General features: G+C 34.8%; 2 protein-coding genes across 2 annotated transcripts; both read right to left on the bottom strand.

Moving 5' to 3' along the window:
* Positions 1-4,077: 4,077 nt before the first annotated feature.
* LOC149537145 (peroxidase 51-like) lies at positions 4,078-10,267 on the bottom strand. The gene is made up of 4 exons (XM_089804887.1): positions 9,512-10,267; positions 8,523-8,717; positions 7,625-7,790; positions 4,078-4,720 (listed from the first exon to the last, which is right to left on the bottom strand). Exons 1-4 carry the CDS (start codon positions 9,725-9,727, stop codon positions 4,326-4,328), a joined length of 972 nt encoding a protein of 323 aa, XP_089661013.1. The 5' UTR covers positions 9,728-10,267; the 3' UTR covers positions 4,078-4,325.
* A 16,004-nt stretch (positions 10,268-26,271) lies between these two features.
* Positions 26,272-32,189, bottom strand: LOC149537146 (peroxidase 51-like). Its single transcript, XM_089804888.1, has 4 exons — positions 31,965-32,189; positions 30,945-31,139; positions 30,051-30,216; positions 26,272-26,917 (listed from the first exon to the last, which is right to left on the bottom strand). The coding sequence occupies exons 1-4, from the start codon at positions 32,187-32,189 to the stop codon at positions 26,523-26,525; spliced, it is 981 nt and encodes a 326-aa protein (XP_089661014.1). The 3' UTR covers positions 26,272-26,522.
* Positions 32,190-72,089: the final 39,900 nt, after the last annotated feature.

Genomic DNA, 72,089 nt, shown 5'->3' on the forward strand with positions numbered 1-72,089 from the left:
GGTAATTGTTTGAAACACACTTTTTTTTTGGGTGATGTGTGTTGGTTTTAGGTGCATTCTACCATTTCAATTTTCATTAGGATGTCTACTAGCACCCTCTTCTCATGTACATGTCCTTGATCGTTGGGGCTTCCTTTTGTTTGGAAGCAGGCCCTACCTGTGTTGCCTCCTACACTCCTACCCGTGCAAATCCCTCTACCTTAAAATTATGGGATCCACTTTCACTGCTAGTTTTATTATTTTTCTAGCCCATGCTTGGATTTCTATAAAGATGCATGGTGGTTTTGGTCTCAAGGAGTGGTTTGTTATGTTATAAGGTGGATGATTTGGTCGTTCTTTAGTGTATCTCACCCTATAGTGTTTCGTGGATGTGTCGAAGTGGTTATTGGACATGTGTTTTTGAAGACATACTCACTCCTTAACACAGACCCCACCTTTTGCCTAATTAGCACATGAGATTCCTTAGATTCCATGGTAGGTTCATTTTTTCTCCAAGTATTTGGCACTTTTATCACCCATGAGAGTGGTTTCAAATCGGAGGTTATGTTTTCCTCAATGATGGTATTTTTCCTACCTTGCTTGGTGGTATTGCATTTGTTACATGCAAATTTGGTGTTTAATATTTTAAACACATGCTATTTTTGGCCCTTGGTTTTTAATCTAGCATCGGCCCTTGGTTTTTTGGTATGTTTTCAGTAGCTAGATTTTTATTCGATAGGGGTCATTTTATGGCTTTTTTTGCCTCGATGACCATTTGACTATCAAGTTTTGGGCTCATCACTTGCTAATGTCAACACCACATCAACATTGCATCAACATTCCAGTCACCTCCTCATTTTTTCTCCAAGTCTTTGGCAATTTTATCACCCATGAGAGTGGTTTCAAATTGGAGGTTATTTTTTCCTCAGTGATGGTGTTTTTCCAACCTTTCTTAGTGGTATTGCATTTGTTACATACAAATTTGGTGTTTAATATTTTAAACACATGTTATTTTTGGCTACTAGTTTTTAATCCAACACTAGCCCTTGGTTGTCTGGCATTTTTGACGGCTAGATTTAATTCAACCGGGGTAATTTTATAGCACTTTTTTTCTTGGACGACCATTTGACTACCAAGTTTTGAGCTTGTCACTTGCTGACTTTAGCACCACATCAGCATTGCATCAGCATTCTTGTCACCTCCTTGGGCTCTTTTTGGACCTACCTTCATTGTTTTTCTCATATCTCAGGCATACGGACTCCGTTTTCTGAAAGCAAGATATCAGTAGAAAGTTGGCTCCGAGCCCCTCATAGTGGTATAATTAGTTTTTAGTTTTGATGTCTTCTTGATAGATTTTTCTGCTATCAAATTCAAGAGTTTAGTTTTTCACTCTGAGGGACATATCTTGAGCATCTGATCTCTGATTTGGGAATTCTTTATATCCAAGATCTTTCTAGTGATGCTATTTGTTTTTTCAGATTCGTCTCCAAGAACATTCTATTTAATCTTCCACATTTTTGCATTTTGGTGGATGACTTGGTTGTTTTAGGTCTGAGGATCGATTTTGTTACTACAAATGATTCGTCAAAACTTGTACTATCTATTGTATTAGTCTTATGTATCTTATGGTCTCTTTAGACATCTTTGTATGCATTCTTACAAACACACTGAGATAAAGTGTCATACTGCATCTATATTTTCAATTCAATTATTTTGTCTTGTTTTTCCTTTTGATTCAAGCAGTGTCATCTAAGGACACTCATGTAGATTATTTCATTCTTGAGATTCACCATATCTTATGCCTTATTGTACATGCACTACTGTGATAAAGTGCCATAGGGGGTTAATGTTTTTCCTTTGTTTTCCATCTTCCTTTGTCCAGCGAGTGTCCCTTCTGTGACATTAACCTCATGTCATGTTTGAGATTGATCACCTCAATACACACATATGTACTATTTTGTGCATCTTGATCATGGTTTCTTGACTTGCAATTCTTTTGGCTCACTTTTCTAGTTGCCTGTCACCTCACCCTTGTCTGCATTAGGGGGGGTTCTTCTATTGTTTCTCATGCTTCCTTGGTTCGATTGATCAGCTATTCAGGCTTTGGTGTTCTACATGACCATCTTTTGTTCCTATCTTCTAGGACATTCCCTAGTTTGGATGCTTCTTCAGTCCTTCACTAATATCTTTCAACATGTTTTTCCATCTCTTTTTGGAGTAGGGTTTTTCCCATGTGGTTTTCTCTATTTCTCCTCTTTTCAGAGATTTGGTTGTGCTTGGGTACGTCATCAAACCTTGTTCTCAAGACACAAAACTACTTTTAATAGTAGTTTCTAGGTTTTTAGCTACTCCCTAAGTTTATCTTTGGGGGGGGGGGGGGGGAGGGGGAGTTAGAGTAATTAAATATTTCCTAATTAACTCTAGTTGCTTAAGCTAAACTTTCGACATCTTATAATTAATTCTTTTATTAATTATTATGATGCAACCTAGGTTAGACCTTTTTAGGGTTTTGATCTCCTTTATAAGGATGATCTCCCATTGTAAAAAATAATTGAGATAAAGCAATTTCTCTTTTCGCTTATTAAGAATGTATCAACTATGGATCTGGCAATTCTTACCTCCATAACTTTTGTTTCTCTCTTTCTGTGACAAGTGTGTGCATGCAGTTGATTCTTGGACGCTGTGGGATTGATCTTTCATCAACTTCAACAAAACATATTGGAGATAATGTCAAATTGTTCCATATCTTCTTCAGTGAGACTAGGATGGAGCACAAGCCCAAGATCTTCATTGTTGTATCTCTCTACAATGACAACTCCCATCTCAGCAATGTTGAATTGCAGCTGACGTAACTTGCAAGATTACTGTCAAAGAATAAGTTGATCAAAGGGATGAATTCATATTCTATTTATAGCCACTTCATTCAACTATTAAGTCTAGTGGTGCATGAGAAATTTCAAATCATGTACTTCATCATCTCGTAATAAGACACACATTTGTCCATTATAAGATTATGCTAGGATTGCCTTATTAAATGCGAGACACTCATGATGACTGTGCCATTAAAATCCCATCAACAGACAATTGCTCACTTTACAAAACTTTGAAGCCTTGTGTACAAGTTTCAACTTCTGGAAAGGAGCGACCAAATGACCATTTTCTAGGGTTGGGCGAATACAAAAATGATGGAGCCACTCCTATTGGTTGCGAACTTCACAAAACTTATGATGACACAATAGTGTAGGTTGTGAACTTGGTAAAAGTAGTGACTAGGTGACATAAAGAGCAATTAAGTTGTGAAGTGGAAAGTTTCAAAATGGAGTATATGCAATTTATTGCTAACAAAGAGATAAGCCCTCCTATTGATTATTATTGAATTCTTTTTGCCTAATTTATTTATTTATTTAAGCTTAGTATATATGGTTTAAGAATATACAATCTCAATCTTTTAAATTGGCTTATGGCCTCCATTTTGGCCGCAACAAGCTTTCATATGGTAATTTGTCAACTTTAGAAAATGATCTTGAATTTTTTTTTAAATTATTATATACTATTATAAATACCAACTATTGGCCTTAACCCATATTGATAAAAAAAATTAAAAATCTAAAGTTTAAACCTTATTTCACATTTTAAAATCACCTTATAAGAGCAATCTTCAAATTAGACTAAAATAAACTATTAAATCTTGTTATACAAAGTCATTTGTAATTGAAATTTTGTAACTCAAATAAAGAAACTCTATAGGTTATTCCCAATGAAAATATGACAATACATTCACCATAATTCCTACAATAACTAATGGAATGATGAATGCATACATACTCAAATGAATAGATCAATAGTGGGCATTGGAAAATCAAATGTTGAGACTATGTTGGTTTGATAAGTGTGAGATGGAGGTTAAAGGGAAAAATATATAACTGTTTTATGTATTTTTGAATGTTTAATTGAACTCTTTAAGAGATTTAAGTGTAAAATAATAATAAATATTTAATCAATTGTTATTTTTTAATCAAAAAAATGTCAGAAGGAAATTTAAGAAATTTTTTATCAGGATTTAAATATTAGTGAATAAATAAATAATTAAACAAAGTATTGAAAAATGTACATAAATTGAATTATAATAAGAAATGTGTAGTTTTCAGTGTATTTTTTTGTAGTCACCTTTGATCTATATTTCATAGATCTTTATAACATGATGTAAGCAATCCTCCTAATTCAAATCATTGCCACTTTGGAGGTGTACTAAAATTGTTAGCATGCTATGCTTCTCCATTGAACAACTTAAAGATTTATTTGCATTAAACATTAAAATCAAATTCCATGATCAAATGTAGAAATTGTTAATTGAAGCGGCTGCAATCTTTTCTGATTTCTCCTTGATTACCCACCTTCACACCAACCCGACCCAACTTTGTGATTGCTTGTATGAAGTTTGCATTAAATATGGAGGAGTTCCTTGCATACATTTGTACCGTGTTTCTTGAGCGATTGTCTGTGAATAACACCTGGTCAGAAGAGAAAAGTCCTTTGCCATTCATCAGATTTTGATAGTAAACATTGTCAAATAAACGAGGTGTTGTGGGGTCCATGTTGATGGCAATGGTGGGATCCACGTTCCTCGGACACATGCCCTGAAGCTGGCTTGCATAGTTGCTGTTCAGACTACTGTCAATTGGCTTCCTGTAAATCCTGTTTGAAAATTGGTTGCAATGAGAAAACCCCAGTGTGTGAGCCCCTGAAAATTAATGAGAACATGTCATCATAAAACATGGTTTAAGACGAGGTGAGCTTAAAGATAGTCTAGAGAACAAGAAATTCTATTTTAGTTTTTAAAGTTGAGATTTTTAGAATGGAATGAAAAGTATAATTTTAATAATGAAACAATAAATAGTTTATAGAATAAGAGATCTCGTCTTTTTAATTTATGGATATAATATTTGTTGAAAATTTTGCAAATGAGGCAGCAAGTTAAAAGAGTTTAATTTCTGAGAAAACTAAGTGTGTTTGAGTTGGAGTAGTGGTGGAACCGGTGATCTCCCTAAGAGGTCCAATAATTCACCTTTATAAGCATTAGCTAGAGCAATGAATGCTTAGTGTTCCATTCATTTCAAGTTAGAGTAGTGATGGGAAGGGTAACCTTCAAGGAAGATCCAATACTTAACCTCTGAGAGCATCACGTCTTGCAATGAGTGCTGAGTGTTCCATTCATTCTCATGAGAGATGGTTTCTTGTGAACCACTACTCTTGAAATGTGGGTCAATGAGTTTGACTCGAAAACTATACAGTAAAATACTGATAACAAGATTGCAAATAGATTTTGTCTTTTAACTTTCAGATTTGGACAATGACAATTAAGAAGTCTATGATGGACTCACCAATTTTCTTAACCTTATCCTCTCTGAAAAAATCTTGCAGCACTGAAAGAGTATATTCATTTGCCCTATTGCCTATGGGCAAATATTTTAAGCCTTAGACTGAACCTGTGGTTAGATTGAGACATCAAAGATGTACTTTTTATCTTACACTTTGAAAAAGAACTATGACACCTTAATGAAATTCCTAGAATTTTGTCTCTGAGCAAGAAATACTTTACCAAGTCAGTAGTGGCATGGCTAGAAGACTGGTAATATTGAATGTTTAAATGAACATAAGGTCTTTTGGTTATATCATTATCGGTTCATTGTTTTAGATCAAAAGCGTACACATTTACAGTTTTACTCCTCCAAATAAAAGAATGGTTTATCAAATCTTATAAAATTCATGGAAAATTATTTAAAAATAGTTGTCTAAAGAAAAACTTTACAGCCAGTATTAATTTTCAGGGGAAAATGGATGAACTAGAAATGATAGTGTCTGGGATTGATTAGGTGAGATTAATAAACTAAACAAGGAGATAGCAAAGAAGGATATCTAGTAGACACAGTTTTTAGATACAATAAGTGCTGAATGTTCCATTCACTCTCATGAGAGATGGGCTCTAGTGAATCAATACTCCTGAAATATAGATTGATGAGTTTGACACGAAAACTATACAATAGAACGCTGATAGCAATATTACAAATAGATTTTATCTTCTTAACTTTCAAATTTGCACAATGACTGTTATGAAGCTTATGACAGGTTCACCAATTTTCCTAACCTTATCCTCTCTAAAAAAATCTTGCACCACTGTAAAGTCTACTCATTTATAAATTGTGGAAAAAGCATGAATACGCCCTATTGCCTATGGTCAAACATATTAAGCCTTAGACCGAACCTGTGGTTAGATTGAGACATTAAAGAGCTACTTTTTCTCTTACACTTCAAAAAAGAACTCTAATACCTCAATAAAATTTCTAGAATTTGTCTCACAAAAAGGAATGCTTTATGAAGTTCATAGTGGCATGGACTGATGTTTAAGTTGTGCTGGTGTTATTGATGTTATCAAAGTTTCAAATTCTATTGTGACGATACTGTTGAATGTTTAAATGGGCATAAGCTCTTCTGATGGTATTCTTATTGGTTCATTGCTTTAGATCAAAAGCATACATTTACTCTAAAGTTGCACGGATACGGATACGGATACAAATACGGAAACAGTATTGGGTACGGATACGGTCATTTATTTAGACACCCAATATGGATACGGCTGGAAAAAATTAATAAATAATACATATACATATATTTTACATAGTTTTCTAAGTTATTGTAGGAGATTTTCATTACTTCAAAAGTAATATTGACACATAAATGCTACATAAATATTTATAAGTTAATTTAACGCTTTACAATTTGTAAACAAAGTAGAGTTGCATTAGAAAATAACCCAAAAATGGGTTGCTGAAATAGGAAAAACATTTTATTTGTTTTTCTCATCCAGTGGAGGTTTTTTTTAATACTATTTTTTTTGAAAAATTGCTTTAATATATATATTTTTAACATTAAAGGGAAGATCTACATCAAATCTTTAAAAAATAACAAATCCCATAGTATTTGGTACGGTTGGAAAATCAAGTTTATTAGGCAGAGATGGGTACAATATTTGATGTGTATCCAAGCAGTATTGGATATGTTTCCAAATTGGATAGGGGAATATGCGCCCAATAAGGAACAGAGGAGTTTCCGGCAACTCTGATTTGCTCTAAATAAAAGAATGCTTTATCAAATTCGTGGAATAAAAGAATGCTTTATCGAATTCAAGGAATCTGATAACGTATTTAAGAATCAAATGGAAAGATTTTTTAAAGCATAATGTGGTAGGTTGTCTAAAGAACAACTTTACAGCCAAGATCAACTTTCAGGGGAAAAGGGATAAACTAGAAATGATAGAGTTTGGGATCGGTCAGGTGAGGTTAATAAACTAAAGAAGGAGATAACAAAGAGGGATGCCTATGGTAGACAAAATTTTTGATGTACAGACTTGGACTTGGTTCCGTTGAGTTGTTTCTTGATGTGCCATCCTGAGAAAATGGAACAAGTGGAAGTTTTTTTTTCCAAAGCAAGTGAATTAGGACTGTTGCATTCAATTGCTACAGAGATCAGCCAAATTTAAAGTTTATTGACACTAACATTACTTTTGAGAAATGAGCTCGAGATCCAAGATTGTAAGGACTAAAATAGACTATGAGTAGACCAGTCAGAAGGTGGAGTGATTTGTTACCAGATAGAGCAATCATGTCTGTTTGAGATAAGCCCTTGTTTTTGAAAAGAGAGACTAACTGATCCAGATTGAATGAAGCCTTGGGTAGGTTTCCATTGGCTCTGGATGCTTGAGATATGAGTCCATCTCTTCTCCCCAGCTCCACGCTATAACTTGGTCCTCCAGCCTGCATATGACACAAGAACCAAAACTTCAAATTTTTAAACACTCATCTTTTGAATGCATTAATGGATTTGTAGAATAGACAATCCAATGTTTTGAACGAAATAGGTTTGATTCTTGAAATGTAGAGGCATCTATCATGTCAGGCATAGTGTCCTAAGGATTTCTAATTGAAGACAAGAGAATGCCTGTCCATTTATGATGTTAAGCCTAGAGTCATATGAAAGGACATTTGAATCTAGAATGTACTGAACAATTTTCATCCAAAGCATAAGCCTCTTGAGGGTATTCTTTTGTTGGCAAAATGTTCATTGCTTTTCTGGGGATTTGTGGCAAGGGCTTAACCACTTCCAAAGTTTGGTCACAAGTTTGAATCCTAGGACCCTTGGGTAATGGTGAGTAGGAGATTGTTGGCAAAATGTTTGATGCTCCCCTCAGAATCTGTGACAAGGGCTTAACCGCCTCATCTTTTGATGCAACAACACCCTACTCTCACAAGTGGTGTCAAAGCTTGGTCACAGGTTCGAATCCTCAGATCCTCAGGCAATGCAGAGAGAGAGATTGTTGGCAAAATGTTTACTGCTCCCCTCGGAATTTGTGACAAGGGCTTAACTGCCTCCTATGTACTATAAGTTGAATGGTTGTATCAGTGTGTTGATAGCTAATCCATGTTTATGGCCCAAGATGTGTAAACTCCATGGGATTCTATTTTTACATAATTACGAAGATTACTTACCAGCTTTATAACATCCCTGGTAGCAATGGCTAAGACATCAGCACAAGACACTGTGTTGGGACACACCACCTCTAGAGCTTGCTTTGCTTTGATTACAGTATCAAACCCATCCCCAGCCAGGGAGAAATTGTCTTGAAAGTCCTTCTCTGCCTGATTGTTTGCAGTAGACTGAATTATCACAGAGGCGTCACATCCCTGTCACACAAAAACAAAAGCACAAAACCATTTTACATCACTAAATTGCTGAGATTCATGGCATACCACCACATGTTAATGCAAAATGTCCCATTAATCTTGCATCAATCTCTTTATGCTCACTACTGCCATTCAATCTTTTTATGCTCTTTACTACCGTTATTAGAGAATGCGATCTGAAATGTTGACGTAAATGTGATCTGAAATGTTGACGTAAAAACTCACATACAATCGGATTCAGGAATAGTAACACATTGTCACATGTATTATGGAAATAAAATGACTCGAAACATTGATAAAAAAACACTGGCAAAATCAAATTCAGAAATAGTGACAAATAGTCACATAGATTGTAAAAATCTAATAACACTGAAGTTAATCCATGAAAATTTGGGTTTCTGATCTTCTTCTGCTCTCTACTGCCATTCAATCTTCCTATGCTCTTTACAACCATTTGATGATGATGGATCACAGAGTGTGGTCTGAAACGTTGATGCAAAAACACTCATAGAATTGAATTCAAAAACAGTATCACATTATCACATGTATTGTAGAAATAGAATGTGATCCCAAATATTGATACAAAAATACTGACACAATCTAATTCAAAAATAGCAACAAATAGTCACATGAATTATGAAAATCTTATTACATTGAAGTTAATCCACATCTTAAAAAATGAAAATGTGTGTTCCATTGAAGTTAATCCATATCTAAAAAATAAAAACTTGGGTTTCTTAGAACACATTGCATTTAGCTGAAACATGAAGAAATGTAAATCTTCTCTTGCTCACCTCAACAAAACAATCGTGAAAGAAAAGCCTCAGTGTGCCAGGAACAGTCACAAATGTCTGGCTGAATTTCTGACTAACAACATTTCCTATAATGGTCTCAACATTGGGACATGATTTGGCATAAAAATTTGTCCGAAGCAGTGTTGATTGAGCTGAGCCTCTACAAATGTACACTCCCAACAATAACAAGAAAACAAAGATGATCTTTCTCCCCATACTGAACAAAAGTCCTTCAGCTCTCTCCGATTTACTTCCAAAAAAACAAATAGCAAATTGCCCGATGAAGAAATCTCTGATACAGCATATATAAGAATGGAACTTGGTTGCAGCAATCAATACTTCTGCTATTCTGATCTCAAAAGAACACTCAACTTTGTCAAACAATGGATTTAAAAAAGGACTGCCCAGTGGGTCTCATCTTAAATTATATATAGAAATGAAAAGAATCTGTATCCACGGAAGTGTTTCCAAGCAGAGATGCATGTTCACTGATAAAACGGCTCCTTATGAAAACACTTTAAAAAGAATCTGAATCTGCCTTCCCATCTCGTGGGTGTCATTAAACAAAGATTTTCCCCTGCATTCATCTCAACCATTTTTTTTTTGCTTGATAAAACATGTGAATTGCTTTATGAGATTTCTCCCTAGAAAATTCAAGGGACATTCCCTAAACTTAAGAGTGCAATTATCTACAATAGACTATAGGAGTTCATTCCTTTTTAGGTGAAAAAAGAGAGCAAGTGGTCTGTGTTTGGGGAAAGGACTCGAGACGCACAGACCATTGAGGAGAATAAGGGATGCGAGCTAACTATGTTATATATGAAGGTTTGGTTAACTACTTAAGATTTCTAAACATTTTCCTCTATAAGTTTGATGCTTTAAATTATAAAAATAAATATTTTTATATTAATTTTTGAAAAATTGATTTTGGAATAGTGGCATTTTTGGAGTTGGTAGGGATAATTTTGGTGATATTTAGTTTATTTTTCTGTTAATAAGGGCTTTTATACCAATAATCTAATAGAAGTTCTTGCCATTTTGTATGTGACAAAGCATTGTTGTGCTCTTTGTTGATCAAAGATTATTTGTGAGTCTGATTTTGTTAGCTAGCAAGAGTTGAGCATGATAGGGATATAGTAAATAAGGGACAATTGCCTCCTAATATGTCCCATATGCTAGATCAGTTTATGGATAGTGACATGGTTCTAGAGTGCTCATTTTCAAATTTATTGCCTTTGAATAAATTTTTATCCTTCTTTTAGAAAAAATGGATTGAAGTTATTTTTGACAGGGTCTAATATTTAAAATAGTGTAAACGTGTCTCCCAACACAAAGGAAAAACCCTTGGTAAGGCTTTAAACACCTTCAAGGCCGACACTTGGCAAATAGCTCAGCCTTGTACATGTAAAACACAATTTTTTTTCAACACTTCTTTATTGGCACATGCTTCCACCTCTGCTCATATCTTGTATTTGGAATCTTGAACCTCAACCCCATAGACATGTTGGGTGGATTTAATGGTGGAATGACGCCATCACTGTACTGGGAAGTTTCTTTGGATTTACGACAAATAGTTGGCCAAGTACCACTGAAGATCGTATGAGGCTACCACAAAAGATCTCTATATGGTACTTCTGAAGTCTTAGCCTTGAACCCATTTGATTCAGCTAGCTCTACGAATGAGGCTAGCCAATCTTCATCACCAAAAGCAAGTTGTGGTTAGCTATGTGGTTTGGGGAGTCTAGATCAAGGCCCATCTCCATTGCTTGGAGGTTGGTGATTAGGCTTCGAAGGATATTTTAATGCTCTTTGAGCTCGTCATTCTTCTATTGGCATCAAGAGAATCAAGGAAGTTCAACAAACTTTGTGTGAGCTTTTTGATATTGTCCAAGATTTTGTGTGCCATTATGACAAGGTTTTTACTACATAGGGTCTTTTCGTTGTGCGAGACCAAGCTTTGCAAACTTGTATTTCTAATACCTCTAACAGGTTTGCTCCTGAGCAACATGCTTTTTGAGAGCAAATTTTTACACTTGTTGATCTTAAAGAGGCTTTATTTTTTGTGCGGATGATAAAGCTCTTGGGTGCAATGGATTTCCTTGCGAGTTTTACAAATATTTTGGGATGCCATGGGCCCCAATTTGCACAAAGTCTATCTTGAAGACTTTCAGTCTCATTCATTATGGAGCATAATTAACAAAGGCAATATTAAATTCATACCTAAATCTGGTGACACGAAGGGTGTTTGCAACTGGTGGCCCATCTCTCTCTAGAATGTCTCCTACAAAATTATTGGCAAGGCTCACTCTCCTAAGATCTGACACCTTTTGCCACAGATTTTGTGTCTTGAATAGACTGAATCTATCAAATTTAGGTATATTATGGATAATATCATTGTAGTTTGGGAAGGTATAGAATGGGATCATCAATCCAAACAAAAGGGTGTGTTCCTCTTTGCCAAAGCTTATGACTGGATTGAATGACCTTTCATTTTGTTTGTGTTCTAGGCTTTGGGGTTTGGCCCCAGTTTCCTACAATCTATGTAAATGCTCTTTGGAGATGCATTTGCGTACATCACCATTAATGGCCTGAGGCAATATGAGGCCTTTAACCTCTTCAGATCTATTCGTAAAGGGTGTCTTCTAGCACCTACTCTTTATGTGCAGGTCACTGAAGGGTTTTGGCTACTTGCTGGCTAATGCCATCTTGGTGGGTCAAGTCTATGGCATTTCTCTCCCAGACTCATCTAAACCACTGGTCAATGGTCACTTCACTAATGATTCATTCCTCACTCTCATCAAGGAGGAGGATAAAATTCTTGATGTCCTTCAGTACCTCGACACATTTTGCTTAGCCTCTGGCTCAACCATAAAATGGCACAAGACTCTTTCTTATAGGGAGTCCTTCCTACACACCCTGCCTTGGCTTGCCCAATATCAATAGAAATGGATTCAGCATGGAGAAGTGTTCTATTTCCTTGGCATACCCTTTTCCTTCCAAGCTTCCCCTATGGAGCTTTGGAATGCAGTCCTAGCCAGGATTTAAAAGAAGTTAGAATATTGGATTACCAAACCTCTTTCCTTAGCTGGAAAATTTCAAATTTGCTCCAAGGTGTTGGCTGCCACTCATGTGTACTACTCTTCATGTTGGGCACCTTTGAAGGCCTCCTATCTCACACTTGAGCATTTTCTACATGACTTCTTCAGGCTTCAAATGCTTCTCATCATGGCTTTCAGAGGGTGGTGTGGGACTATTGTTGTTTGCCTAAGGATTCAAGTGGGTTAGGCTTGCTTTCTACTCAAAAGCAGGGTATTGCCCTTTGTGCCAAGTGCTTCATTTGTTCCCTCTTTAGTAATCAGGCCTAGAAAATTCTTTTGCGGCATTGCATTTCTTTAGGCTTCTCGGTTAATCAGTTTTCCTAGAAGGGGACTAGTGTTCAAACTCTTTTGATTACTCCTAAGCCTGCGTAAGTTAAGGGTACCTTTATGGCTAAGAGTATTTGGAAGGCCTGGGAAGCCATCAAGTCATGGCTCCACTAGGCTAGAGATGGGTTCAGAGAGGACCTCTCTATGAACCAACATAATTTGTGGTGGTCTCCCATGTTTTCTATTCAAGGAGTCCCTTTGGCCAAAGTCTAGGGAACTAGTGCACTGTATTTTTTCAAATATGGTATTAAGACTCCTAAAGACATTTTTTCTAGAATCACCATGAGCCTTTGCTCATGGAAAGACATACAAGTGCAATTCGAGCTATTATGTCTTGATCAAGTGACATTTGATATTTTAGTTTCTACGATGCCTCTGCATTTGTTGCACAAGCTTGTTATTTAGTCAATCAAACATTGGTGGAAGGATTGGAAGTGGTATCCTTCCACTCCCATGACTAGCTATAAGCCCAAGTTGAGTTATCACTAGTTGGTTCCCCACCTGCATATGGTGGACACGCTCAACCAATGTAGGCATTTGCAATATTCTAAAAGTCTTGGAGACTTAGGTTCACCAATGTGTAGCAAAGCTATTACTAAGCCAAAGATTGCACACTTCTCTTGGTGCATCCTGATGCCTTTAGGCCCTTGGCTCAAGCATTTGGGTGTTCCTGACCCTAGATGCCCTTTTTATGGACAACCCGGAACTTTTTTGCATATTTTCTAGTTTTGCAGATGTGCCCAACAGTATTGGCACTAGACTCATGATTTTTTCAAGCCCTTCCACCTAGAACCCTTTTCTTGGCATATGGGGTTGTTGGGGGATTCGCCCAGGCTTGCCTTTAAGTACTCTCAAATTTGGCATTCTTTCAGATTCGAAATTTTGTTCACTCTTTGGAAAGATCAAAATGTTGTCTTGTATTCTCTCAACTTTCTTGACATTAATGTTTCTATGTACACTAAGGTTTGCATATGTAACAATGTAATAGTGTAGATACAAGTACAAATCGATAAAGTTTCACTAGAGATGGCCCACCTTCAAGAGATTTTGGCTCATTTGGGAATGCCCCCAGTACTATTGCCATGGTGCCGCTTGACTTTGACTTTGGAGATTGTATGCCCCCCCAAGGCCACACGTGGGGCCGCAAATCTTCTATTCATCGCTCTCACAGCCCCAGGTCATAGCCTCCTCTCCGCTCTCCCAGTGGTGGTCTTGGAGGTCGTTGACGCTCGGGTTCTCCCCCCCCCAAGGCATGGTTCTGGCTGGTCCCCAGTGGTATCTCCTGCTACTCCTACTCCTATGTGACCTTCTTCCAACAAGTGGCCTTTCCCTCAACTAAACTTGGTTATTTCTCCTCCCAAGTTGGAGGGAGATAAAGATAAAGAAAAAATTGATGATGCTACTGATGGGCGGGCTCCTCTTGAGCCATCCACTAACCCTGCTGATGAATGGGGTTCTGATGACCATGATCCTCCTCCCTGAGGGCTTTATATATGTTTTTTTTATGAGTACTTAAGTTTTGGCCTCTAGCCCTTTGAACATCCCAAGATGATCCTTCTATCCCCAACCCCTTTTTTGTGAATATGTAACTTTATTATTATATTTATAGAAAGGAACTGTTCATTGAAAAAAAAAAAAGTTCAATCTTACATTGATATAAGATAATTTGAAAATGAGTTGTAAAAGGTAATTACACCACTAAAGAATGTTAAGATTTGAAAATTCAAAAAAGAGTTTTAAAAGAGAATTATGCCACTAAATAACGTCTAGATTTGAAATAAATTGAGCTATAAAAAAGAATTAAGTATGTGAGTATGTACTTATGTACATTATATTGTATTTCAAATTAGACATATATTGTTTGCTAGTTTTATTTATTGTATCTTTTATATATTATCTATCAAATATAAGTTGTTTGTAAAAGTTTTGTAACTGTTAAGTTATCTCATTATATCTATAATTGTTAATATCATGTGAGAAGTTTTAAAAGTACACTACATTGTGTGGCAATATGTATGATGTTTATATTTAGTTAAGTTTTTCAAATTGCTAAAAAATCTGAAAAACTTTCCATGATTAATAAATTATATGATAAAGGACGTTATATTAAAAAATAAATCAAATAAACAAAAAATAAAAATAAAAATTTTAAGATTACACTTTCCTCAAAATGATAATCCATAAATTACTGTTCTGTCGTGTACAAATTTTTTCCGTAGTCGAAAGCTAAGAACAATCTTAAAGAAGGTGATGATTTTTTGAAAAAAAATTGAAATATTTTTCATTTGAACATTTGTACTTTCTGCTGGAAAGAATCTTAACTTCCATTAAATATTAAACAGAAAAATAAGTGTAGATGTTTTTAATGATGGGAAGTGGGCAGGAGAAAGAATTGTTTATGATAATATCAATGTCCAACGACTCCTCTATTTTATAATCGAGAAATTAAACTGAAACATGGAGCCAGTGGATCACATGGCTTATTCAATTTGATTCCTTTCCAATTGAAGGAAAAATACTGAACCATCATTGTTTTGTAAAGAAATACAGTACTAATTAACGAAAAAATTGTATCAAAATTGTAACGGTCAAAGAAAAGCCTGTCAAAAAATTGGTCGCAAATGGTTTGTCTGACAATATTGCCGTTTCATAGATGGCAGCTTCCATAGTATTTATTTAGCTCGAAATCATTTTTAACATGGTTGACCACAAATGAACCTTTGTTTGGGTTTTATCTTTGGATGGGGATCACCCCAACATTTCTGACTATAACAATCATATTATTTGTATATTTTGTTCATATAAATGTTTTAGATGGTATTTGAGTTTAATTATATTAATATTTATCAATATGTTGCTTTTAAATTTGAGAGTGTGATCTTTTTATGCATTAATATTTCAAATTACACCCTTTGATCTATGTGGGAATAACTGTGAACATACCATTCGGAGAAAAATAGATGAGAAATGCCAAAAACAATCACACAAACAACATAACAATTAACTTATAAATTGTGGAAATATACAGATTTTGTATCAAGATTTTTGACATTCAATGTTCCACATCCTACTAGCAAACAATAAAATAAATTGACCAAATGACATCTCTTAAAATAATGGAGAGCCTAAAAGAAAATGAAGATAAAGGAGATGGCAAAGATCAAAAAATAAATACAAAGAGAATAATAGTAAATTAATATATTTTGTAACAAAATTAAGAGACAAGGAGAACTTAGTATAAAATTTAAGATATTAATTAAGAAATTTGATAAAGTCATGAGAGCAAGGGATTTAGACACCTAATGGAGCAATCAGATAAGGGGGTGGAATCCATGAGAGCTCAATATTAAAAATGTTTGAAGAATTGTTTAAGATTTGAAAGCTATGGTCATCAAGATTTGAGATTACAAGGCCTTTGGGAAGGTTCTCCATGAAAAGAAATGACAATTTTACAAAGGTGATAGGGTTAGTAAAGTGAAACAGAGGTTCAGTACTAGATTTGACAATAGTAAAAGGGTCTATTTAAACAAGTCAGATTTGTCATCAAGGGAGGACAAGAATAAGATGTACAAGAGAAAGACAAGAAAGGTGTGAAAGGAGAAAATTTCTAACAATCACAAAGTTACTCCAATTGAGCAGTTGGTATTGTTTATGGAAGTAGTTGATATTGTTTTTGGAAGTAGTTAATATGTTAGGAAGTGTTAAATAATTGCATTTATTTTGAAATCAAAATGCATGGAGATGATATTTTTATTATTATTTAAGAAATAATTTTGTACACGGATATTTTAACAACAAAAGAAAATTAGAGGAATGAATCTATACAAGACAAAGAAATGAGAATTTGTACTCACTAAGCTAAAAGTTTATGTTGGAATCCCTTGATCATTCTAAATGCAATATCACTAGTACATTTGCACTCAAATTTCGACCAAGATTTTCAACCAAGCCCTAAATGGACTTCTTCAATACTTTTTTTTTACATCTTTTGCTCGAGTTGGTGGAAATTTTGACCAACTTAGGGTTTCCCATTTTGCTCGAAATTTTGACCAAATCGGGCCCATAATAAAAAAAAAGATATGATTTGGGCGTTGTGTGTTTTTGGTGTCGTTCTAGAACAACATGAGAGCCATTGAAAGGTTAGTGCAAGATAATCACATATACGAAAGGCTTGATCCATCCACGTTTCTTGTTCAAATTTCTTTTTTAAATCTATAACTTTGGAACATCACGTTTCCACATTCAAATTTGCTAAAACATTGCGGTTCAAGACTAGTCATGTAAATTCTCTGGCATCGAACAATCTTTGGAGGAAAGTTCCCATTGAGATGCTCAATTAAACCAAGAATAGATGGGGGACTAGAGTGGAGGGGCAACTCTTCTCATATCAATGCATGTCATGATCACACAATCTCTACATATCACTAAATGCTTCCCTAGTACATATCCAATGAAGGTTCAAAGCACACCAAATAGATCCTATTTTTACCGTCCTCACTCATTTCTTCACTTTCTCCTTTTCTTTAAAAAAAAACTCCATTGAATCTAGATTTTCAAACCCTTTGGAATGTTCAATGAAGATGCGCCTCCCTAAAATGTTAAGCTGAGCTCTTATATATAAATTGAGCACCATCATGGCCCACAAGGCACATGCAGTCCTTGTAAAACTTAGAATTTTGAACCTTTCCCACAACTAAAGCTTCTCCTTAGAACTACGAAAAATACCCAAATTTTCCAAACCAAATGCTAGGGAAGATGAATTTGACATGTTTTGGATATTTTTGAAATGTTCTTGCAACGGGTTTTCAGCAAGGTTGTTTACTTCGTGTTGAGCTTAATCTTCCCTTCCCAATGCCAACATCCTCTTCATCCAATATCTTCAACACAATTCCGGAGCATCTTCCCTAGAATTGGTCCCAATCATGCAGACACATGCTCTAAATAAACAATTTTCATTCTAGATTTCAAAGTGCAAGGCTTCCCAAATCTTTGAGTTATAGTGCTAGAAGATTGATGTATAAATCTACTTGGATTGCAACTTCTCAATAGTTCATAAAACAACAATTCAGGACTACCATAAATATTAAATAAGAAAAACCTCCACTCACACTTGCATTCATGTATTTAAGTTATTAGTTAAACAAATCCCCTTGAATATTGAACTTTAGATTAAAATAGATAACATAGTACAAAATTCAGGTATCTTCTGTCTAGCTTCTATGGAATAACAACATCTTACAACCATGAATTACTAAGAATGAACTAGGCATGTATTTAAGTTTACTTAGGTTAATGCATTATTTAATTATTTTGCATTATTTTATTATTTTTATTTGTGAGACACTTAGGAGTTTTCACACCTCTTTGAGTTGTCATGTAGACAACACAGGAGTACGCAACTCTATTTTAGCACATGGTGTCTACAACACTATTTTGCATGTCACAACCTTGTAGGCTTATCCTCACATCACCACACTTACTTTCGTGCTTAATGGAGGATAATTCATATTTGGTGGACATGTGCTTAGTTGTATGACACATCATGATGCTAACTTCTATGCAGTCTAGAAGCTCTCTTGAGGCCTTTATATTCAGGCACTCCTAGTGTACTCTCATTAATGATGAACCAGTTATTGAATACATTGTTATTCTGATCATGCACTCTCTCTCTTTGGTCTACTGTGTGCTTGTATTTGAGTTCTTAGTTTCTGGGTGAATTTTTCCCTTACCTAACAAATTCTTACATGGTATCAAAGCAACTTGGAGATTTTCTCATCACAAGCTATTCGAGACCTCTTGCTTGCTTCATCACCTCAGCCCGAATCTAGAGTGCTACAAAAATTGGGAGTGTTCAGCATTAGATTTGACTTTGCCATTGTGTTCGGAATGCTGCACTGGTGAAAATCGACTATAAGCACGCCTACCTTGGCCCATAGTCGACCGTGAGGCAAATTTTTTTTGCAAATCGAAACTCGGAGGCCCCGATTTGCGGTATGGGTATTGTCTTTTTCAGATCTGTGATTTAATTTATTTTTGAATTTGTTTATTTTCTCTGAATTTTTCGTCAAATTTTTGGAAATTATAGAGAAAACTTTTTTAGCAGACCTGACAGTGACGCCCCGGATCCGCTTTTTTTGGTTGGAGGGCATATTATTTGTTCGCAGGGTTTCATTATTTATTTTTTCGGCCTCTACAATCCAGCCGTACATTGCGCAGGGTAGTACTGAGAGTGGACCTGTCAAATTCTGGCCAACAAAGTCTCAGCCCGACCCGACCTGGCCTCACCCCTGGCAGGACTCTTTGTTTGAAACTCTGCGGAGGATTATTTTTATTTAGTGCTCAATCCGCTCACCCACTCAATGTGGGATTTTAATTCAAAATCCGGTGTCATTTGAAAAGCTCGGCCATGCACAAACCTTTCTGGTAGCAACAACGGTGAAAGATTTCGGCAACCTGCGTGAACAAGAGAACTGACCGATGGTTGCTGCACTTAAAATCATATTTCGACCTAACTTTTACCACCGGTGGTATCTGCAGGATATACCGGCAGTCTGCGAGGTTTCCAACGTTGTTTCAATACCAGCATCGCATTTTTAACCTCCGGCAGGGCTGTTAAATCTTCGGCCACCTGTATTGTCGAATTTTGACATCCTTGTATAAATTCTCGGCCCGCGCTTTGGTTTGTCTGCACCCTCAAGGACACGTGGCCTTCCTAGACCGAGCCATGCCTGCTCCTTTCCCAGCAGATAGCAAGGCCTCCATGCAACCTTTTTCGACCTCCACGTGGATCGAATAATTATCCGCCACGTGTCCCAGCTGACACGCCCATTTGCCAACTCAGCCGGGACTGCCATGTCACTCGTGGAACTCGATAGTGCCACATCAACATATAGAAATATTGACACGTGTCCCTATTCTGTACAGTACAGACAGCCACATCAACTAATATGTCAGCCAAGGCGCTATCTTTTTTGCTGATGTCATCATTTTACTGTGTTAAATTTGACGCCCATCTGGAAGTCATTCTAGGGCAATTTTTCAACTACAGTGATGATCGTTTGATCATCAAATTTAAACTCATAGTTTCTCCTCTAGATCCCTCTCCAGATTGCATTTCAGTTTGACAACCTGACTTTGTGAGCTCCTAACTTGGACATCCAGACTCCAATTCAGGTGCAATTTTTTTTGAAATAAGGTAAAATTTTCTAAATTTTTAAGTGGTGGTGTTTTTTTCTGGTTTTGGTGCACATATTTTGTAGAAATTGCATTTTTTGGTGACTGTACTTGCATAATCCTGCATTTTGCAACTTCAGAAACTCCGTACGGGCACATCTGGTCACTTTTTCAGGTTCCATTTTTTTTGAAAGTGCGTGTTTTTTTATCTACTTTCTAGATTTGAAGTCAGATTCTAAGATTGTGTGGAAAAATTTCTCACTTTCAGAATTAGGCCTTCTTTGGCATTGTAATGCTTTGATACTTTTTAGAATTGTTGTAAATCTAAGCTACAGTGCTTAAGTGATAGATTTCAACCTTATAAGGTAGTTGTAAAAGCAAAATCAGAAAGTCCACTTTGTTCATTTTGACAAGTGGCCCATTGTAAATGCATTACTTATAAAGTGCCAAAGCATCTTTTTGGGGGGGGGTCTTTTGATTGAGTGAAAAGGGGGGGGTGTGTATTGTGTTCTTGTGTCTCTATTGTGCTTTTTTCATTTCTGCATCATGATTTTTAAATGTCCTCTTTTAACTTCACACAACTATTCTACATGGAAAGATATTGCATGGAGTAGATTAATGGAAAAAGGATATAGTTTGTATGTTGATGGTACAATTACCAAACCTACTGATGCTAAAGAACTCATTGATTGGACAAATCTAGACCAACAAGCTTTAGGTGTTATCAATAGTTGTGTACATGGGGATCTTCTCTTTCACATTAAAAATTGTTCAGAATCTAAGGAAGCTTGGGATAAACTTGAATAGTTGTATGGTAAAGTGGATGAAGAAAAGGGATTTCAGATTGAAGATGATCTACTTCTCTTGGATCCTAAGAATTATGACACAATTCAAGATTATATCATTAAAGTCAATGAGTATAGGGCACTTCTTAAAGATTGTGGAAATCCCATGAAGGATGACAGGTTGATTCATCACATCTTGAAGAAGCTACCTTCTGAGTACGCCAACTTTTTTTCAAGTTTTAATACTCATAGGTTAACCATGGGATCTGCTTACCAAAAAATTTCCTTTGATGGATTTGTAGACATGTTGATTGTTAAACAATCTCACTTGGTGGATTTTGGACTTCTCAAGTTATCTAAGACCAAAGCCTTTGTGGCTAGTGATGCTCAAAAATCTAGTCAAGGGGGAAAAAGTAACAACAAGAAGAAGCAGTGGAAGCAGAAAACACAATTTGAGACACAACATGACTCCTCTCAACAAGGCGGTTCTTCTTCAAACAAAAAGGGAAGTAATTGAAAAGAAGGACAAACTCTTTTGTGCATACTGTAAAAAGCCAAATCATGACGAGCATCATTGCAAGACAAAAAGAATCGATGAGTTAGAAAATCTACTTAAGAAGAACAAGATTTAAGTGCTAGGTACTTCCAAGGATTCTACTCCTACCTCTTCAAAAGCTAAAGGTCAAGCACTTATGGCAAACTCAAATTCTTCTTCGGAATGGATACTTGACTCAGGTGCCTCTTACCACATGGGTTCTTCAAGGGAAGACTTTTCTTCATTGAAGCAGTCAAAGGTACCACACATCTTCGTGGGAGATGATGCTAGAATGGAAGTTGAAGGGAAAGGACATGTTGAAATGGACAATGGGGAATTCAAAGATGTTCTCTATGTTCCAAATCTAAGCTCTAATCTCCTATCAGTTTACCAAATCACTCACCTTGGAGATGGTCATAAGGTTGAGTTCCTTCCTGATTCAGTGATGGTGCAAAGTCTCAAAGATGATTTATTGGTAGCAGTGGGGAAAGTCAATGATGACAAGAGGCTTTATTCCTTCTCCCACTTTGTGCCTAAGAGTCCTTCCCAAGCCTTGTTAACTCACTCTACTTCAAACATAAACTTATGGCATGAGCGGTTTGGTCACCTTGACTTCCGCTCTCTTCAACAACTTTGCTCAAAACACATGGTCAAAGGTCTACCTCATATCAAATTTTCTAAGGGAGAGTGTTCATCTTGTTTAGTGCATATGAATCTCAAGGAGAAGTATGATAAAGGGAAGTCTTCTCGAGCTCCAGTTGTTCTTCAGCTAGTTCACATGGTATTAGTAGGACCCAGCTCTGCACATTGTTATTTGTTTTTAATTGCAGGATTACTAAATTGGCAGGCATATTACAAGTGGATCTGCATTAAATACACATGCCAAAAAAATTCGGCCCATTTGTTCGGCCTAGCCATCTCTTAAGCCATCCAACGGCTTAGTCTACATAATTGCTGGTAGCCTTCATCAACAAATCCGACAGTCTCAAGCTCTGATACCATGTAAGAATTTGCCTAAGGAAAAAATTCACCCAGGAACTAAGAACTCAAACGCAAGCACATAGTAGACCAGAGAGAGAGAGAGAGAGAGAGAGAGAGAGAGAGAGAGAGAGAGAGAGAGAGAGTATGATCAGAATAACAATGTATTCAATAATTGGTTCATCATTAATGAGAGTACACTAGGAGTGCCTGAATATGAAGGCCTCGGGAGAGCTTCTAGAATGCATAGAAGTTAGCATCATGATGTGTCATACAGCCAAGCACATGTCCACCAGATATGGGTTATCCTCCATTAAGCACGGAAGTAAGTGCAGTGATGAGAGGATAAGCCTACAAAGGTGTGACACGCAAAATAGTGTTGTAGAGACCATGTGCTTAAATAGAGTTGCATACTCCTATGTTGTCTACATGACAACTCAAAAGGTGTGCAAACTCCTAAGTGTCTCACAAATAAAAATAATAAAAAATAATTAAATAATGCATTTACCTAAGTAAACTTAAGTAAGTGTCATAAGTAAATACTTATTTACACCAACAATAGGCAAGTCCAATATTTTGCATATATACCATTTTAAGAAAATAGAGAACAAAGGTCAAAATTCCTATATATTACAATTCTATAGAAATATAGTACATGCTGATATAACCACTTACTAAAATTTTAGAATAGAAAATCTTAACATATAAACAACATCAAAAGCAACAAGATAGTAGATAAACAATGAATAACTAGACCTCTAAGAGCATAACCAAATGCAAAATGTAAATAAAATATAATAGCTCTAGCTAAGCAAATAACTTGATAACAAACTTAAATTTGATCAAGAATAGGCATGTGATTAAAGTGCATACAACATACTTGTTATAAAGTCTAGATGCATAAATTTTGTCAAGCCTTCAGACAAAAAAGAATAGAGAAATGTCCACCTGAAGGTCTAAACATTACTCCCATTCTAAGGGCAATGGGGATTTCATCAGGTTCTCCACATCAATACTAGAATTAACACAATTGAATTTCTATATTTTATGCTCTCATTCAAAGCCCATTTTCCTCTTCTTATAATTATTGTCTTCTTCAAAATCCTTGAACATTGGCACCCCTATATTGGACCTTGAACCTCCTCTTCTCTTCTTTATATAGAGGCTAGCTATTGGAGGAGAGGATGATGATGAGGGCGAGGAAGGAGGAGCAAGAAACAGATGTGCATCCATCAATGAGCCTATCTTGTTAGACCAATTCTGTTGCAATAACCCAATTATTATTGACATCACAACTTAACATTAACTACCAATCAATCCTTGTAGAAATAAGTAATTGCAGCCTTGAATAACGTGACTCCTATTGGAGTTCAATCTGATTGTCTACCAAACATGTAGGATTCCACATGTGTTAGAGCGGAAAAGAGTTTCCTCTCTGCTCCAATCGCCTCCACTGTCACACAAGAATAGTTCAAGAATAGAGGCGAACATTACTAAACACCTGCAACATTCTCTATATCATCCATTTATTGACCCTCCCTCTCCCATAACACTACATTAATGTCGTTGGAAGAAGACTTGTATCAATCAATTAAAAATAGATTGTTCCTAAAAGGATCAAATAAATTACAACTAGTTGTTGCACTATAGATTTTAGCATTGATTGTTGAAGGGTTAGCAAGATGGCTTTTTTTGTTTGCAAGTAGGAATTTTTTTAGATATTTTCTTATTGATTTTCTCATTTGCAAGATTGATTTTCTCTTGCATTGGAAAATTTTGCAGTAGGAGTGGGTCATCTTTCCAGCATTCATCTTCAAGGAGCTTATCCATTCTTGAAGTAACTATTACATAAACCACCTCTTACAAAACTATCCCTTCCAAAATTACCAAACAACCCTACAGGTTTGGATCATTAAGTATGGGAGTTGAAAAGATGATGATTTGATCATAACTTTAAAACAAGGTGGGAGTGACTGCAATGGGAGGTAGTGGAAAAACAACTTTGGTAGCTACTCTTTACAGAGATCACCAAGTCAAGAAACACTTTGAAAACAAGATAATATTTTAAAAAGTTTTAGAGTCTCTAGATATTCTGAATGTTATTAAGAGTGTATCATTGGAAGAAGACTCTTTCTTATTAGTAATTAGATATTTTGTAATTAACTCTAGTTGTTTAAGGTAAACTTTAGGCATCTTATAATTAATTCTTTTATTAATTATTATGATGCAACCTAAGTTAGACCTTTTTAGGGTTTCAATCCCCTTTATAAGGATGATCTCTCATTGTAAAAAATAATTGAGATAAATTCACTTTTGGTAATAGCAATTTTTTTTTTCGCTTATTAAGAATGTATCATCTATGGATCTGACAATTCTTACCTCCATAGCTTTTGCTTCTCTCTTTCCATGATAGGTGTTTGCATGCTAGTGATTCTTAGGAGTTGTGGGGTTGATCTTTCATCAACTTCAATAGAACATATTGGAGATAATTTGAAATTGTTCCATCTCTTCTTCAATGAGACCAAGATGGACCACAAGCCCGAGCTCTTCATTTTTGTATCTCTCTGCAATGACAACTCTCATCTCAGCAATGTTGATCAATTGTAGCTGACGTAACTTGCAAGATTATTGCCAAAGAATAAGGTGATCAAAGGGATGAATTTGTACTCTATTTATAGCCACTTCATTCAACTATAAAGTCTGGTGGTGCATGAGAAATTTCAAATCATGTACTTCACCACCTCATAATAAGACACACCTTCGTCCCATTATAAGATTATGCTAGGATTGCCTTATTAAATGTGAGATAATCTCATGATGATCGTGCCATGAAAATCCCATCGTTGGACAATTGCTCACTTTTCAAAACTTGGAAGCCTTGGGCAAAAGTTTCAACTTCTGGAAAGGAGCGACCAAATGACCATGTTGTAGGGTTGGGTGAATACAAAAATGATGGAGCCACTCCCGTTGCTTGCAAACTTTGCAAAACTCACGACGACACGATAGTGTAGGTTGTGAACTTGGTGAAAGTAGTGACTGGGTGACATAAAGAGCAATTAAGTTGTGAAGTGGAAAGTTTCAAAATGGAGTATATGCAATCTATTGCTAACAAAGAGATAAGCCTTCCTATTGATTATTATTGAATTCTTTTTGCCTAAATTTCTTTTTATTTAAGCTTAGTATGTATGGTTTAAGAATTATATACAATCTCAATGTTTTAAATTGGCTTATGGCCTCCATTTTGGTTGCAACAAGCTTTCATATGGTAGTTTGTCAACTTTAGAAAATGATCTCAAATTTTATTTTATTTTATTATATACTATTATAAATACCAACTATTGGCCTTAACCCATATTGATCAAAAAATAAGAATTCAAAGTTTAAACCTTATTTCACATTTTAAAATCACCTTATAAGAACAATCTTCAAATGAGAATAAAATAAACTATTAAATCTTGTTGTGTCAAAGTCATTTGTAATTGAAATTTTGTAATTCAAATAAAGAAACTATGTAGGTTATTCACAATGACAATATGGCAATGCATTCACCATAATTCCCACAATAACTAATGGAATGATGAATGCATAGATACTCAAATGCATAAATCAATAGTGGGCATGGGCTAATCAAATTTTGAGACTATGTTGGTTTGATAAGTGTGAGATGGAGGTTAAAGGGGAAAATATACAACTGTTTTATGTATTTTGAATGTTTAATTGAACTCTTTAAGAGATTTAAGTGTAAAATAATAATAAATATTTAATGAATTGTTATTTTTTATCAAAAAAAACTTGTCAAAAGAAAATTTAAGAAATTTGTTATCAGAATTTAAATATTAGTAAATAGATAAATAATTAAACAAATTATTCAAAAATGTACATAAATTGAATTATAATAAAAAATACGTATTTTTCAGTGTTTTTTTTTTAGTCACCTTTGATCTATATTTAATAGATCTTTAGAAAATAATGTAAGCAATCCTCCTAATTCAAATCATTGCCACTTTAGAGGTGCACTAAAATTGTTAGCATGCTATGCTTCTCCATTGATCAACTTAAAAGATTTATTTGCATTAACCATTAAGGTCAAATTCCATGATCAAATGTAGAAATTATTAATTGAAGCGGCTGCAATCTTTTCTGATTTCTCCTTGATTACCCACCTTCACACCAACCCGACCCAACTTTGTGATTGCTTGTATGAAGTTTGCATTAAATATGGAGGAATTCCTTGCATACATTTGTACCGTGTTTCTTGAGCGATTGTCTGTGAATAACACCTGGTCAGAAGAGAAAAGTCCTTTGCCATTCATCAGATTTTGGTAGTAAACATTGTCAAATAAACAAGGTGTTGTGGGGTCCATGTTGATGGCAATGGTGGGATCCACGTTCCTCGGACACATGCCCTGAAGCTGGCTTGCATAGTTGCTGTTCAGATTACTGTCAATTGGCTTCCTGTAAATCCTGTTTGAAAATTGGTTGCAATGAGAAAACCCCAGTGTGTGAGCCCCTGAAAATTAATGAGAACATGTCATCAGTAAAACATGGTTTAAGACGAGGTGAGCTTAAAGATAGTCTACAGAACAAGAAATTCTATTTTGGTTTTTAAAGTCTACAGAAAAGGAAATTCTATTTTGGTTTTTAAAGTTGAGATTTTTAGAATGTAAAAGAAAGTAGAATTTTAATAATGAAACAAAAAAATAATTTATAGAATAAGAGATCTCATCTTTTTAATTTATAGATATAATACTTGTTGAAGATTTTGCAAATGAGGCAGTGAGTTACGAGAGTTTAATTTCTGAGAAAACTCTATGATTAAGTGTGTTCGAGCTGGAGTAGAGGTGGAACCGGTGACCTCTCTAAGAGGTCCAATAATTCACCTTTGTAAGCATTAGCTAGATGTAATGAATGCCAAGTGTTCCATTCATTTCAAGTTAGAGTAGTGATGGAATGGGTAACCTCCAAGGAAGACCCAATACTTAACCTCTGCAAGCATTGCCTCTTGCAATAAGTGCTGAGTGTTCCATTCATTCTCATGAGAGATGGTTTCATCTGAACCACTACTCTTGAAATGTGGGTCAATGAGTTTGACTTGAAAACTACACAGTAAAATACTAATAACAATATTGCAAATAGATTTTGTCTTTAACTTTCAGATTTGGACAATGACTGTTAAGAAGCCTATGATGGGCTCACCAATTTGCTTAACCTTATCCTCTCTGTAAAAATCTTGCAGTACTGAAAGAGTATATTCATTTGCCCTATTGCCTATGAGCAAATATTCTAAGCCTTAGACTGAACCTGTGGTTAGATTGAGACATTAAAGATCTACTTTTTATTTTACAGTTTGAAAAAGAACTATGACACCTTAATGAAATTTCTAGAATTTTGTCTCTGAGCAAGGAATACTTTACCAAGTCAGTAGTGGCATGGCTACAAGACTGGTAATATTGAATGTTTAAATGAACATAAGGTCTTTTGGTTATATCATTATCGGTTCATTGTTTTAGATCAAAAGCGTACACATTTACAGTTTTACTCCTCCAAATAAAAGCATGCTTTATCAAATCTTATAAAATTCATGGAAAATTATTTAAGAATAGTTGTCTAAAGAAAAACTTTATAGCCATTATTAATTTTCAGGGGAAAATGGATGAACTAGAAATGATAGTGTCTGGGATCGATTAGGTGAGATTAATAAACTAAATAAGGAGATAACAAAGAAGGATATCTAGTAGACACAGTTTTTAGCAAGGTTGCACGGGTACGTGGGTACGGGGACGGGGACGGGTACGGGAACGGGTACGGGTACACATATTTTTCAAAATAGGGGATGGGGGTACGTGTGTATGCCTATTTTTTCTATATTATTAATATTTTATAGAAAATATAAAAATCAAAATATATGTCATGAGTCATGACATTGAGCATTCAAAACAAGAAATTTGAAATATATATATATATGCTATTGCTGAATGTTTAATGTTTAAAGTATTTTTCATAATAGGGGACGAAGGGACTTGGGTATGTCAAACTTATTTAAAAATTATACCTTTATATTTTAAAAAAATCTGAAATTATGAGTCATTACAATGGTTTTTCAAAACAAGAACAGTGATAAAGTTTGCAAATGTAATGTATTGTTTTCAGTTTCAGATTTGCTATATGTTTGAAATAATAATACATGATAAATGCTTAGATGCATAACAAAGAAGGCAGACTTTAAACATGAACAAGAGGATCCTAAATCATATAACAATGACATATTGCAAATGATAAACTTATGACTTGAACAGTGATAAAGTTTATTGTTAATGAGTATCAAAGTTTCAAACTGATTTGGTATTGAATTAAGTTCGATAAACAACAAGCTAATACAAAAATAAAAAACCAAAATCAAAATCTTAATCAAGGTCCTTAGCTATGATGCTCTCCACCAAGTACCCGGTACGTGGGATACGTGTACCCGGTACTTGGGTACGTGGGTACTCGGTGGGTACGAGTACCAGGGGTGTGGGTACGAGTACCCATGCAACCTTGGTTTTTAGATACAATAACTGCTGAATGTTCCATTCACTCTCATGAGAGATGGGCTCTAGTGAATCAATACTCCTGAAATATAGATTGATGAGTTTGACACGAAAACTATACAATAGAATGCTGATAGCAATATTACAAATAGATTTTATCTTCTTAACTTTCAAATTTGCACACTGACTGTTATGAAGCTTATAACAGGCTCACCAATTTTCCTAACCTTATCCTCTCTGAAAAAATCTTGCACCACTGTAAAATCTACTCATTTATAAATTGTGGAAAAAGCATGAATACGCCCTATTGCCTATGGTCAAACATATTAAGCCTTAGACTGAACCTGTGGTTAGATTGAGACATTAAAGAGCTACTTTTTCTCTTACACTTTGAAAAAGAACTCTGATACCTCAATAAAATTTCTAGAATTTGTCTCACAGAAAGGAATGCTTTATGAAGTTCATAGTGGCATGGACTGATGTTTAAGTTGTGCTGGTGTTATTCTTGTAATCAAAGGTTCAAATTCTATTATGATGATACTGTTGAATGTTTAAATGGACATAAGCTCTTCTGATGGTATCCTTACTGGTTCATTACTTTAGATCAAAAGCGTACATTTAATCTAAATAAAAGAATGCTTTATCAATTTCTTGGAATCTGATAACGTATTTAAGAATCAAATGGAAAGATTTTTTAAAGCATAATGTGGTAGGTTGTCTAAAGAACAACTTTACAGCCAAGATCAACTTTAATGGGAAAAGGGATAAACTAGAAAGGATTGAGTTTGGGATCGGTCAGGTGAGGTTAATAAACTAAACAAGGAGATAACAAATAGGGATGCCTATGGTAGACACAATTTTTAATGTACAGACTTGGACTTGGTTCCGTTGAGTTGTTTCTTGATGTGCCATCCTGAGAAAATGAAACAAGTGGAAGTTTTCTTTTTCAAAGCAAGTGAATTAGGACTGTTGCATTCAATTACTACAGAGATCAGCCAAATTTAAAGTTTACTGACACTAACATTACTTTTGAGAAATGAGCTCGAGATCCAAGATTGTAAGGACTAAAATAGACTATGAGTAGACCAGTCAGAAGGTGGAGTGATTTGTTACCAGATAGAGCAATCATGTCTGTTTGAGATAAGCCCTTGTTTTTGAAAAGAGAGACTAACTGATCCAGATTGAATGAAGCCTTGGGCAGGTTTCCATTGGCTCTGGATGCTTGAGATATGAGTCCATCTCTTCTCCCCAGCTCCACGCTATAACTTGGTCCTCCAGCCTGCATATGACACAAGAACCAAAACTTTAAATTTTTAAACACTCATCTTTTGAATGCATTAATGGATTTGTAGAATAGACAATCCAATGTTTTGAACGAAATAGATTTGATTCTTGAAATGTAGAGGCATCTATCATGTCAGGCATAGTGTCCTAAGGATGTCTAATTGAAGACAAGATAATGCCTGTCCATTTATGATGTTAAGCCTAGAGTCATATGAAAGGACGTTTGAATCTAGAATGTACTGCACAATTTTCATCCAAAACATAAGCCTCTTGAGGGTAATCTTTTGTTGGCAAAATGTTCATTGCTTTTCTGGGAATTAGTGGCAAGGGCTTAACCACTTCCAAAGTTTGGTCACAAGTTTGAATCTTAGGACCCTCAGGTAATGGTGAGTGAGAGATTGTTGGCAAAATGTTTGATGCTCCCCTCAGAATCTGTGACAAGGGCTTAAACGCCTCATATTTTGATGCAACAACAACCCCACTCTCACAAGTGGTGTCAAAGCTTGGTCACAGGTTTGAATCCTCAGACCCTCATGCTGAGAGAGAGATTGTTGGCAAAATGTTTAGCGCTCTCCTCGGAATTCGTGACAAGGACTTAACTACCTCCTGTGTACTATAAGTTGAATGGTTGTATCAGTGTGTTGATAGCTAATCCGTGTTTATGGCCCAAGGCGTGTAAACTCCATGGGATTCTGTTTTTACATAATTACAAGGATTACTCACCAGCTTTATAACATCCCTGGTAGCAATGGCTAAGACATCAGCACAAGACACTGTGTTGGGACACACCTTCTCTAGAGCTTGCTTTGCTTTGATTACAGTATCAAACCCATCCCCAGCCAGGGAGAAATTGTCTTGAAAGTCCTTCTCTGCCTGATTGTTTGCAGTAGACTGAATTATCACAGAGGCGTCACATCCCTGTCACACAAAAAAAAGAGCAAAAAACCATTTTACATCACTAAATTGCTGACATTCATGGCATACCACCACATGTTAATGCAAAATGTCCCATTAATCTTGCATCAATCTCTTTATGCTCACTACTGCCATTCAATCTTTTTATGCTCTTCACTACTGCCATTCAATCTTTTTATGCTCTTTACTACCATTATTAGAGAATGCGATCTGAAATGTCGACGTAAATGTGATCTGAGATGTTGACGTAAAAACTCACATACAATCAGATTCAGGAATAGTAACACATTGTCACATGTATTATGGAAATAAAATGACTCAAAACATTGATAAAAAAACACTGGCACAATCAAATTCAGAAATAGTGACAAATAGTCACATAGATTGTAAAAATCTAATAACACTGAAGTTAATCCATGAAAATTTGGGTTTCCGATCTTCTTCTGCTCTCCACTGCCATTCAATATTCTTATGCTCTTTACGACCATTTGATGATGATGGATCACAGAGTGTGGTCTGAGACATTGACGCAAAATCACTTGTAGAATTGAATTCAAAAACAGTATCACATTATCACATGTATTGTAGAAATAGAATACAATCCCAAATATTGATACAAAATTACTGACACAATCTAATTCAGAAATAGCAACAAATAATCACATGAATAATGAAAATCTTATTACATTGAAGTTAATCCACATCTTAAAAAATGAAAATGTGTGTTCCATTGAAGTTAATCCATATCTTAAAAATAAAAACTTGGGTTTCTTAGAACACATTGCATTTGGCTGAAACATGAAGAAATGTAAATCTTCTCTTGCTCACTTCAACAAAACAATCATGAAAGAAAAGCCTCAGTGTGCCAGGAACAGTCACAAATGTCCGGCTGAATTTCTGACTAACAACATTTCCTATAATGGTCTCAACATTGGGACATGATTTGGCATAAAAATTTGTCGGAAGCAGTGTTGATTGAGCTGAGCCTCTACAAATGCACACTCCCAACAATAACAAGAAAACAAAGATGATCTTTCTCCCCATACTTAACATAAGTCCTTCAGCTCTCTCCGATTTCCTTCCAAAAAAACAAATAGCAAATCCTCCAATGAAGAAATCTCTGAATCCTTCTTTTAGAAAAAATGGATTGCAGTTATTTTTTACAGAGTCTAATATTTAAAATAGTGTGAGTGTGTGTCCCAACACAAAGAAAAAACCCTTGGTAAGGCTTTAAACACCTTCAAGGCGGACACCTGGCAAATAGCTCAGCCTCGTACATGTAAAACACAATTTTTTTCTCAACACTTCTTTATTGGCACATGCTCCCATGTCTGCTCATATCTTGTATTTGGAATCTTAAACCTCAACCCCACAAAAATGTTGGGTGGATTCAATGGTGGAATGACGCCATCACTGTACTGGGTGGTTTCTTTGGATTTATGGCAAACAGTTGGCCAAGTACTGCCGAAGATCTTATGAGGCTACCACCAAAGATCTCTGTATGGTACTTCTAAAGCCTTAGCCCTAAACCCATTTGATTCAGCTCTACGAATGTGGCTTGCCAACCTTCATCACCAAAAGCAAGTTGCAGTTAGCTATGTGGTTTGGGGAGTCTAGATCAAGGCTTGTAGTGCAGATCAAGGCTCATCTCCATTGGTTGGAGGTTGGTGATTAGGCTTCAAAAGATTTTTTAATGCTCTTTGAGTTCGTCATTCTTCTATTGGCATCAAGAGAATCAAGGAAGGTCAACAAACTTTGTATGAGCTTTTTGATATTGTCCAAGCTTTTGTGCACCATTATGAAAAGGTTTTTACTACATGGGGTCTTTTTGTTGTGCGAGAGCAAGCTTTGCAAACTTGCATTTCTGTTACCTCTAACAGGTTTGCTCCTGAGCAACATGTTTTTTGAGAGCAAATGTTTACGCTTGTTGATCTTAAAGAGGCTTTATTTTTGGTGCGGATAATAAAGCTCTTGGGTGCGATGGATTTCCATGTGAGTTTTACAGATATTTTGGGATGTCATGGGCCCCAATTTGCACAAAGTCTATCTTGAAGCCTTTCAATCTCATTCATTGTGGAGCATAATTAACAAAGGCAATATTAAATTCATACCTAAATTTGGTGACATAAAGGGTGTTTGCAACTGGTGGCCCATCCCTCTCCAGAATGTCTCCTACAAAATCATTGCCAAGGCACTCTCTCTTAAGATCCGACACCTTTTGCCACATATTTTGTGTCTTAAATAGACTGAATCTATCAAATCTAGGTATATTCTGGATAATATAATTGTAGTTTGGGAAGGTATAGAATGGGCTGATCAATCCAAACAAAAGGCCTTGTTCCTCTTTGCCAAAGCTTATGACTGGATTGAATGACCTTTCATTTTGTTTGTGTTGTAGGTTTTGGGGTTTGGCCCCAGTTTCCTACAATCTATGTAAATGCTCTTTGGGGATGCATCTACATGCATCACCATTAATGGCCTGAGGAAATATGAGGCCTTTAACCTCTTCAGATCTATTCGCAAAGGGTGTCTTCTAGCACCTACTCTTTATGTGCAGGTCACTGAAGGGTTTTGGCTACTTGCTGGCTAATGCCATCTTGGTGGGTTGGGTCTATGGCATTTCTCTTCCAGACTCATCTGAACCGCTAGTCAATGGTTACTTCGTTGATGATTCATTCCTCACTCTCATCAAGGAGGAGGATAATATTGTTGACGCCCTTCAGTGCCTCGACACCTTTTACTTAGCCTCTGGTTTAGCCATACAATGGCACAAGACTCTTTCTTATAGAAAGTCCTTCCTGCCCACCCTGCCTTGGCTTGCCCAATATCAATGGAAATGGATTCAACATGGAGAAGTGTTCTATTTCCTTGGCATACCCTTTTCCTTCCAAGCTTCCCCTATGGAGCTTTGGAATGCAATCCTAGCTAGGATTTAAAAGAAATTAGAATATTGGATTACCAAACCTCTTTCCTTAGCTGGAAAATTTCAAATTTGCTCCAAGGTGTTGGCTTCCACTCATGTGTACTACTGTTCATGTTGGGCACCTTTGAAGGCCTCCTATCTCAAGCTTGAGCATTTGCTACGTGACTTCTTTGGGCTTCAAATGCTTCTCATCATGGCTTTCATAGGGTGGTGTGGGACTATTGTTGTTTGCCTAAGGATTCAAGTGGGTTAGGCTTGCTTTCTTCTTAGAAGCAGGGTATTGCCCTTTGTGCCAAGTGCTTCATTTGTTCCCTCTTTAGTAATGAGGCTTGGAAAATTCTTTTGTTGCATTGCATTTCTTTAGGCTTCCCAGTTAATCAATTTGCCTGGAAGGGGACTGGTGTTCAAACTCTTTTGATCACTCCTGAGCCTGTGTAAATTAAGGGTACTCTCGTGGCTAAGAGCATTTGGAAGGCCTAGGAAGCCATCAAGTCATGGCTCCACTAGGCTGGAGATGGGTTTAGAGAGGACCTCTCTATGAACCAACATAATTTGTGGTGGTCTCCCTTGTTTTCTATTCAAGGAGTCCCTTTGGCCAAAGTCTAGGGAACTAGTGCGCTATGTTTTTTCAAATATGGTATCAAGACTCCTAAAGACATTTTTTCTAGAATCACCATTAGCCTTTGCTCATGGAAAGACATACAGGTGCAATTCGAGCTATTATGTCTCGACCGAGAGATATTTGATATTTTGGTTTCTACAATGCCTCTGCATTTTTTGCACAAGCTTGGTATTTAGTCAGTCAAACATTGGTGGAAGGATTGGAAGTGGTATCCTTCCACTCCCATGACTAGCTATAAGCCCAAGTCGAGTTATCACTAGTTGGTTCCCCACTTGCATATGGTGGACACGCTCAACCAACGTTGGCATTTGCAATATTTTGAAAGTCTTGGAGACTTGGGTTCACCAATGTGTAGCAAAGTTATTATTGAGTTGAAGATTGCACACTTCTTTTGGTGCATCCTGATGCCTTTGGGCCCTCGCCGCAAGCATTTGGGTGTTCTTGACCCCAAATACCCTTTTTATGGACAACCAGAAACTTTTCTACATATTTTCTAATTTTGCAAACATGCTCAATAGTATTGGCACTGGATTCATGATTTTTTCAAGCCCTTTCGCCTAGAACCCTTTTCTTGGCATATGGTGTTGTTAGGGGATTCACCTAGTCTTTCATTTAAGTATGCTCAAATTTGGCGTGCTTTCAAATTGGAAATTTGGTTCACTCTTTGGAAAGATCAAAATGTTGTCTTGTATTCTCACAACTTTCTTGACATTAATGTTTCTATGTACACTAAAGTTTGCATATGTAACAATGTAATAGTGTAGATACAAGTACAAATTGACAAAGTTTCACTAGAGATGGCCCACCTTCAGGAGATTTTGGCTCATTTGGGAATGCCCCTAGTACTATTGCCACGACGCCACTTGACTCTGACTCTGGAGATTGTACACCTCCCCAGGGCCACATGTGGGGCCGCAAATCTTATGTTCGTCGCTCTCATAGCCCCAAGTTGCAATTAACCTCCTCTCCATTCTCCTAGTGGTGGTCTTGGAGGTTGCCAACACTCGATTTCTCCCCCCTAGGCATGGTTCTAGCTAGTCCCCAATGGTATCTCTTGCTACTCCTACTCCTATGTGACTTTCTTCCAGCAAGTGGCCTTTCCCTCGACTGAACTTGGCTATTTCTCCTCCCAGGTTGGAGGGAGATGAAGATAAAGAAAAAATTGATGATGTTGCTAATGGGTGGGCTCCTCTTGAGCCATCCACTAACTCTGCTGATGTATGGGGTTCTAATGACCATGATCCTCCTCCCTGAGGGCTTTATATAAGTTTTTTTTATAAATACTTAAGTTTTAGCCTTTGGCCCTTTGACCCTTTGAACTTCCCAGGAGTGATCCTTCTATCCCCAACTCCTTTTTTTGTGAATATGTAACTTTGTTATTATATTTATAGAAAGGAATTATTCATTAAAAAAAATTCAAAAAATAGTTCAATCTTACATTGATATAAGATAATTTGAAAATGAGTTGTAAAAGGTAATTACACCACTAAAGAAAGATTTGAAAATTCAAAAATGAGTTGTGAAAGAGAATTACGCCACTAAATAATGTCTAGATTTGAAATAAATTGAGCTATAAAAAGGAATTATGTGGGTATGTACTTATGTACATTATATTGTATTTCAAATTAGACATAAATTGGGCATGATATAATTTTGCTATATTGTTTGATAGTTTTATTTATTGTATCTTTTATATATTATCTATCAAATATAAGTTATTTGTAAGAGTTTTGTAACTATTGAGTTATCTCATTATATCTATAATTGATAATATCATGTGAGAAGTTCTAAAAATACACTACATTTTGTGGCAATATGTATGATGTTTATATTTAGTTAAGTTTTCCAAACTGCAAAAAAAATCTGAAAAACTTTCTGTAATTAGTAAATTATATGATAAAGGACGTTATATTAAAAAATAAACCAAATAAACCAAAAAAATTAAAATTAAAACTTTAAGATTACACTTTTCTCAAAATGATAATCCATAGATTACTGTTCTGTCGTGTGCAATTTTTTTCCCTAGTCGAAAGCTAAAAACAATCTTAAAGAAGGTGCTGATTTAAAAAAAAAAAGAAATATTTTCCATTTGAATATTTGTACTTTCTGCTGAAAAGAATCTTAACCAATAAGTAGGAAATAATTTCCACAGCAAGTCAAATTGTGATATTGCTATCAGGATTTAACTGTGTGATTTTTGAGTCAAACTCATTGACCCATGTTTCATGAGTAGTGATTCAACATGAATCCATCTCTCATGAGAATAAATGGAACACTTAGCACTCATTGGATCTAGGTAATGCTCACAGGGGTGAAGCATCGGGACTTCCCCGGAGGTCACCCATTCCAGTACTACTCAAGAGAGCAATATCACAAGAATCTTAACCATTACTTCCGAACTATGTATGTATAAAGTTCACTTCCATTAAATATTAAACAGAAAAATAAGTATAGAATAGATGTTTTTAATGATGGGAAGTGGGCAGAAGAAAGAATTGTATATGATGATATCAATGTCCAACGACTCCTCTATTTTATAATGGAAATATTAAACTGAAACATGGAGCCAGTGGATCACATGACTTATTCAATTTGATTCCTTTCCAAATGAAGAAAAAAGACTGAACCATCATTGTTTTGTAAGGCTTCAATAGAAAATATATCATTGTTTAGACATGAGATGGTTTGAAACAGTACTATTTAACGAAAAAATTGTATCAAAATTGTAACGGTCAAAGAAAACCCTGTTAAAAAATTGGTCGCAAATGGTTTGTCTGACAATATTGTCGTTTCATAGATGGCAGCTTCCATAGTATTTATTTAGCTGCGAAATCATTTTTAACATGGTTGACCACAAATGAACCTTGGTTTGGATTTTATCTTTGGATGGGGATCATCCCAACATTTCTGTCTATAACAATCATACTATTTGTATATTTTGTTCATATAAATGTTTTAGATGTTATTTGAGTTTAATTATATTAATATTTATCAATATATAGCTTCTAAATTTGAGTGTGGGATCTTGTTATGCATTAATATTTCTAATTAAACTCTTTAATCTATGTGGGAATGATTGTGAGCATACAAAGAAAAATAGATGAGGAATAGAAAAAACAATCATACAAACAACATAATAATTAATTTATAATTTGTGAAAATATACAAACTTTGTATCAAGTTTTTTTTTGGATGAATAGTCCTTTTCTATTAATAAATTAATGTACTTGTTACAAATTCACAAAAAGGGGCCGGGGATACAAGATCATCCCGCGAAAGTTTACACAACCGTAGTTGGAATCAACAACTATTAGTTAAAAAAAATAAAATTAAGCAACCCCTGAGGCTGCCAAAGTAGTGTTAGCCAAGGTGGGTGGTTCATCTTGATCATTAAAATCTCAGTCATCCTTGGGGTTAGCTCGAGGACTAGGAATAGTCTAGCCATCAACAACCTCATCAGGAACCTTGTCTTTATCTTTTTCCTCTACCTGCGGTGAAGAGATAGCTAGATTCAGGCAAAAAAGCCACTTGCTAGAAGCAACAGGAGCAACACTAGAAGGGGGAGTTGTTACATTCGGGGACCAGCTAAAACCACATCGAGGCGGAGAAGTTGAGCGGTGACACTGTAAACCACCATTGCCACCAATAGCAAAGCGAGTGTGGCATGTGCGAGTAGAGGAGTTGTGCCCCCAACAGTGCCCCTGGGCAGAGTATGGTCAGTCAAGGTGTCGAGAGGCACTCTAGCGATCGTACAGGGCACGTTACCCCAATGATTGAGTAGCTCTTGAAGGTGGGCCACCTCTAGAGCCACTTTGTTAGCTTGGACCTGAATCTGCATCATGACATTATTACAAATGCATGCTTTAGTGTACTTAGAAACATTTATATCAAGAAAGTTGTGAGTGAAAAGAACATCATTCCTATCCTTCCATAAAGTAAACAAAATCTTCATCTTGAAGCTATGCCAAATCTGGGTAAATTTCCTAGGAATCCTAGGTGAATCACCCAACACAACCATATGCCAAGAAAAGGGCTCTAGCCTAAAAGACTTAAATAAATCATGTATCCAATGCCAGTAATTTTGAGCATGCCTACAGAACCAAAAAAATGCAAAAACGATTATGGTTGCTCACAAAAAGGACACCGAGGATTAGGAATCCCAATATGCTCGAGTCATAGCCCAAGGGGAAGCCCTTGAAAAAGAAGGCACTAAGAAAAATGGGCAATCTTGGGCTCAAAGACAACACTCTAAATTGTATCAAAATGCATCCTCCATTGATAATGAGAAGATTGCAAATGCCATTGTTGGTTAAGACTATCCACCATGGGAAGATGAGGAGAGAGCCATTGATATCCTAAGCTTGGCTTGAAACTGGTGAAGGGCATTGTAGGATACCACTTACAGTCCTTCCACCAAGGTTAAATAGACTGAATTCCCACCTTGTGAATTAAATGATCTAGAATTGCAGAGAGGAGAAGACTAGAAGTCTGTCGATCTTGATGAGCAAGACAAAACTGGACTTGAATATCCTCCCAAGATCTAAGACTCATAGAGACCATGGAAAAGTGGGCACAAATAATCCACTTAGTATAGAATCTATGTCATTTACATCCTACTAGCAAAATAATAGAATAAATTGTAAATGACATTTATTAAAATAATGGAGAGCCTTTGAAAGAAAATAAAGATAATGAAGAGAGCAAAGACCAAGAAATAGATACAAAGAGTATAATAGTAAATTAATATAGTTTGTAAGAGAATTAAGAGACAAGGAGAACTTAGTATAATTTAAGATATTAATTAAGAAATTTGATGAAGTCATGAGAGCAAGGGATTTAGACACCTAGTGAAGCAATCAGATTAGGGAGTGGAATCCATGAGAACTCCATACTATTTTTTTTGAAGAATTGTTTAAGATTTGAAAGCTATGGTCATAGAGATTTGAGATTAAAAAGCTTCTAGGGAGGTCCTCTATGAAAGGAAATGACAATTTTACAAAGGTGATAGGGTTAGCAAAGTGAGACTGAGGTCCAGAGTTGGATTTGAAAATAGTACAAGGGTCTATTTAAACATGTCAGATTTGTCATCAAGGGAGGACAAGAATAAGAATTACAAGAGAAAGACAAGAAAGGTGTGAAAAGAGAAAGTTTCTAACAATCACAAAGTTACTCCAATTGAGTAGTTGGTATTGTTTATGGAAGTAGCTGATATTATTTTTGGAAGTAGTTAATGTTGTTAGGAAGTGTTCAATAATTGCATTTATTTTGAAATCAAAATGCATGGAGATGATATTTTTATTATTATTTAAGAAATGAGTTTTTAACAATGGAAGAAAATTAGAGGAATGAATCTATACAAGACAAAGAAATGAGAACTTTTACTCACTAAGCTAAAAGTTTATGTTGGAATCCCTTGATCCTTCCAAATGCAATTACTCTTTTATTATAATGATTGCATTGTCGATTGAATCTAAAACCCCTCTTTTAATGTATGGACACTTCTATACATATATCACATTTATTAGTAATGCACTTAGAGAAATTAATTTCATGTGTGATGGTTGAGATTTGAAGGTGTAAAACAAAGGTTTGAATCTTTTTTATCATCTCAAGTTAGCTTGTCACTCAAAGATGATACATTACATGTGAAACTCTATTTCACATTTTTGTCCATTTATGAAGCAAGGGATATTTTTATTTCATGACATTTCTTTATTTCCTTGTAGATGATCATCTATGTAGGTTGAAGTTCTTTTGTATATAACATAGGGGTTGGCTACCACAACACTAAATGAGGGATATTGACATACTTGGAGGAAGTATGAGTTGGTTGACAATTTGTCCTCCTTCTTTCCTCTCTAGAAACTAACTCTCTCATGCCCAAGGGTGGGAGAACAAACAATCACTAACAGATTAGGAAGTGTTTTTGGTTTCTCTCCTCCTTTAACTTCCCTCTGAATTTTAGAGGTAAAACTCCTTCCTAGTACATGTGCAATGATTTTTTTTTGGGGTTCGTACTACTAACTAAGGATATGCTCTTAACTAGAGAATATGAGAGGCTTGAACTGGATTCCATACAACCACAAAAAAAAATGTAGAACTTAGAGAATTCAACCCCGGTATTCCCATGACCGTGAAACTAGTTAGACTGGCTTTCACACACATTGACTAACTCTATTTCTACTTCTAAATGCATCTACAATTACTAGACACAATGAAAATTACTTCTAAATGTAACACAATAGGAATGTGAATGTTCATGAACCCAAGTGGCTCTTTGACAAGTTGAGACCACCAACCCAACCACTGTTTAATTAAGAAATCCCCCAACTCATTCACACCCAAATTCCCAAAACACGCAAATGCAATGTGATTTTAGTAGTGGAGAAGAAATGCATAAAACCAAAGTGATCATCTCATCACAAGAACCATTAGTTCTAACATCTATTAAGATTCAACAATTCTCATCTTCAAGAAAAAATCAAATTCTCCATTTAACACAAATCTTCAACTCTCACTCTATAACCACTATTACATGGGGAAAACTTGCAACAAATTTGTCAATCCTTTATTGATTATCAAAAGTTTACATTTATAGGCCCTTAGTTGGTGGTTGTTACAAAAATTATTACATTTATGAAGGTGAAGAGACATAAGTAAAGATAGAAAAGGAATGACATATGCCATTCGTTATAGATTAATCAATTTGGGGGTGTTGGAGCAGTTGAGATTTCACCATCCTTTGGCTTAGTAACATCTTGGTTAGTATTGTGGAATTTCATTACCCCTATAACTACTGCCAGATCATTTGGACTTGGAAGTGACAGTTGTTGATCTCACCAACCAATAATAATGCTTTCAAACCAATGCTTCCATAGTGTCCACCCTTTTTCGTAGCTTTTTGGACACCTTTGATAATGCCCAATCCATGGGAGTTACCACATGTAGATCTATTGATTGCAAATTTCTAGGGTGAGCCAACTCATCAATGAACTTTAGATATATATCCTTCATATGGTTGGTGTCCACAACTTTTGCACATTTTCTAACCTAGGACTCTATATGAAGTTCTTTGAGGTAGGCATAAACCACTTCCTCCACCTTCTTTACTCCATAAACTTTCTTCTGTTGTTTCATGGCCTTTGTCATACTTTCTATTTTAACCTCAAGTGACATCATCTAGTGGGAAAAAGGTTTCATTTTCATTGTTCAAAATGCTAACATTGATGGCATTCTCTTTCTTCATGCTTATGACTATGTACAATAAGGCGATAGAGTCCTTGTATTTATATATGTATGTTCTTAACAAAGCCATGCTATTGTCCATATTTTTGTTTATTTTATCAAGTTTAATACACATAGCAACTATTTTAGCAATTAAGGGAAATCTCCTTTCCTTCATATCTTCAATCTAGTTTTTGTGAATTTTCTTGAAATCGCATTGGTTTTACTTTCCTCAGTAGAGGGATCAAAAACTTAGGAATCTGAGGATTCTCCCACTTTAGTAGCTAAGGGAGAAAACATCTACAAGATGTACTCTGATAGCTCTTTGTTCATAGACCTTAGACATTTTCAACTCATCCATCTCTCTGCATATTTCCTAGTTGTAGAACTCACATAGGCAACACTTTGTGTCATGTTGTTGTAGGCCCATGATGCACTATTGAATGGTGAAGTTTGATGGATCATGCTCTACCAGATTTCCTTCTTTTTGAGCTTGGGAAACATCCTTAACAAATTTTCCCAAAAGTGAATTTTTTCCTATGACAACCAATATTAGAGTCTTCCTCATTTTCTTTAGAGTAGGATCTTTCTTCACTATCTAGGAGATCAATTCCTTTGGTGGCATGCTTTCCTCCACTCTCTTCCTCTTCCAGTCCAAAGTATTCTCTAACTAAGATTCAGATTGTAGCACATTTAGAGAAGACTCAAGTGCTACAAAGTCGAACAACTTTCTTGCCACTGGTGGAGTCTTCATCTGCCTGCTAGAAAATTGAAATTTTACAATTTTAGAGGAAGAAACAACAACCTAGATATTACCTTACATTTTTGCTTCTTGAGGTGTCTTATGTGGTAGGGCTCCTCCATTATGTCTTTTGTCGCCATTAGATCCGTCTAAATTAATCACTAGGACAAAGGAATATTGTGGCATGAATGTTGATTATACTACATTAGGGGAGTATACTAAGCATTGGAGAGTATTGACATGTTGCATTCATGAATGTGTTTGTCATTGATATCAACATAGCAGTAAGTTTGTGAAGACTAGTAGAATAGCAGAGAGAGATCTTAGTTGTACAGACAAGATTTTACTTTTCTGGTGATGCACAGTCATGGACATGTTTAGTATAGTTTATTAATGATGTGGTTCAATGCGCAATACATAGGCCAAAGATGTAGGAAAGTTGTACTTAATTTATTAAGAATAGTTCAAAGACAGAGTGCTTGGAAAGAAATTTTTGATGTTTGTATTATATCTTTCATCTGAGATGTAATAAAGAGATGTGCAGTCAAACAGTTGGATGATGATGTTAGCAAATGTGCAAGCCCTAGTATCACACATGTGAAGTTTTGTATAGATTGTGAGTCAACAATGCTATTATAATTGAAATTAATTAATTATCTTATTATAATTAATTGGGAAAGCCTCAAGGAATACTCAAGGAATTATTTTAAAAATATGGTATAAAGGAAAGATGTTTTCCTTGTTTGTAAAGTGTATCAAGTATTGTATGTAGTGCAAAGTACAAAAAAAGAGCAGAGTGTTTACTAAATGTGAGTAAGCAATCCAAGGGATTATTGGATGCAAGTTTTGTGATTTGGTTACAAGATCAAAAGGAGCAAAGGTCTAGTTGATAGGATAGAGGAAGGAAGTACTATTCATTTCTATTATTCTACAAAGAATAATACATAGATCATTTGGATAGTGGGTTCATTGGTCTTAACCTTGAAGCTGTTTGGGCAGTGGGTCCAATTGTCTTCCACAACTCCTAATAGGGTTGGCATCTCCTAACAGGGATTCAAAGTCTTCTAATAGGGATTGATATGTACTGAATGTTGTTATAGATTCCTAGTAGGGTCCATCCTCTAACAAGGAATATTTGTATTAGTACATCATCTTGTGGGTACCATCTCCACCAGGGTTTTCCCTTTGATCAAGGGTTTCCCTAGTTAACATATCTGGTGTTATTGTGTATGAGTATCTTGTTGTGGTTTCCAATTATGTTTCTTATATGGTTAAATTTTTTTACGGTTAATAATTTTGATAATAGTTGGATAACTAATTCACCCCCCCCTCTTAGTTATATTGGTGGACTATATATTCTAAAAATTAGAATCATAATATCAGGTCCTTTAAGGAAAATCTTAACAACTTTGGGAGATCACGGAAAGAAGAGATAGTCCAAAGTCAGATAGAGGGAATTTTGCCACCCAAAAGATGGAGATTCTTGGTGAGTTGTTAGAATTGTGTATAGAAATGAGGATTGAGTTTCCAGATCCATAATTTTTTTTTTTGCATACAAAAGAATAGAAGTACAAGTAAAGACATATCCAAATCTAAAGAAGACATGAAGACCAAAGAAGGTATTGATATGCTTATGAAAAGAGAGCTAGAAGGTATGGAATTTTTTTTCGGTTGGACATATAAAGAGTTTGGTCATTTTTCATCCAAATTTTCTAAGAGAGTAAAAACATCTAGTGAGAATTCTCTTTATGATGAAGATGAAGAATTTAAAGCAAGTACGGAAATATTCTTCAGTAACTATGATGATGAGTTTGAATTAGTTAAGAAAGAGGAAGCAATATAAGAGATAGCTTTGGTAACTATTGTTGATCCAAAGGTTAACCATGAAAATGTGGAAGTTATCATTAAGACTAATAATGATTTGCAGAATGGAAATCATATTGAGGAGCACAAATTTGAGCCTAGAGTAGAAGAAAGCATTGAGTTAACAATTCCTAGTAGAAGTATATCACAAAATCACCCTCCTGAACAAATCATTGGGAGAAGAAATAGTAATCAGATGGATGTTAAATCAACCTTCCTAAATGGAGAACTTGAAGAAGAGGTATATATTGAGCATCCTAAAGGTTTTCCTCTGACAAAAGGAAAAGATATGGCATGTAGATTAAAGAAAGCTCTATATAGTCTGAAGCAGGCACCTAGAACCTAGTATGCAAGATTGGACAACTATTTGGTAAAACTTGGATTTGCAAAAGGTATGGAAGATAGTAACTTGTATTTAAAAGAAATTGAGAATGGATTTTTGATAATAGTAATATTTTTTGATGATATCATATTTGGAGGAAATGATGAAGCAAGTGATAAATTTGGTGAAGAAATGAAGAATGAGTTTGAAATTAGCATGATAGGAGAAATAAAGTTTTTCCTAGGATTGCAGATTGCACAAAATAGTGATGGTATTTTCATCTCACAGGATAAATACTTGAAATATTTGTTGAAATTATTTGGATTAAAAAGTTGTAAGCTTGTTGGTATACCTATGTTAAGTAGTCATAAGTTATCTAGCAAGGATGAGACACCTATAGTTGAGTAGAAGAAGTACATATCCATGATTGGAGGTTTTTAGTATCTAACTCACACTAGACCAGATATAGAAAATGCAGTTGAGATTGTAGCTAGATTTCAAGCTAATCCTAAGGAGTATCATTATGCAATAGTAAAGAGGATATTCAAGTATTTGAAAGGAACATCTGACTATGGAATTTGGTATGATAAATCGAGAGATTTCACTCTATGTGCATATACTGATGCAGATTAGGTACAAAATATGGATGACATAAAGAGCACCAGTGGTGGAGAATTTTTCCTTGGAGGAAGATTGGTTTCTTCACAAAGAAAGAAACAAGGTTGCAATTCTCAAAGTACAATTGAGGCAGAGTATGTTGTAGCAACTAATAATTGTAATTAGGTAATGTGGATGAAATAGATGGTTAAGAATATTAGAATTGAGGTTGTAAAACCTATTATCATTTAGTGTGATAACACGAGGATAATGAGTATGTCAAACAATCATGTATTGCATTCTAAGACTAAGCATATATCTATTAAGTATCATGTGTTAAGAGAAAAAGTAGCAAAAAAAGGAGATCATATTAGAGTATGTGAGTACTAAAGATCAAATTGCAGATATCTTTATGAAGCCTTTACCTAAAGATACATTTGAGTACTTAAGAGATATGCTTGGGGTTATGTTGATTCCTACTTTTGATTAGTTGATGTAGTAAGTGCATTAGTCCAGTGGTACAAAGCACTATTGTTAGACTAGACTGAATGCTAATGCTTCCTGTATGGGGGAGTATCTGTGATGGGCTGAGTCATTGAGGACTCTTGGTATTTGGTCTTGAATAGTGTCTTTGGATACTTGAGTTGATTGAAGACTTGGAGTAGTAAATTGACATAATGAGAAATTTGTCATTCATGTCAATGAGGGAGAGAATATTCATGAAAAACATCTCCAAAGTATGAATAGGGAAAATATGTACATGAATGGGGGAGAGATAGTTATTAGGGAGATTTAGAAAGATTCATGTAAGAAAGAAGGAGGAATATCTCTATGGGGAAGATATGTATTTTGAGTTGTTTACTATGAACAAATGTTGTCAATCCTAAAGAAGAAGAACATAGCAGTGTTCTAGAGGATTTCAGATTTGATTGATGAAGAGTATTTGAGAAGATTAGTGCAACAACAACAACATTAGAGTACTATTTTGATATTTGTGGAGCTTATATATTTTTCATCTATGATGCCATCAATGCCAAAGGGGGAGATTGTTAGCATGAATGCTGATGAAACTACACTGGGGGAGTATCCTAAGCATTAGAGATTATTGAGATGTTGCATTCATGACCGTGTTTGTAATTAACATCAACATAGCAGTAAGTTTGTGAAGGCTGGCATAATAGCAGAGAGAGATCTTAGTTGTATAGATAAGGTTTTACCTATCTAGTGATGCACCACCATGGACATATTCAATTCATTGTCCTAATGATGTGGTTCAATGTGCAACACGTAGGTCAAAGATGTACAAAAGTTGTACTTGATTTACTAAGAGCAGTTTAGAGATAGACTGCTTAGAAAGTAGTTTTTGATGTTTGTATTATATCTTTCATCTGAGATGTAATAAAGAGATTCATAGTCAAATAGTGACAGAGGATAGTCAGATGATGACATCAGTGAATTCACAAGCCCTAATATTGCACGTGTGAAGTTTTGTATAGATTGTGAGCTGACAATGCTATTGTAATTGTAATTAATTAATTATCTTATTATAATTAATTAAGAAAGCCTCAAGGCCAATTCAAGGAATTATTTTCAAGATATGGTATAAAGGAAAGATGTTTTTCGTACTTGTAAAATGTATCAAGTATTGTATGAAGTGTAAAGTGTGAAAAGGAGTAGAGTGTTTACTGAATACAAGTAAGTGATCCAAGGGATTATTGGATGCGAGTTTTGTGATCTAGTTACAAGATCAAAAGGACCAAAGGTCTGGTTGATAGGATAGAGGAAGGAATTACTATTCATTTCTATTATTCTGCAAAGAATAATACAACGATCATTTAGATAGTGGGTTCATTTGTCTTATACTTGAAGCTGTTTGGGCAGCGGGTCCAACTATCTTCCACAACTCCTAATAGGATTAGTAAAACTCCTAACAGGGCTAACACAACTCCTATTAGGGTTGGCATAACTCTTAATAGGGTTGGGATCTCCTAACAGGGATTCACAGTCTCCTAATAAGGAATATTTATATTAGTACATCATCTTGTGGGTACCATCCCCACCAAGGTTTTCCCTTTGATCAAGGGTTTCCCTAGTTAACATATCTGGTGTTATTGTGTATCAGTATCTTGTTATGGTTTCTAATTATATTGCTCATATGGTTAAGTTTGTTTAAGGTTAATAATTGTGATAATAGTTGGATAAATGATTCATCCCTCCTCTTAGTTATATTGGTGGACCATATATTCTAACATATTGCCCCTTTAAATTTTTGAAATCTTCCCTTTTTCACTTCTCCATGCCCTTGTCTCCCTCTTTTTTCTTTGGAGGTTGATCTCCATCTCTACCACTCCTTCGACCATCTATGATGGTCCCACTGAGGTGCTTGTAGTTGTGGCTACTATAGTTGTCGAGCTTACATGAGTTGATTGTATAGGCTGAGAACTTGATGATGAACCGCCTATCCTATTTTTGTAGGCTTGGCTCCACTTAGCTCACTTATCCATTCTTTTGATAACTCTTGTTGTCAATACCTCAAAATTAATAACTATTGGGCTGAGGGGAGGAGTATAATCAATAGGTTTATTCTTCACCTCATTCAAATAGGTGGAAGGATACATGAATTTCCCATAATCTACAATCCCCTCCATATTTATGTTCACACCATAAAGATTCACTTGATCTACTGTCATCATTGAAAATAATCTTTCTTTGCTCTTAAATTTCTCTACATAGTTAGCTCAATAATCTTCTAAGACTAGAACATTCTTGTAAGAAGGGCCTAATTGAAAATTATCTTTTATATAATCCATAGGGTTGAATTGCAAATTGATTACCTTATAAGAGGTTGGCGTGTATCTCTCTTCAAAATTCTTCACTACATTCTTCACACTTGACCTCGAGGTACATGAATACGCTCCAAATAATATCAGAAATGGGGTTCTCACCTTCTTTGTGGCTGAACAAATTTCATTAACTTTCAAGATATGCATGTACATTTCCACCAATACTATCTATTAGAAATAGGGAATATTGAGAGCGAGGGGGTGGCGTGAATCAATATTCTACAAACTTTTTTTCACCAACTGGATATTATTTATTAATTTGAACCATACACAAGAAAGTAAACAAGTAATGCTGAATAGTAACAGTAACCATGCACAAAGATAACTCATAACACTATATTTTGTTAACTAGGGAAACCCTAGCCAAGGGAAAACCCTAGTGGGGGTGATACCCACTAGATAATATACTGATATATATGTTCCTTGTTAGAGGATGGACCTTGTTAGGAGTCAATAAGAAAATTTAGTATAGAGAGTCCTTGTTAGGAAACTTTGAGTCCCTTTTAGGAGATTCCAACCCTATTAGGAGTTGTAGTACAATAGATGAAAGAAGAGCTCACTATGCAAACAATTAATTAGTCCTCTGGTATATAGGTGTTGTAACTTCTTTCTTAATTGATCTCTAATCTCAGCTCAATCTTGGATCACAAAATTAGGTTCTCAAAAACTTTGCATATATCACTTCAGAAGAAGTTCACATATCATTTATCACAATACAATTGCACACTACTACACAAATGAATTTACAAGATGTCCTTTGCATAAATACCATGCCTTTTCACAAATTTCGCTAGGTCAGCTAAGACCATAATATACTTTTCCAACTTAGAGTAAACATCTAGAACCTTGGCCCTAATTGGTCAAGTAATTATTTTGTAAATAAAATAATTCCTTTACCTTTAATTTTGTTGTTTTGTGTCACTAGTGAAACATGAATATCTCTTTTCCATATTGTCTATACTAATGTTCGAGGTTGTACATATCATTATCAACATGTATACTATCTCCATCTAACTTCACTAATCATAATATGATGTCAGAAACATTTTACATATAAAACAATACATTGGTGTAAAGCAATTTCATACTTGACAATTTTTTGAGTAGCAAAAGCTAAGTATCTTTATTTCTGAGGTTTCCTACAAGCATGTACATCATGTGTTTCCATAAATTATAAAAATTACATATCTTCATTAGCCAATTGTCAAAAATCTCCCCCTTTGGCATTGATGCCAACAAAATAGGAAAAATTGGCTAAGTATCAAAAACTTGTCCAAAATATTACAATATCAATATATTAATCATCTTTTACAACTAATCCATCTTACACAAGTGCCCCCTTCAATATGATTTCATACCTTACCTTACTTACAATTTTCTTATGTATCTTCTCCCCCTTTGACATCAATGGAAAAGGTCAGAATGTCAAAAAATGTCAAAATTGTTCATCTGCTATCAAAAACTTTGTTCATCTACCTTAAACTGATAACATCTTCATGCAATTGTTAAAACTTGCCATGAGATTGTTCAAATCTTTTACCCATGTGTCCTTGGCTATTTCAATAGAAGTCAAAACTACACATAGGGCATATGATGCAATCTCAACTACATTGAGATCAGAGTATAAGAAATTTGAATAGGTGTCCTTGGCTTTGACACATTCCTCCAACTCTCTCTCAATAGTTGATATCTTAAGAGAAATGGGCTCTTTGAATTCTGATAATCTCTTCAAAATATGTTCTTTCTCAAGTTCCAGTTTCCTCATATCATTATGAACACCAACCACTTGTCCTTCAAAGTCATCAACTCTGTTGGAATGTTGTTGAATCTGTCTTGTTAGAGCTTCTAGCTCACTCCACTTTTCTTCAATCTTGCTATCAAAATCATTTATCAACATAGGAGATAAAGTACACTTAATATATAATACCTTTCCATCTTTTTGATATCTCCAAAGTTCCTTGATACAAGTATCAAGACTTAGCAAATCATTCTTGATATTCTGACAAATGGTGCTAAGTAGATTAGCATCATGAGAAATCTAGGCCTTGGACTCTACAACATTCAATAAAATTGTAAATTCCTCATCAAAAGACTTTAACACTACTTGTGCCCTCTATTTAGGATTTTCCCATGTATGCTTGACTACCAGAGTACTATTTAATCTATCAATTACCTCCATTAAGGTTCTTTGCAAGATCTTTACTTTTCTATTCTTCTTAATCAATTTTGTTAGTGATGATATAAAGTCAGTTTGATCATCATCATCACTTTTTAGGCTAGCAAGAAAAAGTGGAGTAGATGTTCAACTAGATAGTTTAGTTTCATCTTCCTTTTACTTCTCTGCTACCTCCTTAGCTCTTCTCTCTCCTTTATCTTTCTCCTCCTTTTCTTTTCTTTCCCTCTCTTTCTTTTCTTCCTCCTCTACTCTTTTCTTCTTTTCTTCCTCTACTCTCCTTTTCATTTCTTCTTCAAGCAATTTCTACTTGGCTTCTTTGATCTTTCTCTTTTCTGCCTCTAATTTCCCCTTTTCTTCTTCAATTTGTTTGAGCTGATCCTGAATAACCTTGGCATGAAAATTAGGCTGATTGAAACTTTCAAAAGGTTTAATTCATCAATGTTGATGGTAACATTGGTCTAGTCAATCTGCATAGTGTCACCACTTACTGATAGTTTCAAAGTTTTAGGTGCTAGTGTAGGTGTTGCCTTTGACTCTGTCATCATCTAACTTATAGCTATAGTTTTTTAATTCCTTATTGCATTCTTCTCACCCACCATAAATAGAAATGGTCTCATCTTGTTCCTCAAGTAGAGTGCTAGCTTGTTCAACAATTTCTTGACTTCTTCCTCATCATCTATTTTGCATGTAGTCTTTAACATAGACTTCCAAAGTTCAATATCCTCTTCCCAAGGTGGTGCTTTCTTCTTTATAAGTCTATCATAGACTTTCTAATTTACTATACCTTCAATATCCTCAAGTTTCAAATTGCTTGCAATCATATGTCTCACAATAGAGATATCAATCTGGTCTTTCTCAATATCATTATACAAATCATAGAATTTTTTCATCTAAACAAAGTTCCCTTCATTTTCAATGGCTAAGTTGATCTTCTCAATCTTCAACTTCCAACATTGTCTTGCTTTTCTTGCTATCTATTTAGAAATAGTAACTTTTTCTGCCTATTTTACTTCATGTTCTTCTTCTTCTTCACTAGATTCCATATTTGTCAACTACGACTTCTGTCTTTTTCCTAGTCCAATAGCCTATTGCTTGACTCTTTTAGTCTTGGTAGTCATATCTTCTACTAATATTTTAGATTTTCTCTTTGGCTCACATGGTTGTTCAATTGATACTGTAACATATTGAATGCTCTATTCTGAAGGAGTTTCTACAATTGACATACCAGATGGTTGCCCAACTGATAATGGTTGTGCATACATTATTCATTATTTCATTGTTTGCCTAATTTCCCCCAAATCATTTTATGTCATACCAACCTTAGTTATAGCTTTCTTTATTATTGTCTCAATCCTTTTGTGAGATGCTTTCTTTAAGGATTCTTGATAATTAGACTGGGTAATCTCTTCATATGTCTCAAATCTATACTCATCTTGGTCCTTTATGGATTTCAACAATAGATCAATATATCCAATTGCTACATCATCACTTAACTTGTAACTTAAGGGATCAAGTAATGTTTCTTGAGGTTCTACTACTTGAATATGAGTTAAATCTGTATCAACCATAACACATACACCATTTTTGAATCTTTCTACAATTTTAGGTACAATTCTAATTTTTTTTCATCCTATTCTTAAATGTTTTCATGATCAAATTTCTATTGTCAAAGATTTTTTCTACTAGATGTCTTCTACATACATCTGTAATCTTTTCCATGGTACATCCCTCACTACTCACAATCTCTATAATTGATAAGTATGGAAATCTCTTAAGTACATTAAAGAATATATGATTGATCAATGAATGAAATCTAAACACACCATTCTAGGTCCTCTTGATTTTCTCTAAGTTTTTAAGGAGTTGCACTCTTATAATTTCTCTTAGTTTAACTTGTTCTTTCTCAACACAAATCTTATAAGTTACATAGATGAATCCTATTGATAATTCATCAATCTTAGAACTTGCACAAATAGAATAGGCAATGATTCTACTTAGGAATCTCACACCATCTTGTTTAATGGTGTTGATCACCATGGCCTTCCCATATAACTACCTTAGTGTATCTCTCAACCTTCTTCTTAACTAGTTTCTCACCTATAGGTACACTACCTTGTTTGCTAAGACCAGTTACCTCATGAATAAGGTTGGCTGAAATGTCAACTACATTGTCTTCCATCTATAATTTTCCATCATGAATTCTACTTAGTATGATCTGAGTCCATTCTTTGTTGTTCAATTTTTGGTAGAAGTGATATTTGAGCAGGTCTAGTTCTTTCAAATGTTCAAATATGGGCTTTACTGACATATCATGGTTAAAGACAATTTCCATATCTTTGTTCATATACTCACTCCCAATAGTTTCAAACTTGCTATTAAGATAACTTCCTACGTCTTCCAAATACACTACAATGTTTGGAGTAATAGCTAATGTTGAATTAGGGTTTCCTTCTACGGGTTTCATGAAAACAAACTTCAATTTCAATCTCTCCTCATTCTCAACAATATGAACTACTGACAGATCCATGATCTTATCAAATATAAACTTTATCAAAGAAATTCTATACGGAAATGATAAAATACCTTCTTCCAAAATAGGGTTTAGTTTTAAATTGTCTCGTCAAGTCACTTCTACGTGCTCTATGCTTCTAATGTGATTGTAATAAAGTGGTAATCAAGTCTATACTCCATTTTATTTATTCAATTCAAACATGCATTAATTGTGTACTTTGCAAACATGAAAAAAGTTGTTAATTACATTTTGAAATCAAATATCTGCTTGAAATCTTTGTTTGATCTTCAAATGCTATCTGAGGTTTACCATTAGCTTCCTTCCATCATGAAAATGCTCCAAGGAACTTTGCTCCATTAAATTCATTTTAAAAACATAGTTTTTATCTTCTGTTATAGAATTAACTTTCTTTGTTAGAATAGTAACTCTTAATTCCTTTGTAGCAAGTTTGGATAAGCTCCAAATTGTAAGTGAGCTTAGCTATAGTCTAAAATTATCTTGATACACCTTTTCCCAACTTCACTACCCATAGTTCAATCTCTAAATGAAGTTTCAAATTCTAGTGTTGTCAACAAGCTTAATTCAACTTGGTTGAATCGAACTTGATTAATGACTTCAATCTTCCTGTCTTACCATCTTCTAACTTTTCTTTTGAGATGTCTTATCCTTTTATGAATGCCTTAGTAAGTTCTTTTTGAAATTCATTGACTACATTTGTTTGGTCCTTATTTTCTTTCTTAGTTTGGAGTTATTCTCATGATTCCTTCTATCATTTCTGATGTTTCTTCCATCCTTCCTTCTATTTTCAAAGTTTCTTCCATTGTTCATTCTATCTTGAAAGTTTTTGTCCATTCTACAATACTTTGTTGTATGTCTGAAGTTGCTTCATAACTAACATAATAGGGTTCTTCTTTTAGGATTTTTTTGATCAACAGGTGCATGACAATTTTGGGCTATGTATCCAAAGTTTTTACACTTATAACACATGATTTTCCTTCTTTCTTCATAAGGTCTTCCTTCTCTCGATGTCCTCTCATTAAATCTTCTTCTATCTATAGGATTAGTATTTCTAGACATTCTACTATTCCTTCTACCATTATCATATTTAGGTTTCCTACAATCAATGAAATAAATTTCATTCTTAAACATCTCATGAGGCAAAAAAAAGAATTTTCCAACAAAATGTCATCAACCTTTCTTGAATTGCATATCGTGACTTCTATACCCATGTACATTGTTCATAACTTCCAACTCTAAAATTTTCTTTCAAAACCCATTGTACTATTTGTTAAAAATTAGGAATAATATAACACATCCAAAGCTGAGCCAAAAATAATCAATCCCTTACATGTTATAGTCTCTACATATAGATAGTCTCTACATATAGACCCATTGTCTCTATCATAAATTAGAAGTAAAACCAATAACCCTTCATTGGGAATCTAATAACTTTCTCAAAAAAACTTCAAATAAAACCAAACTAATTTTCAATAAACTCTATATGAGTCTATTTTTTTAATATATAAGCCATTAAATTTTCCAATTCATAAATTGTTCTACAAGCACAAATCATTGCCTGTAACTTCAAAACAAATCCTTAAAAACCAGTCTTCATTTTAATTAACATAACTGACACATATCTAAATAAAAACAACTCAAACCAATTGGAAATCAAAGAGGGTTCATATATATTTCCAATGAATATAACTAGAGTTTCTGTTTCATCCAAATATGTCCATACCAAATATATAAATTTGACTATAGCTGGGCATCCTCAAATCTGCAAATGACCACATTTACCAAAACTAGCATAACTTTTTCAAAACTTAACAAAATTGTTCCAAACCAAAAAGAGAAAGAAGATTATTCATCCTAATCTTCAAATGTATAGAAAATATGAGGGTTCCAGGCTATACATGGCCATAAAAGACCTAGAACCAACACTAAAATAGTTAACACCAATAAAAAATAACAAGTTCTTGAAAACCAATTGTATCAAAAATGATCTATTCTTCTTCTCATTAATACCTATCTACTTGGAATGACCAATACAATGATTTTAAAATGGTTGTAGTGGTTTACAACTTCCCAACCACCTTTTAAACCAACCCAACACATTCTTTTACCCCTTGTACATTTTTCAATGTTTCTTTAAGCACTCCCATTACAATGTAAATGTATTTTTTCTAGTTTTTAATACATCACAATGCAAAGTTAAGCATTTTAACCATTTCTTCAACATGGTTATAGGAAAATCTAAATGACCTATTTGCAAAATTAGCAAAAACTCGCTCTTCAACTACTCCCACATTCACTCCTCCTCCGAAATGAATGAATAAAGACTCCACTACAACCCCTACTTATACCAATCTAAGCCACAAGTTGGCCTGTAACACAAATTAAATACAAATACATAAATTAAATATCCAAAAATTGATATCCAAGTAAAATTGTGATATCTAGCAATTAAATGTCTAGAAATTGATATTTGAATAAAATCATGATATCTCCTAGCTCCGATTGAATTAGAACTTGTGCTTTGAACTATAAATAGAAGTCTAGGTCCTCTACAACCCCTTAAATTTGCAAAGGCTGATTCCCCAAGGAAAAGTGCATATCCATCCTGAAAGTCACCCACATAAAACTATTGCATAGTCTACCAAGAATTGATACTGTAGGAGAATTGCAATATCTCAAAAATTATAAAGAGTTATATCTTTCACACATGATACAAGGAAGCAAAATAGACCCTCTTCAAACCCTAAAAATTTCAGCTTCTCATTCATTAAAGATAATTAGATACATACTTTTCAATAGGCACCCAGAAACCAAAAAAATATAGTTTCCAGTAGCAAGGTAAGAAATGTTCAAACTTCAACTGAATCCATCCAATCTCTATGCAATCATGAGGAAAGGTCCCCCAATGTGTCTCCAACAATCCCTAACCATGAAAATCATAGCTCCACCAAAATCCAAGCTCGATGCTCTTGCATCGTTGCATTATTATCTTATCCACTATTTTCTCTTATTCTTCGTTCATTTTTGTCAGATACATAATTTTCTTCTCCAAGAAATCTTAGAAACCACTATCCTCCACTTTGCTCTATAACTTACACACTGATAACTCCAAGGGGAGTGGAATTTTTCTTCAGTTCAACATACCAACTCAAGTGGTGAAATATTGATGGCTCTTTTAGGAGTTACTATATCCACCAATATAGCCTCATGCAACCTCTTGTGCAATTTCTCTAATTGTCATAAACATGCTTCTTCATGATGTTTACTAAGTTCCTATTTCTCAATTCTACTTGCCTAGTTCCTTTCCATTGTCCTCCATATTTTTTTCTCACTAGTGCATTTGGCCTCTATTTTTGATGAAATTTTTTGACGAGAGGCCAAATTGGCTTGTGAACTTCTTTTGTTTTGTTTATGCTCTTGTATTTGTTGAAATAGCCATGAACATGAGATCTTGAAATAGCTACAAAAATGTGATTATATTTGAAAAAAAATGTAGAAACACAGTTTTTATTGTTCACAAGAGGAGGTGAATTTGCATAAAAAGGTGTGGGTTCACATACAAAGGCGAAAAGTTTTTTTTGAGGTAATGCATTGCAATGCATGAAAAAGTTGAGAGACCCATTTTGTATATACTTAGAATTGGGAATTCTTTAAAATTCCTACATAGAAACCTCATAGCCTGCTAATTTAGCTGATTTATTTTTTGAATTATGCTTATGTTACACATGGAATATCTTTTCTCCTTGCACAAAACCCTCTAATTGTTTTCTAGGGCCATAGGTGTAATGTTTGGTAGGGGATCCTTGGAAGCCAAACCCAAATGCTACCTTTCCCAACTCATGGGTGAACTTGTCCATCACAATTTTGAGCTCTCTTAAGCTAAATGTTGTTAGTTGTTAAGGTATGTGATCATACTCAACCTTTGGAAGGACTCCACACCTAGTTCTCTCCACTTCTTCCTCCCCTAGGGTGTGGTTTATGAAAATTTGAAGAAACCAATCCCCAGAGTAGTGATGCAAGAAGAACATAATCCCCACAAAATTTTAGTGATAAACCCTCACCAAAGTAGAATCCCTACAAAATTGTTCTTCTCAAATGCAAAAAGGGTAACCCAAGAGTGCTAGCATTATACTGTGATGTATTCCTCTCTAGTTTTAGTCAATTCAAATATTGACACTTGTTATTGAGGGATTTGAATGGATTATGAAAGGGAAATTTGATTTTTGTAAGTATCACTAATGATATGGGAATTATCACCTAACTATTGATAGGGTTTCTAACCTTAATGCAAGCACCTTTCTCCATAGATGTTTTACTTTGAACATTCCTTTGAAGATTGACTAGAAAACCTTTAATCCAAGGTAACTCGAGAGTATTCCAATGTAATATTTTGCATGATTTCAATTGAATAAAGCTTGACATTTGGTAAATAACAAGAAGAGATGTAGATAAAAGAATTCCAAGTAACTTTTAGGAACCCATGCAAGGATAGAATTTGCATTTGATTACCAGAATGTGACTAGTAAACTATCATAGGTAAGGTTTTTTAGTGTGTAAAGTTGCAACAGGGCTTTGTCCATTAGATAGGTGGTTAAAATATGGATATAATATTATGAAAATAATATAATAAGAGTGTGTTGATGTGTGAAAGATCTGAATTAAGTTTGAAAACAAGATTTTTGGATTGGATACAAGAAATTGCAGATTTGGAGTAGACTATCATGACACAATAACAAGGTATAAAACTTGTTTTTATTTCATATGATTAAAGATATTTAGTGAGTCAAGATGATTGGAGTTTTTGAAAATCAATAAAGATGTTTAAAAGTGTTTTTAATTGTAGGGGTAAGGAAGATACTATATGTTAAGGTTACTAGATGGTTGCATTAACCTATATGCTAATAGGAAAGTGCATACTTGTCAAGTTTGGATTATGGGAAATGTAAATGCTGATCACATCATGAAAAAAGTGTCTTTGATGGTAGGGGTAAGGAAGATACTATATATTAAGGTTACTAGATGGTTGCATTAATCTATTTTCTAATACAAAAGTGCAAACTTGTCAAGTTTGGGTTATGAACAATGTAAATGCTGATCACATCATGATAAAAGTGTCTTTAATGATAGGGGTAAGGAAGATACTATATATTAAGATTACTAGATGGTTGCGTTAACCTATTTTCTAATAGGAAAGTAAAAACTTGTCAAGTTTGGGTTATGGGCAAAGTAAATGTTGATCACATCATGGTTCCTTATAAAGTATTCTAAAGGTGTAGCTTTTCATCAAAATGAACTTTTGGAAGGGCTTAGTATCCTCATTAAGTCATGCAAACCTTGATTATATTTGTCATGTTTTGTTGTGAAGGATGATTGGCCTAAAATAGGATAATGTTGTGGTAGGTCACATAAATACAATCATGATGAATGCAAAAAATTAAATAGGGAGAGAGATAATGAACCATGAAAGAGTTTTCAAATGATACAATAATGATGTTTTATGTGTATAATGGTGAAGATTGAGAATAATCTTGTGATAGGGAATATGTATGAACACAAAATCCTTCAACCAAGTCAGAATAATGTTCTTATGCAAGTTTTTGGTTGGTGGATACAATCTTAAGGTTTGGTAATCCTATAGTCTTGATTGCAGGAGTTATGGATGATACCTTAAGAATATAATGTTTAAAATTGCTTATGTAAAATTATTATCCATATTTTTATCAAGGGTTACAATTTATGTCAAAGTTTTGCAATTGATATTGGGATTATTATTTTTTTCATTTTGATAATGGATCATTAAATGTGTTTGATTGAAAAATGAAAATGTTTAAAAGTAAAAACAATCATATTCTAGTTTATAGATTGTGAAAAACTAATATGAAGAATCATTTAAAAATAAATAATTAGTCCTCTTTCTTTGAATGTATTTACCATCCAAGTTCAAAATCTCATGCTCTCTGAGAAACATCTTGATCTTCAACTGAATCTAACATTGGTTCAAACCACTTGGTGTCGAGAGTTATACCAATGCACCCTCTTTGTTTCTCCTATGTGCAAGAAACATCATTTAACTTGTAAGATCATCTAAAAAGTTTATACTTAGATTTGAGTCCAACCTAATCCATGAAAATCTCACAAAGGAAGTACCTTCCTCCATAGGACCTCTTTTTGTTCAAAATAAAAATTTGAATGAGTATTTTGAGACCTTTAAATGTTTCCTATACATATTGATAGCAGTGGGATGGGATAAAAATATGTTATGAGCAACTATGTATGGTTCTATTGAAGAGTTCCCTTTCTTACAAAGAAAGTGAGAAAGTATTGAACATCTTCCTAGAGCTTGGATGCCAAGGTCACAACCATGGATAGAAAATCCCCTAGGCTTACTAAATGTGATCCAATGCTTCACTCTATCTCCAAAAGCCTCAAAACAAGCCTTTGAATAATTGGAAAAATCAACACTACAAAATGTAGAATACAACTATTATTATGAAATGGTTGCATGAATGCATTGTCATGAGTGAGATTATACACAATGAGCATAAATTTTTAGCATATGTTTTTAAAGTATTATTTTATAAATTTTGGAATTCTTTTCCTTTCCAAAAGCATGTTCTTCATTTACCTCTTTGGCCTAGAGATGCCAAGATTTGCATTTGCAGCATTTACTTTCTTGGATATATCTATGGAAATTTCCTGTCACATGATATTCCCCTATTAGAGTAATTAGCTATTTTGTTTGTGTCTTAATTAATTTTATTGATATATCTATGGAAATTTCCTACCACTTCTCATGGAGGCATGCTGTATTGAGATGATCTAAATGATCTTCTAGATTTTATTTTTGTTCTCCAAATTTCTCCCAAATCTTATAGATGTTGAATATCTTCTTTACCCAATTATATTCATAAATTTGTCCATACATTCATTCCCTATCCATCTCAATAAAGTCTAGAGATTCCATGGAGCTAAAATGAACATGATCACCACCTTCAATTCCTTCAACACATATTTTAATATCTAGAATCCATTGCATTTTGTGTTTGAGTAGGAACATTTTTAGCTAAAAGAATCTTATTCTTGATAGTTTGTTTTGCTTAGATAGCAATAGATAGCAATAATATCACCAACTGCATTTTTTTGGGTATTAGTTTTATAAATAATTGTATCAGTTGTTGATGGTTGTGTACATTGTAACCAATTGCCATAAGTTTTATCTTTGGGAAAGAAATTATGTGTTAGGGAAGTTATGATGATTTTGGCCTTCCCTATATTGAAAAATTAAATAAATTATAATACCAAACCTTTAAGAAAAGATACATTTATCAGTATTAACTATGTTCAGTTCCTATTTTATTTCTTTTGTTGTAATCTGCTAATATAGAATCAATATCAAACTAATGCATACCTTGTTATCTCCTAATTCTTTTCAATGATAAGAATTATGTCACTTTGATATGGTTTATATATCGAAATGTTTCTAAACATATTTTAACATTTTAGTTAATTAGATCGTAAAGTACATTCATCAATTAGATAGAATCTTCTCATTTAATTTTGCACTTAAGTAATATTCTTAAGTCTCTCTTTAACCCAAAGAGTGCACATTTGTTTCTTCCATCATTCATAGCCAATTCTTTTATCTCAAAGATGACATACTTATACCTAAGGCTCAATTGTTTCTATTATGTTTCTATTATATATATAAATTTTGCATGCTTCTATATTTGGCAAAGGTATGCACAGTCATTAGCTTAATATCTGACAGAGGTGTTTTTGAATGTGGTGCTCAATGCAATATTCCATGGGTGCCTCTAGTCAATTTATATACTAAACACTAATCTTCTTACTTTATAGATGTGTGCATGTCCTACTCTTTCAGTAGCCTCTGTATAATCTTCCACTTGTTTTGGTAGAGATGATTTTGATGTGAATTGAGATGCCTATACATTGGATTATTTGCTAGTAGATTATCAATATTGCTATTTATAAATATTTTCACTATTCTCATTATAGATCTATTTTTTTCATGTATTGCTGATTGATATCAGTCCCTACCATAATCAATGATTATATTATTACTACTGATGTAATGATATTCCTAATTGGTCTTGTAAAATAATTGAGGAGAAATAATGCAAGTTTAGATAATATATGATTAGTTTATAATGTGAATATTAATGAGTGTTAAATATTAATAGATTTATATTTTTTTTTCAATCCAACTATCACCCTACCAAAAGGCACCTTGATTATTAATGTTGGATGTTCTTTTAATACACTTAACATAGAATCTATAGATTGCAAACAAATCATCCTTCCACCCATGAGTCATTCCATTCAAGAGAGACCATGTCTGATGATATCAACGTACAAAAAAATAGGGAGACAATTGCTAGACTATGGTCTAACTTAAAAAGAAAAGGTGATGGAAAATGTTATCATCCTTGCAAAAATTGTAAGGGCTTAGTGACTCAAATATATCTAATCAAAATAGCCAAGGAACATTATAGGCAGCATGGTCACATTAAAGGGGGAAACAAATTTTGTCCACTGGTATGGTTTTTAATAATTTATAAAATACATAAGACATGATTTGATGGTGACATCATGGTCATGGTTAATATAAGGTCATCATTTTAATATAGGCCAACCACCCTAGATTTCATGTTATGGACCATGACAATTTAGAGAATGAGGATTTCAAAATGAGGGAACATGGAGGTGTGAATATAGAAGTAGAAGATAATCATACAATTGAAGAAGATCACGATGATCAAGATGATGATGATGATGATGATATTGACGTAGACCTTGATGTACCTAGACTTGAGAAGGCACACAAGCCCTTATACGAGGGCTCCAAAATAACTACTCTTGTCATTGTATTGTTGTTGTTGAACTTGAAGGTTATGAATGTTTCAAACCAGTGTAGCAATGACAAGCACATTAAGGTATGTCATCTTTTTTTCATTTTTTAGTCATAATTCCCTTAAATTAACATTGGATGAATTGTGTAGCAATTAATATTCTTTATATTAACAAATTATAATTTTTTTCATAGGTTGATAGGCGAGTTTTTGTTATCGCCATCAAATATTCTACCTTGCTCATACCAAGAATTAACTGTCATTATGAAAGATATTGGAATGGAGTATCAAACAATACATGCATGTCTAAATGATCATATTAGATATCATTAAAAAAATGAATTTTCAACACAATGCCCTATTTGTCATATTAGTAGATATCATTAAGATTGAATAACCAAAAAGGTGCCTTGCAAGGTTCTTCAAGTTATTCTCATTATTTCATGTCCACAACAATTATTCAGGTGCAATAGCTTGACATATTTCATGGATTACCATGCACACAATAGAAGTCAAGATGACATTATGCAAATTCCTATGGATGGTTCAACATTTAGGAAAATAGAGAAAAAATGGCCACACTTTAAGGAAGAACCTTATAATCTCAAGCTTTCATTGGCAGTGGATGATGTCAATCCGTTTGTAGAGATGAGATCTACTTACTTGGTGTGGCTTTTTTTTTTTTATCAACAATAACATTCCTCCTCGGATGACCATAAAGAGGGAGCACATAATGTTGGCACTGATTATTCTAGGTATTTTTTCATTTAATAGTCATCTAAATTACTTTATTTAATCCATCAAAATGGTCATATTATTATGTAACATTTTTGTTCATTCAACTAGGTAAGTACCAAGTTAAATATATTAATGTATATATTGAGCCCCTTGTCGATGAGTTGATGGTGTTATGGAATGGGATCACTATGTATGGCACCTCTAGACCAATAGGACAAAGACAATTTCAATTCCATGCAATGCTTATATGGACAATACATGATGCTTGAGCTAACACATTTTTGTGGTATGTTCTCTTCTTAACACCTCTTTTTTGGTATGTTATAGTGCTAACAAAAAGTTAACTTATTTAATCCAATTATGCACGATCTTGTAGGTCTTCAAACAAAGGAAAATTTTTCATGTCCAGTTTGTGGTCCAAAGATGAAATCTTGTCATTCAAAAAATTTAGGAAAGTAGCTATTCAATGAGTATAGAAACTTTCTCCATAGAAATCATAGGTACTAAATTACCAAAAAACATCTTTTCAATGGGAAAGATGAGACTACATCAAAGCCATAGAGAATGACACCTTGCATATGGAAGTTGAAATACAATAAAATAAATTGCAGAGGTAATGTCATTCCATCTGATGGTTTTTTGTTTGAAATTCATATTTTGATTTTGTTTATTGATGATGTAATTGATGCTCCTGAGGGTTGTCAAGGCATTAATGACCAACTTCCAAAAGGATTAAAAAGTTATCCTATGCAATTTAGTAGGTTGTCATACCATGAGAAACTCCCAATTGTGCATTTGTTTGATCCTATGCATATTGGATGGAAGGCATGAAAAAGACAAAATTATCAAAAATTTTAGTGACATTGAAGAATCCAACCATGAAATAAAAAATTTCATTCAATAAAATAACAATTGAGACCATATTGATACAAGTGCCCTTAGTTGGTTATTGTCAGAGTAGCAGTGCAATGCTATAAAAGAAGTCATAAAAAAATATGATTTCCCATAGGATTTTTTGTGAACATAAATGATCTCACATCAAAGAAAAATGAATTTGGGCCAGGGATGAAAATACACAATACATTTATTAAGGTATTTCATGTTATTTTTTATTTCACTATATATTTGTATACCGCATGTAGTTTTCATTGCATTCTTTTATAAAATATTGATAATCTCATTTTACAAGTATTACAGTACATTCTACCTCTATCTCTCCCACACCACTTCGAGAACAGTCTCAAACACGTTATATATGATCTTGAAAAATACATGAGGTGGTTTTCGTCAAAAGAAATCAATAAAGAAGATATAAATATTGGAAGAGAAAAATTCTTCATCTTATGTGTGAAATGCAAAAGTGTCTACCTCCAACTTTTTTCAATGCACAAGAACACTACCTCATACATCAAGTTGAGGAGGTTGAATTGTGTGTATTTGCACCAACTAGGTCAATGTGGATGGTTCAGAGGCACTTGAAATTTTTGAAAGGCTTGGTTTGACGGAGAGCACATCCTAAGGGTTCTATGGTGGAGGGATATATGGTATACTAGACAATGGTGTACATTAGTGAATATCTTCCTAAGTTTGCAGCAAAGATCTATGTAGATCATATTTGGGATCTAAACTCCATTAACAAATTTGAAGGGGAGTACTTAATGGGAAAAGGTAGATTGAGGAAAGTGAAAGGTAAATATAAAATGTTATTGTAATTAATTAATTCTTATAAACCTTCAATATAAGTTATTTATAATTGGTGTATTTTTTAACACAGCTAGTCGAGAGTGGGATGCAATACATTTATATATTACAAATAATCTTTTGATTAGATGATGGTATGGATTGAACAATGTCAACAAAATAGTTGCTCATTAACATGGGAAGGTGTTGCTTCATTGGTTATAGAAGTTCATCTTAATGGAGATTTTAATGTTACACCAATGGTAGTTGATCTAGTAAAGGGTTTAAGAGGTGGACATGTATGTACAAATTTATTATTGATCATCACTCATATATTTCATATCAATTCATGATGAAAATAATTGTCACATGCTTCAAAAATTATAGGTCAATCACCACAAAGCTATGTACTATCATGGACACAAATTTCGCATTAAAAAGTTGGATTACACTAAGAAAACTTGTGATTTTGGAATAACTATTATTTTTGAGGTCACTAACATATCATCTAGAAATGACATACACCCTCAACAATCTCAAAATTGATACTATGGCATCTTGGATGATATAACTGAGTGCAACTTTAACTTTTTCAAAGTATTTTTGTTCATCGTCAAATGATATAGTCTACGACTGAATCAAAATGATCTAGGTTATTTGAGCCAGTTGGAGATGAGTCATATGTTCTTCCAAGACAATGCAAGGTGTTTTACTTAGAGGCTCCACATAAATAGGGTTGGTCATTTGTTATTAGACATGAACCAAGAGGAAGCCCAATAAAGTATAATGTTATGGAAGAAGAAGATGTTGAAGATAAACAAGAAGAAGAAGATGGTGAAGATCAAGATGATGGTGATGATGATGATGATGATGATGGTGATGATGATGATGATGATAATAGTAATGATGATGATGGTGTTGATGATGACAATAATGATTTTGATGATGATAGTGGTGATGATGATGATGATGATGGCACTGATGATGAGATAGATGAAGAAGATGATCAATGACATGATTGAAATGTACAAAGTATGTGATCAATGACTCCTACAAAGCTTTGATCACTAAGTATAACATACACCAATTATTTTTTCAAAATCATATGTGCTGATATAAACATTAAATACAACATGTCCAGTTTTTTAAAAATATACATGACTCCTAATAAGCTCTAATTGTTAAGTACAACATGCACCAAAATTTTCTTTCAAAACCATATGTATAGATATAAACATTAAGTATAACATGTCCAATTTTTTAAAGATATACATGACTCCTAGTAAGCTTTGATCATTTCACATGCAGGTGTCCTGAAATAAATTGAGTGAAATGTTCATGTTGTCTTCTAAGTTATTTGCATCTAACTTAAGGTAAATGATTAACGTATGTAGGAAATTTAACCCCTTTGGTGAGGACCGTGCATAGTAACATGGATCAGCATGTATAAGTCAATAAATAAACATAATTTTCTTATATTCTTCTTTTTTAAATAGACAAAGAAGAATCATATAGACATGTAATTATATAATCACTTTTAACTTAGTATATTTTATATCTCTCATGTATAGACAAAGAAGAACCATACACATGGGTCACAACTTGATTATTCTATGTATATTATTTAATTATTATCAAAATTCTCTAGTAGTTGAAGTAGGGACGTGATAATTGTATCACCTAGTTTAGTGTTGTAATATGAATACTAACTATTAAATGAAAGCATTAACAATACTAAGCAAGCTAACACTTAAGATAGGACTGAGGTTTATCACCACAAAAGGAAGCAAACCAAGAATGGTAGGCTCCTAATGGCATAACACATGATACAAAGGATTTGTCCTTGATTAAGAAATGTATGCTCACATGTATGCTCAAGTTTTAGATGGATGGATGGAATGGATGAAGAAAGGTTTCAACAATGGATTCATGGAGGTATTTCAGCATTATAATAGTATTTTGGTAGTTTTTAGGCTCTCAAAATAGCATTATAAGTTTTTTTGAAAAGTGGATTATGTTTGTGAAGGGAGAGGCTTCTATTTATAGGCCAAGGGGTAGAGGGATGGATAGTCAAGATGTAGGGATGGCAAGATGGTGAGGGAGGGCTAGGATGCACTCAAAGGGGAGAACATGGATTGTGCTAGTTTGAAGCCAATTAGGAGGTGACACATGTCACAGGATGATTGGATGTGAGAGGGTAGGATATGGGTTGGTCAAAGGAGTAATGAGGGAGGTTGAGCCATAAATGGGGATGGTTGGGTCATAAATGGAGATGGTTGGGGGGAGAATGAGATTGTTGACTTTGGCTTGAGTCAATAAGTCTTAACCCATTTTATGATTGTGCACATGATTAAAGGAGGATTAGGCTTAGATTAGAGGGGGATTAGGGGTAAGTGGCTTAGATTTGATGGGATGGGTTAGTTAGGTGGCTAAGTGAGGTTATTATGTGTGAATGGGTTGGATTAGGGGTTAGGATAGGGTTTAGGGAGGCTCTTAAGATTTTAGATATTTTATTAAATGATTTATTTAATAAAATGGGGATATAGAATTAAATTGAATAGATTTGAGGATTTATTCAATTTAATAGAGGAATAAGGATTTAATTGATAAATTGATTTTGGGTGATCTTTTAATTTTATCAATTGGACTATAGTTAATTAAATTAACTAATTAATTAGGAGATGACAATAGATTAATTAAATTTTAAATACTTAATTAATGATGCCTTAGAAGATGACTAAATAGGATTACTTAATTGATGTAATTAGATTTAGGTGTCTAAATTTTGCCCCTCTTTGAGATAGTGTTGGAACAATACTATTTCAAAGAAGTTTGAAGATAGACAACATGAAGAAAACTTTGAAAGCAACATGATTGCCCCAGTCTTGAATAGAAGAGGAAAGAGTGGACTATGTGATGCCTCCTCAAGAAGATGGCAGGGAGAGAAGGTGAGGCCCGATAGCTTCTTGAAAGATACAAGAATCTAGGGCGAGTAGGAGGACTGAGAGTGGCAAAGAGAGGTGGTTCAAGGAAGCACATACTCTCACTATGGGAGAATGATACAGAGGAAAACCTTGGGTGCAAGGAGAACCGATGGGGAAGAACACTAGCTATAGGGAGAGTGGGGAGGGTGATTGGGTTTCTAAATTTGAACCGAGGAAAGTGATATGGAAGATGGGAGATTTGGGGGGATTTATGAGTCAAGGATTTATGATTGGTGATGACTAAGATTAAGATTGATGCAAGAGCTATGATTATGATTGATGCAGGAGCTATGAGTATGATTGATGTAGGAGCTATGATTTATGATGGATGAAGTAGCTATGATTATGATTGATAAAGGAGCTAAGATTATGATTGATGAAGGAGCTATGATTATGATTGATCAATGAGCTAATATTATGATTGATGAAGGAGCTAAGATTATGATTGATGAAGGAGCTAAGATTATGATTGTAAGACTGATTGGATGGGATGCTTGGATAGGATGGTATCTTTTGATAAGATGGGAGTATTAAGTATTCCATTGAAGCTTGAGCGTGTGGGTGTTCCAAATGGGAGCACCACCATGTAGTTGAGCACTTATTTTGATATAGGAATATTGGGGATATGCCAAGGTTACTAAGAACATCAAGGCCTTTTTACCAATATTACATAGGACTGATGTGAAACAAACATGCAAGGATTTCCCTAGCATCACACATGAATCTCAAAATAATCAAAGTGGAAATGATACCAGGAAACCCACAAGATAAAAATATTTCCCAAGTGTACCATGTAACCACAAGTGATCACATGTTTGGACTATGCAAGGGTCATATCCGACTGACTCACAAGCAGAAAAGAAAATGAAAATGACCTAATCAAAACCTTGTCTTGAATTGCCCCATTCATAGCACACCATGATATAAAATATTGGGGCAAACATGAGGAGGGAACAACCCAAATCACTTGGAAGAGATACTTTAAGAACCAAACATGAAATCTTGAAAAGAAAATAAATTGAAAGAAAATGTAAATCCATGAAAAAGTTAACCTTTTGCCAAAGAGATCAGTAGGACTGGATACTGACAGACCAAGATCAGACGAGAGGAAGGATGCATCCTACAAGGATGTATCAATAATATCAAGGACTAGGATGAGCTGGGCAATTAGAATTCTTTAGGACAACATTTTGATGACAAGGGATCTCGTATGAGGATTCGCTAAAGCACCTAACCAAGAGAACTACAAGTTATGATCAAGCATGAACTAACACAAAGAGATGAGAGATATACAATGGTACCAAGTGAAGGACTGGAATACAAGGATGGTACAATGGAGAAACCAAAGTATTTACAAGGGATTACCATATAAAAGCTCAACATGATAGGATAGTGGCAGGAAAGATGAAGATGAGAAGATTCGTAGAAGAAAATCTAGGGATGAGGAGATAGTGTGATGAAAAGCATGAGAGGAGAAGCTAGTGAAAAGAAATAGGATATATCATACTATTACGATAGGGGAGGTGAGGTGTGGAAAGGATGAAGGTAGTTGCCGACTTGACTATTATGATGGTGGTTATTGAAGCTTGTTGTCAAAGATATGGATAGCGTGTAATGGAAGTGATGGAGAACGTTGTTGGTTCTATAAAAGGTGAGTGAATTTGATGAAAGCCCAACAACAAGAAGTGTTAGCTGAAGAATAAGAAAAGTGTGAGAAAAGAATTAAGTTGGGAGTGAAATACCAATGGCTGATTCACAAAAGCAGAGGTAGAAAATGCTAGAGGCGATAGAAGAAGGAATAGGGGGATGGAGTAAAGAGGAAAATGAATGCCAAGGAGAAAGGAAATGGTTGCAGGGGTAGAAGCGGGGCATAAAGTGGAGCCAAAAAAAGGAAGAGAAACCTTGCCACGTTGAAGTGTGTAGCATTGTGATTGGGGAGGGGTGGAGGCTAGCAAAATTTATCCAGCTCAAAATCAGCTAGAAGAGGAAGAAGAAGATCCGACCTTGCTGCAACTATTAGTAGAAGGTGCGATGCAAAAAAAAGAGTCGAGGGAAAAAGAGAAGGAGAGAAACTTACCAAGTGTGAGAGTGTTGTTAGAGGGAGAAAGTGTATAAGATTAGCCATTTGTAGAAGAGACTCTTCTAGAAGAGGAACAAAGATCCGTGATGCAACCAAGAGTGGTCTTATGGAAGAAGGGAAAAAGCAATTTAGGGGATATGATGCAAAGCTTTGGGGAACAAAAGGTTAACCCAGTGTTGTTTGCCTTTCAGCCATTTCAAGCATTGCAATCCGATGCTGCAGTACAAGTGGCTCATGATGCAGTGGTGGTAATGGAGAAAGCATTGGCAGTGGAAAAAGAATGAGCAGACCAAGTGAAGAAAGATGTGAATTTCTTTCAAGGCCTGATTGAAAGAGTGCGAGAGGATGGTGCACGGATAGAAGCTGAGCACCTAGGGATGATGTTAATGATGGAGCAAACAAGAGTGGAGACTGTGGATGCAACTTTGGCAGCTAAGAGAGCGGCGATGGAGAGATGTGAAAATGAATTAGTGCTCCTACAGTTGCAAGTAGAAGTGTTCAGGGAGTCTACAGTGCAGACCAATAGTTTAGCACGAAGGTCAAAAGAGTAGCTGAATGCAAGTAATGCATGCATTATGTGGTACCAAAATCAATTGAATACAGTGAAATATGAGAGGGAGTCAATGAAAATGCTAGCAAATAGATATGAAAGAGAACGTGATATTGCACAGAGGACAACAACTATTCTAGGAGCAGAAAGACTACAGGCAGAAATTAAAGATGTCATGGAGCAATTAGTGAGGGTGGCATGAGAGGTGGCATACTACATGGGATTATATCACCAAGCAGTCCCTTTGGAGCAAAGGAGAGGAGTTGTATACTCTGAAAAAAAATTTATGGAGTAGATAAACACACTCTTGAGGCATGGCAACATCTCGATCCCAATGGATACACTTTGGGCAGGTGTGAGGATGACTCTAGGGGCATCATCATCTGGGACTGGGTCTAAAGGAATGCCATTGATTGGACACCCTATTTTGCCACCTCCCCCAGGGAGGCCAGAATAAAAAATCTTCCAAACATTAGTAGTTAAATGAAATGTTGTTGTTGCTGTCGTAGGAGAATATAATGTTTGTGCTTGTTCTTGTGGCAATCAAAGGGACAACAGATGTTGTTCATAATGTAATGTAATGTTTTGTTTTTTGTGATTTTTATGGAAGATATATGGATGTTTTTGTGTTTTTTTGTCAAATATTTAAATGTTTTTGGGATGTTTGATATATATTTGAATGTTTTTGTGTTTTTGTGATAAATAATGAAATAGTTTGACTCTTGTAAAAGTGGGAACAATACAATCTGTAGAGTAAGGGTAACCATGACTCGTAGGCAAGAATGTCTATGTAGATTTAGCAAGTATGATAGACAATAATAAGACAAAATGTGGGGACATTTCTCTAGGTGTGTGACGAGACAGATGTTTATGAGGCGTGGAAAAGGCTTTGGGACCTACGCAAGGCTTGTGATGGCCAAAAGAGTTCAAACAGGGTCTTGAAAAGGCCAAAAGAGGGCCTTGAAAAAGGCGTGTGAGCCAAAAAAGATGTCTTAGGGGCTTGAAAAAGGTGCTTTAGCCTAAAAAGGCATCTTGGGGGCCTAAAAAGGTCAAAATAGGGCCTTGAAAAAGGCACTTAGGCCTAAAAGGGTAGTTTAAGGGCCTAACAAGGTCAAAATAGGGCCTTGAAAAAGGCACTTGGGCCTAAAAGGGTAGTTCAGGGGCCTGAAAATGGTGCTTGGGCATATAAAGGCATTTTTGGGGCTTGAAAAGGTCAAAATAGGGCCTTGAAAAAGATGTTTTGAGCCTAAAAAGGCATTTCAGGGGCTTGAAAAAGGCGCTTGGGCCTATAAAGGCATTTTTAAGGCTGAAAAAGGTGCTTGAGGGGTCCAAAAAGGACACTTGGACCTAGAAAAAGGCTTTAAGGTCGGAAAAAGGTGCTTAAGGGGTCCAAAAAGAACACTTGGGCCTTGAAAAAGGCTTTTAAGGCCTAAAAAGGTGCTAGAGTGGTCCAAAAAGGACACTTGGGCTTTGAAAAAGCATTTAAGGCCTAAAAAGGCTCTAGAGCAGTCCAAAAAGGACACTTAGGCTTTGAAAAAGAATTTAAGGCCTAAAAAGGTGCTAGAGTGGTCCAAAAAGGACACTTGGCTTTGAAAAAGCATTTAAGGCCTAAAAGGGCACTAGAGGGGTCCAAAAAGGACACTTGGGCTTTGAAAAAGCATTTAAGGCCTTAAAAGGTGCTAGAGTGGTCCAAAAAGGACACGTGGGCTTATGAGACAGTATTGATATATTTGTTGAAATTGGGTAGAGTAATCATGGCCACTGCAACTTAAATAAGACTAAAAATCCTTCTTGATTCAAATTAATAATGGTTGCATGGAAGGAAGGCGGCAATCGACTTTGCGACATCTCTTTCGCTATCCAAGTTGTGTTGGATTTTCCTAAGCTTGGAATTATGTTTTAGGATATTACAATGCTTCTTCTTAATATCAATTTCTTAATATCATATTTTTGAGAGGAATTTTGGGGTGGTGTTTAAATTTTTTTGGTAATTTTGGATGATTTATGAATTTTTTTGGTATTTATGGGTAGTTTATGAAATTTTTTGGTATTTTTAGGTACTTTGGGTAGCTGTGTTGGCTATTAGCGTTTTCTTTCCCTCCATCCTTGTGGGTGTGAGTTTTGGGGTGGTTTGTGATAATCCTCTAGCAATCCAATGGAGGACATTGAAGAGCGAGTTTGGCTTTATTTTCTAGATGTATCGATGGTC

Source organism: Cupressus sempervirens, chromosome 10 (assembly GCF_028749045.1).
Source record: "Cupressus sempervirens isolate cs-2001-9-10 chromosome 10, ASM2874904v1, whole genome shotgun sequence".
Lineage (NCBI taxonomy): Eukaryota > Viridiplantae > Streptophyta > Pinopsida > Cupressales > Cupressaceae > Cupressus > Cupressus sempervirens.

Bases quoted from the DNA above. Each gene is read 5' to 3' on its own strand.
- LOC149537145 (XM_089804887.1), bottom strand. From the start codon at position 9,727: ATGGGGAGAAAGATCATCTTTGTTTTCTTGTTATTGTTGGGAGTGTAC. The intron at 8,718-9,511 runs GTGAGCAAGAGA...TTTGTGTGACAG, and splicing joins TTCACGATTGTTTTGTTGAG to GGATGTGACGCCTCTGTGAT. The intron at 7,791-8,522 runs GTAAGTAATCTT...TGTCATATGCAG, and splicing joins CCAGGGATGTTATAAAGCTG to GCTGGAGGACCAAGTTATAG.
- LOC149537146 (XM_089804888.1), bottom strand. From the start codon at position 32,189: ATGTTAAGTATGGGGAGAAAGATCATCTTTGTTTTCTTGTTATTGTTG. The intron at 30,217-30,944 runs GTGAGTAATCCT...TGTCATATGCAG, and splicing joins CCAGGGATGTTATAAAGCTG to GCTGGAGGACCAAGTTATAG. The intron at 26,918-30,050 runs GTAACAAATCAC...ATTAATTTTCAG, and splicing joins AGACATGATTGCTCTATCTG to GGGCTCACACACTGGGGTTT.